The 72089-nt window shown below is 39.6% G+C and overlaps 4 protein-coding genes across 5 annotated transcripts; 3 read left to right on the top strand and 1 right to left on the bottom strand.

The window, feature by feature from the left end:
- Window positions 1–3056: 3056 nt before the first annotated feature.
- On the top strand, window positions 3057–18997 carry LOC117289619 (ankyrin and armadillo repeat-containing protein-like). The gene is made up of 8 exons (XM_033770821.1): window positions 3057–3165; window positions 4230–5884; window positions 10887–11131; window positions 12611–12767; window positions 13704–13851; window positions 14726–14845; window positions 16085–16155; window positions 18552–18997. The coding sequence occupies exons 2-8, from the start codon at window positions 4282–4284 to the stop codon at window positions 18806–18808; spliced, it is 2601 nt and encodes an 866-aa protein (XP_033626712.1). The 5' UTR covers window positions 3057–3165; window positions 4230–4281; the 3' UTR covers window positions 18809–18997.
- A 4746-nt stretch (window positions 18998–23743) lies between these two features.
- Window positions 23744–25847, bottom strand: LOC117288777 (pyruvate dehydrogenase [acetyl-transferring]-phosphatase 1, mitochondrial-like). The gene has a single exon (XM_033769615.1). The coding sequence runs from the start codon at window positions 25660–25662 to the stop codon at window positions 24004–24006; it is 1659 nt and encodes a 552-aa protein (XP_033625506.1). The 5' UTR covers window positions 25663–25847; the 3' UTR covers window positions 23744–24003.
- Window positions 25848–25926: 79 nt separating this feature from the next.
- Window positions 25927–49322, top strand: LOC117288741 (cysteine desulfurase, mitochondrial-like). 2 transcript variants are annotated; one of them, XR_004518900.1, is made up of 12 exons: window positions 25927–26144; window positions 29236–29309; window positions 30671–30787; window positions 31787–31870; window positions 32734–32787; window positions 34892–34990; window positions 36650–36878; window positions 38516–38673; window positions 39785–40056; window positions 42907–42996; window positions 46828–48310; window positions 48534–49322. XR_004518900.1 is itself a non-coding variant. In XM_033769567.1 (11 exons), the coding sequence occupies exons 1-11, from the start codon at window positions 26033–26035 to the stop codon at window positions 46889–46891; spliced, it is 1353 nt and encodes a 450-aa protein (XP_033625458.1). In that variant the 5' UTR covers window positions 25927–26032; the 3' UTR covers window positions 46892–49322. The 2 variants fall into 2 exon arrangements, 1 of the variants encoding a protein (XP_033625458.1); XM_033769567.1 differs by having other exon boundaries at window positions 46828–49322.
- A 13813-nt stretch (window positions 49323–63135) lies between these two features.
- Window positions 63136–65181, top strand: LOC117288740 (transmembrane protein 45B-like). The gene has a single exon (XM_033769566.1). The coding sequence runs from the start codon at window positions 63667–63669 to the stop codon at window positions 64501–64503; it is 837 nt and encodes a 278-aa protein (XP_033625457.1). The 5' UTR covers window positions 63136–63666; the 3' UTR covers window positions 64504–65181.
- Window positions 65182–72089: the final 6908 nt, after the last annotated feature.

The following is a 72089-nucleotide window of genomic DNA, read 5'->3' as shown; positions in this document are numbered from 1 at the left end:
TAAACAGCTCTCCATTGCTCTTTAGAAAGTAAGTTTTAATGCGGATATATATTTTGTACATTACCAAACATGTGCATAGTGCCTCTAACTGGTTTGTCTGTAAAATAAAATGGTTGTTATAGTTTAAGAAACCGGTTAGATCTTGAAGACACTCTGAGTATTATGATCGAAACGTCAGGTTTCGTTTATTTTATAAATTATTCCATAGAGTTTTTGGCCGAGCTTGAGTACAAAAATATCATTGTTTGTTTTATATGGTGCAACTGCATCTCCGTTTCCTAAGTGTTTATCCTCCTTTGGCGTTCAGGTTTTGAAGAGTGGTGTGTATCGTTTTGTTGAGAATTGATTTCAATAAATAAATAAATGATATCAGTAACAGAACAAACAGCACCGACAACGGACGCATTTACAAACGATGGTGCTCAGGGAATTTATAACAACAAACCAGAAACAAGCTCAGAAAATGTATTCAAAATGAGGTGTATTTTGCGAGATGTTTTTTTTGTAGAAATGAAATAACATATTACTAGAGTCTTAAAGGCAGTGGACACTATTGGTAATAACTCAAAATAATTATTAGCATAAAACCTTTCTTGATTACAAGTAATGGGGAGAGGTTGATAGTATAAAACATTGTGAGAAAGGCTCCTTTTAAAGTGATGTAGTTTTCGAGAAAAAAAGTAATAGCCACGAATTTGATTTCGAGACCTCAGATTTAGAATTTGGGGTCTCGAAATCAAGCATCTGAAAGCACACAACTTCGTGTGACAAGGGTGTTTTTTCTTTCATTATTATCTCGCAACTTCGACGACCACTTCAAATGTTCACAGGTTTATTATTTTATGCATATGTTGAGATACACCAAGTGAGAAGACTAATTAGACAATTACCAACAGTGTCCAGGGGTGGATTTCGCAAAGAGTTAGGACTAGTCTTATCTCGAGTTAGGACCAGTTACTCGTCCTAACTTAGGACTATCCATGTAATTTGTATATCTCCTAGGACTAGTCCTAAGTTAGGACTGGTCCTAACTTTTTGTGAAATCGGCCCCAGTGTCTTTTAATCCAGCCAGAAACAAGCAGCTACCATAGAAACTATCAAAACCTCAAATTCCTGCGCAGAGAGAGCAACATAAACGCAAAACTACCGCTTAAATTTGCATAATTATGTAAAATAATGTGCAAAATGTTTTATCGCAGTGCGGGTGATTTTGTCCATTCAACTAGTTTGCATAAATTTCACCATCAACAACAATAATTAAAGGCTATGGAACCCTCCCACATCTGGTTGACGCTTGAATGCAGTTATACAAATAGCACATCACCCTAAGCTACATGAATCATTGTCACAGCGTGCGTGTATATTATTATCATGCTCAATATATTTTAGGGTATATACAAAGGGAACTTTAAACGCCAAGTATAAAGGGCACTATTTTAGGGAATATTTAACAGGGAGTGCACGGGAAAGTGATTTTGTTTTCTTCCGTCGGTAGACCTCTTTCCAGCAAACCCAGCCTTAGCAACGACAACATCAACTCTGCTACATGCAGAACCAACAAGCCCGTAATTAACTAATTCCCACCATTGAGAAATAAATAAATAAACAAAAAACATTTCACAAAACCATACATCAACAATTGTTATTAGATGATGCAATGCACTTGACGCCACTATACACTTTCGGTAAACAGTATTGTCCTAATCCCACACTTCGTGTATCACAACTTATATATAAAATAATATACCTGTGAAAATGTATGCTCAATTTATTGGTCATCGGAGTCGGGAGAAAATAATGGGAAAACCCACCCTTGTTTCCGCGCGTTTCTTCTTCACCGTGTCATGACATTGTGTTTACTAATACTATAAATCCGTAATTTTCGCTATCGAGAATTGATATTGTTTTAATGTTTTCTCAAAAAGTAAAGCATTTCATGAAACAATATTTCAAGAGAATTATTTCACCATTACCTTCTGTAAACCCTGTAAATTATTTGTAAATCTTTTAACTTTGAAAGTGTATATGGCTTTAAAATGTACCTAGCGTGCTGCATTATGGGGGTAGATAATAATTATAATAAATTAGGAATACAAATTAGTTTTTGTAGATGCTAGTTCAATGCCGATACGACCGTCTATCATCAGCCTGTATTAATGCTCGTTATTTCCAGTTGGTCGATTTCAAACATTCCTTTTAAAGAAGCTGGGCTATAATTAATTTAATGGTCAGAATGATGTTCAGTCTAAACTAACGCGAAGTGTAGGATGATATTGATTCAAAAGAGGGCGCTATCAGAAGTAGTTGTACGCGCAACAAAGTTTTCGAAACCACGGCTTCGGCTTTGGTTTCGGCTCAGGCTAGCTGGCTGGCCCGCGGTTGTATTTATAGCAAGCTCCATGACTTGACAAATACTGCGCGTGCTTTGCGCAGAGCGGCGTTCAGGCTTACGAGAGCACGGAACCTAAAGCCGAACAAAGCCGGAAGCCGTGGTTTCGAAAAGGGAACCTCTTTTGAAATTCGGTACCGAACAAAAAAGCAATATCCAATCATTCATAAGATCAGACACTTGCTCTGTTGTTCATATAAATGGAGGAATATATTTAGTTCTCCATGCTCTGTCATGGTTCAGCAGTTGACAGGTTGCTCAAGAAAGTTTACAAAGTGACTTTACTACATCAATGCCTGAACACTTTTCTTTACACGCTAGCGTATGTGCTTTAATGCAAATCAGGCAATTTAATAAAAATACAATGAATTTAATGAATTCCCAGACTTCGAGACCCACGGCTTATGATCATGCCGATGACAGTTTCCATCCGTTTCTATGAGACGCTAAAAATTGTCACTTCATCAAAGCACCTAGTCTGTCCCCCTAAACATAATGCGGATCCATAGCTATAGAAATATGCGTGTAACCATGTGCAGGGTCGGGGTACCATTCGCACCGTTACCACGAGGGGGCGGAGTTGAATCGTCGAAGTTGAATGAAATAATCGGATCTGTTTTGTTGTTGCGCTCTCGATCTCTTGTGTATTCATATGCTGCTGCTGCATGCTGCACAAACACATTGTGATGGCCGCAAAGCCGAGGCCGAGACAATTTTTTTACCCACACATCGATTGAATCCGGCCAATAATCACCCGTTCTGAATAATTGATTTAGGTGAGTATTGAAGTGTAGTAAATTGAGTGTGTTCTCAACCTGGCTGAAGAGGATTAGAGGGAACAAAAGATGTGAAACAATGACGGTTCGTCTGAGGGGGGATAGCTGTTTCATGTTGCACTTTTGTCCATAGACTTTGCATTGAACACAAGTTACTTGTGTAGGGAATGTGTACTGACTATGCACGGACACAGTGACATTTTTGGTCTAGTTTTGTAGTCATGAATACAAAAATGTCTAAGTAAAGTACATTAGTTCTTGGAAATCGAGCTCCTAAAAGTTCGAAGATGGCGCTGTTTGGGTAGGTTAACATATATTGACTTGTTAATGTTATAAATAAATAAGATCATTCATCTTATTCTTAGATTTAGCCTAGGCTAGATTATATTATAGATATTGTATTTGTACTATTGTAGATTTTAGTATTGTATTTTTTTGTAAGAAACCATACAAATTCTTTTTACAAACTTGTTTATAAAAATAATTAATGTTTTTTTATACAATTTTATGTTCTGACACACCATGGAGGGGGGGGGGGGGTACCTCCAAAAGGCTCCATGGACAAGTACACTGTTTCGAAAAATATTTATTTCTTTATTTTACTTTCTTTTATGCCAGAGTTTACATTGTTTTTATGCCAGAGTTTACATATCTGCTTATTATAGTAGTTTTAGTAGGCCTAGTTGCTTCTTTCACTTGGTCATCTAGCTATCTACATTTTTAACACTACATACATGGATGTAGTGTAACTGACTAACTGACATAGATTGCTCAACATTCAACAATGTTGTGTTGGGTACAATTACTATTAAAATAACTATTTAAATTACTCCGCTGACTGCCCCTGAGAAGTCGGTGAATCCCACTCATTGTTTTACTCAAAAACTATAGAGTTTCAGAGGAAGTTTCCACCATCGCCATCTTTTAAGTTTTCTGCAATCTGTTTGTTTTTTATTTTCCAATTTTGCTAATAAAGGACTTAAGATATTATCAGACTGCCTTAGAATCATTTTACATCAATTGTTGTTTTATTAAATCCACCAATATTTGACTTTTTGTTCCAGTGGACAACGACGCGACTCGGTCAAAGACGAGTTCGCCAAGGAACGAGCCATCATGAATGACTTGGATGAGCGTGGCTGGAGCCACATTCACAACGCAGCCTACCATGGCTACATCAAATCCATACAGAGGTTTGTAGCAGCGAGTGAGGACCAGCTGGAGTTTCCGACCAACGACGATCGTCTCATGACTCCGCTCCTACTGGCTGTCGACAACAATAAACTGGACACTGTTCAGTGTCTTGTTGAACTCGGCTCAGATCTGAGGTATGTGAACGCGCAGAATCTCAGCGTAGTTGAGCTGTCGAGTATGAAGCAGAATGTGGAGATAATGTTGTACTTTATTAAGATGGACCATCCAGATCTACCTGTGTGGAACAGGTTGATCAAGTTTGCTTCGTCGGATAACGACGAGGAGGCCGAGTCAGCTGGTAAAATGTTGATCAAACTGACTGAACCTGGTCCAGATGGCACCCTCAGTCCAAACTGGGAGGCCGTCGTTGACCAAGAGTGTATTCCTTCCACAATGAAGATCATGAAGTCCTTTGTGTCAAACTCTGCCAAGTTGTACATGTACACAGTGCTCCTGAACATCATCCAGTCGCAGAAGGCTAAAGAACAAATTGTGAAGGAAAGTGGTATACCTATGTCGCTGGAACTGTTTAAGAGTACCTCAAGGGAACTGATACTAGCTGGTGCCAAGATGCTGTGCCACCTTTCCAAAGTCCGAGAGTATGTAGACCCAATGGTACAACACGGAGCTATCCCTGTGCTGATCAAAATCTGGCAGACGAGCAGCGATCAGGATTTGTTGGTTCAAGTGACAGACACTCTATCTGAGATCGCAGCTGCTAGCCCTGAGCACAGACAAACCGTAGGGAGCACTACAGACAGCATGCGAGCTTTAGTGGGTTTGTTTGAGTCTTGCATAACCAAAGAAACCAAGCAGCCGCGTGCACTCCTCATGGCTCTCACTGTTGCAGTTCAAAAAATTGTCCAGGATGAGCAATCCAATCAGAATAGTTTCGTTGACGAGGGTGGATCCTCAGCTTTGATCACCCTTGCAAGTGCAAAGAATAGAGAACTGCAACTGAGCGCTATAACAGCAATCCATTTATTAGCCAAAGACAATCCGCACACACAAAAGATCATCTTGGAAGAGGGTGGAGTCATCCCGTTGATGACGCTCTTGAAGAGGAGCAGCGTCCCCAAAGTTCAAGTCTGTACAGCCAGTGCTCTCTGGGCGCTAGCTGGAGAAAATGTCGACGAGCAACGCACGATGGCAGGTATGATTGGAGTTGTACAGCTAATTGACTTCCTGAATGCACAGGTTGAGTTTGACATCCTACATTACATCGGAGCGGAAGGACTTGCGGTTCTCGCACGGGGACCGCACAACAAGCAGAACGTCATCGCGCAGGCAAACGGCGTCCAGCCCTTAGTACGCCTTCTTCGCTCGCCCAAGGAGCACATTGTCTTGAGCTCCATACGTGCTTTGAGGCACTTGTGTGTCGGGATCGGTTACATTCCACACAAGGAGAATCAAGACACAGTTCTCAACTCCAGAGGAATCCGATACCTAGTTGCCCTGATGGTCCACTCCCGTAATGAGCTCATCAGAGTTGAATCGGCACTTACACTTGGCTGCTGCTCAATCGGTAGGTATTTAAATTTCTTGAAGAGCTCTGTAAGATTGGTCTTCACAATCTCAACCACTTTTCAAGGGTATTTAAAAACAATTCTGTGTCCACCATAGATTGTAGATCCTTGGTCATGATGGGTCACGGCTTAAAATCTTCAGCGTTACGTACGCTGCAACTGCAATTCCGCATCGCTTACTAACAGTACTCAAATCAGAATGCGTGGACTTGTACTCTTTGTACCATCAGTCCAAATAAGATGACAAACAAAAATAATTGGGGATAGATATTGCGTTTAATTTGAGGTGGTTAATTGCATGGGGGAGAAGCAAAGTGTTGTTATTTTACGAATGTTACAGAGCTACATGTTCATTTAGTTGGTTCACAACTACATAACTTTCCTTTCTTCTTTCTAAAAAACATCTTTCTAAAAAACTATCTGAACAAAATTTCCTGCACAGTATTTTGATAGTGTAGTCCCTAAGATCAGAAACTCTATTTGTTCAGAAAACAAATCCACTGGAATGACGGTGTCCATTACAAAACAAATTACCATGAAATGTACTTTGCTGTGTAATCTCTGATCATAAGTGATTGTAAATACCTGTTGATAACGGGCTTTACATTATTGTCCACAACATCCAATTACATGTTGGTGGTGGTACTGTACCATGAACACTGGTGACCATCAAGGTTGTTTTGATTTCATATCAGCTGTAGCCTTGCACAGTCAACAGTACCTGGAGTGTGTACAAACCAAGTATTGATAGATGGCACAGGTTGGAGCTTTAATAGATAATAGATGGATATTGATAAAGACTATGTACTTATGGGATGTTTTATCTTGAGTATGCAAAGTCAGTATCCAGGATTTGTCTTTGCTTTTGAGGGGGGCTTATGCCCTTGAAATTTCATAAAATGTTGCTACATGGAATTGCTTATGTTATCAAACAACACAAGTTTGCCTGGGGGGAGGGGGGGGGGGGAATCGGGCTCAGTTTCCTGAAGTTAAACAAAAAATACAGGCCTGTGAAATCTCTGTTTAAAACAAAGCAAATTTATGTTTTGAATGTGACGTGTGAGTCTGCCAGGGCTTAACCCAGTAAATTACTCTGCGATGGTCTTTCATTGGAGCCATCGTTGTTAGTTTTTCGTTTAGCCCGATGTCCATTATACTTCAATGTCATTGTTGCTTGCATAAAGAGAGGGCGCTTTACTAAAAGCTGTATAAAAAACACCTTGAGACAAGTTTAGGCGCACATGGTTTACCCACACGACGTACGTATGTGTGTGTATTTTTGCGACAAGTTATAATGGCAGTCGATGACGAGGATGCTGGCCCAAATTCTAGACAAGTTTCCCGATGGCCCCAAACCCTTTTTTTTTTACAAGCTGTAATAAAAAACACCTTGAGACAAGTTTAGGCACACATGGTTTACCCACACGACGTACGTACATGTATGTGTGTGTATTTATTTTTTGCGACAAGTTATAATGGCAGTCAACGACGAGGACGCTGGCCCAAATTCTAGACAAGTTTCCCAATGGCCCAAAAAAATTTTATTTTGAAAAGTTTTGCTTTTGAAAGCAGAATGAGGCAATTGGTGCAGTCATCAACCAATGAAGGATGGCGGAAGACCATTCCTCTTCACAATCAAACAGAATCAAACAAAGTGCAGATTAGGTTGTATCTGGTTGTATAGTGTTTTTAAGGGTTCTTATTAACCTTCTAATACTCCAACAGCAATCAATAATCTTAAAGGAACACGTTGCCTTGGATCGGACCAGTTAGTCTATAATTATAAAAAGCGTTTGTAACCGTTTGTTATAAAATGTATATGATAGGAAAGATGTTTTAAATGCAGAATACAATGATCCACACAAATTTGCTTCGAAATTGCGTGGTTTTCCTTTTACATTTACTTTGAGAACTAACACGGTCGGCCAATTATGGGAGTCAAAAACTAGACTCCCATAAACGGCCGACCGTGCAATTTTGAGGCATGTTTGTGTGGATCATTGTATTCTACTTAAATTACTACATCTTTCTAACCATGCATTTTATAACAAATGGTTACAAATGCTTTTCAAAGACCAACTGGACAGATCCAAGGTAATGTGTTCCTCTAAGAATGTCCACAGTTGTCCTACACCCCACTTGCTGGTGAATAGGCCTATATTTCCCCTTATACATCAATTAGTACCACATTGTGAAAATCCTTTATAGTCAATGTGTTGGCATCAATGGATAGTGGTTATTGGCTTTGTTCAGCATTATTCAACTGTCGTGCACACAGAGGTACATGTACAATGTAGGATGATCCCAGCCACTTCATGGACAACCATGGTAACCCTTAAAGGCAGTGGACACAATTGGTAACTACTCAAAATAATTATTAGCATGAAACCATTCTTGGTGACGAGTAATGGGGAGAGGTTGATGGTATGAAACATTGTGAGAAACGGCTCCCTCTGAAGTGCCATAGTTTTTGAGAAAGAAGTAATTTTCTACGAGTTTGATTTCGAGACCTCAGATTTAGAACTTGAGGTCTCGAAATCAACCATCTAAACGCACACAACTTCGTGTGACAAGCGTGTTTTTTTCTTTCATTATTATCTCCCAAGTTCGATGACCGGTTGAGCTCAAATTTTCACAGGTTTGTTATTTTATGCATATGTTGAGATAGACCAACTGTGAAGGCTAGTCTTTGACAATTACCAAAAGTGTCCACTGCCTTTAAGTAGATTAGGGGCACATTAAGGCCAGAGGTATAGATTAATCCCATGAGTCTATCAAACTTCTGGTTTTACCTCCATAATGATTGAATGACCCACACACTAAACAAATGGCAACAGTTTTTGTAAACCATTCCTAACAACAGAAATGTCTATACTACCGCAGGGGTTACAGCTTTTGTTTACCAAGCTAACATTATTGAGGGATTCTAAAGGCCTCTTCATCTACAGTAGAAGGATAAGTGGGTGAATACAATTGGGTATCAGGGGCAGGGTTTCTTAAGCACAGTTGGATGGAAATGGCCACTGTTGGTTGTGTCTTTGTCATCAGGGGCTAGGTGGTACAAGCCTTGTTGATACATGGAAGGGGTTCTAAGTGGATGTTGTTCCTTTGGCAATTGGGTCCGCTCTTTTAGGCTGATTGGAAACTTTTGGCAGGGTGATGTTGGAGGGGGGGGGGAAACATGAGAGTTCATTTTAGTCAACTCTTAATACCTTGAAGGTTAGCCTAACACTGTCTTTTTTATACAATCCTGGAAATTTAAAATGGTAACTGTTTTTATAAAATTCTGGAAGTTAAAAAATGTGAAGTGTGTTTGTCTGCAAACAGTTCAAAACAAAACAGTTCAAACAAAACTTTGTTTAGGTTAGGTACCAATTGGATGTTATTGGTTAAGGTACATGTACATGTATGCTGCACTGGTTGCTAGGGGTCAACACTGGTTGCTAGGGGTCAACACTGGTTGCTATTGGTGTGGTACACTGGTTGCTATGGGTTTAGTACATGTTGTCACTATGGGTTTACTACTTTGGTTGGTATGGGTATGCACTTGGTTGCTAAGTTACATGTAATACACTGGTTGATATGTGGATACACTGTCACTAAGGGTTCACTGTAACATGTAAATGCCTGTTTTGGGGTTCAGGCCTAATTCAAGACTCATTGCTATAGGTGTAGTATCCAAGTGGCTACTATGCATCTAATACTGGTTGCTATAGAGTACCATGGAGGTAGAAATAGAAGGAGTTGGAACGAAATCCTAAGCCAATTTACGACCAATGAGCGAGTTTGGAGGCCTGCAGTAAACCAATGGAGCCCTCCAATGAGCTTAGCAGATTAACGACCCGATAAGCGCTCTTTGTGCACAGTGTCTGCTGTCGCGATAATCCGACCGCACAAAAAAAAATCTCCGTTCTCTTAAAACTACTGGAGTAAACACTCTCCCACGAACAAGGCAATGACATGTAGTTTTCGCATGCGCAGTAGTGTTTAGCATCCTACAAGCTATGCGCCATGTTTTCTTTTGTGTTTGTCTACCTCCATGAGAGTACATCAGTATACTGATTATCCATAGAAAATTGATTGCATGGGTATATTTGGTTTGCATAGAATTAGTACGAGTGCTGCTTTAAAGTACAATAGGTGACTTTTTACAAAGTCCTTTCACACAACAAAAATATAGCCAGGGTCACTTGCTACAAAATTCCTGAGCGTGGGTTGTTTATTTGTTATCTCCGTGTGTGACTGATCTTGTGAGCTTTCACCATGTTCACACTGCAAAGTAAAAAAACTAACAACCCTTGTGTGTCATGAAAGTATTCCTGATCATTTCTACCTCCATGTCCTCATCATCTTTATGAGACCAACTAGCACACACAATAGCATGCGCTGTATGGGCAACTTCACACAGGACGTCGGTCAATAAGCAAGGATTCCTTTCACACGATGATGTAGTACACATCCTTGGTCATAAATTTCGCTAGTTTAAGATTTTGTCGTAGGTCCGGACCTCCGACAAAATGTGGCAATGTTGGACCAGATTTTACAAGGGACCATGGACACTCAAAAAATTGTTGTCCTTTCACACGATGTACATTAATTTGTTAAACGTTACAACCATGCTACAATTTAGCAAGGGACCCTCGCTAAATTGCTCTCGTGTGAAAGGTGCTTTATAAACCAAGTGCAGGCCTTCATTATTGAAACAGTATAAAAGTCTTTGTTTTGGGTAAGAATTTCTCCAACCCATCAAGGGAATCCTTTCTCAAACTTTACATGATGGACTTCTGCAAATGGATGAACCTCCCCTCCGTACATGTACCTTTGATACTTTTGATAACATGATATTTTCTGCCCGTGCTGTTTTTCTGTGAGTGTGATTCATCTACAAATTTAGTTATTGGTATACAGGTCAATTAATTAGAAATACTTTTAAATTTATTGAACTTAACTAACATTTAAATATGTAATAATTTTGTAACTGTTCTGCCATTGCATTTGCAGGCAACCCTAATGTGATGGATGACATTTCTGACAACATGGACTTCAACTTTGTACACATTCTACGTCTCCTGTATTCCAAGGATGACCTTGTGAGGTTACTGGCTGGCTCCGCACTGGCCGCTTTTGCTTTCAACAACACCACTCAGCAGCATGAAATCGCCGACTCTGGCGGAGTACGCTACCACTGTTTTGTCTCGTTCCTTGAGTCGGATGACGAGTTCTACAGATGTAATGCAGCTTTCCAGGTACTGAAATGTTACCGAATACAAAGTTAATAAAAAAAAGAACGAAAATTTAAACTAGGAAACAAACATTGGCTGAGAAAAATCTGAAATGCACTGGTATGGTAAACATCCTTTTTATAATTGCTAATCGGGCAAGCTTTGGTCAGCAATTGCTTGCCTAAACTTGGCCGGAAAAGGAAAAACACTTTAGACCTGCATTTTCAAGAAATTGACAATCAGCACATTGAGTGTCAACATTGCCAGTTTTTGACCAAAAGTGTTGATGTTTTTGACTAAAAAGGTATTTATGAATGGGAATCAAAGTGTGTTGAATCGGTTTTGAACTAGTGGTTTAAACCTGCCGAGGCCTGGTTTTTGATAATTTACCTCGACTTCGTCTCGGTAAAATGATCAAGAACCAGTCTCGTTGGGTTTAAACCACTAGTTGAAAACCTCTTCACCACACATTGATTCCCTTATTTATTGGGTGGTTCTAAAAACCCCTCGAACCCCACGACCCACGACCCCTCGACGTCCGCCCCGTGTTCGAAGAATGTCCCAATTCCGAATTCATAAAATGTCGCTTTACGGCCGAGTAAGAATTAAGTCCCCGATTTAGAATTCACAGTGTGTGATCCGTGACGCAACTTCAAGTCTGAGACTGCTGTTAAATTTATCTGCATCAGCCACACAGAATTGGGAGTATTTACTCTCCGCTTCCGCATGTCATGTGCACACCGATTGGGGACCCCAAACACGTCCGTGTGGCCATTTGGTCGGTCGGGTCTACAACCTTGAGCTCCGCTTAGAGCAACTAGTTGTACCATGGAGGAATAGTACACAGGACGGGCGGAGCGATCGGCCGGAAATGGGTCCGCCTGATAATCACCTAATGAGTTGGCCGTAATCGTATTCGGGCGGTACACGCAGGTTCCCAGTTGGGATAATAATCTCGGATCCGTCAAGAGATACACGTGGAAATGCCGCGGTTTTTATCTGTACATCATAATTGCCACAGGCCCGATCTCGGCAGCCAATCACGCGAAGTTTGCTTCGTGCATACTACGTGTGTATGGTCTGTCTCGTACGCTGTGTTGTTGTGATGTGCGAGGCATGGTTGTCGACGTCAGCATACAAAATTGTGTGGGTGATTGGCTGAGGTTGTGAACTGTGGCAATTTCGGTGTACAGAAAAAAAAATTGCACAAAAGTCGAGGGAGTCGTGGGTCGTGGGGGTCGAGGGGGTTTTAGAACAACCCGTATTTATTTCTTTGGTGCAGGGATATAAGCATTATTGTTATTTGGTCCTACCATGTTCCTTGCTCTAGGGTCCTACCCCGATGCTGTACAGTCCTCAATCTTCCACAATCAGACAACTTCCTTTTGGACAAATAGGGTTTTATATCTATTCATTTGATTTCCCAATGCTTCAATCTCCTACTTGTAACACGGGGGTATCACTACCTACTTATGAATCAGTACTTTTTTGTTTAATCAACAGGTTGTAGTTTTGGCGCGTATCGTCCCAGATGAAGAGCAAGCTTCGTCCTCTGCAGTTGGCATCAAACTCATCGTTGATCTCCTAGAAACGTCCAAGAATGAATCCATCCAAGCGCTGGCATCTGACTGTCTTGCTAGATTGGCACACACAAGAGCAGGTATGTCTACATGGTTACTCAGTTGGGACACCCCCATGTTCTGGCACACCTACTGTATTTGCCTACTGTATGTATCCTGCATCTATCCGCAAATTTGATACAAATTTTGACGTCTCAAGTTCGCAACAAATTATTCGCAACAGTTGAAGTAATTTCAACTCCTGCAAAACATTCCGAATGTGACCTCAAAATTTGCTATGCATTCACATTCACAGGAAGGACAGGTACAGACCTGATACTTCACGGAGGCAACGGAGGCGATTGCCTCCGTTGCCCCTTGCCATTGCCATGGTGCCCTTGAAATGCTCCAGTAAAAATTACAATTTCCTCATAGGGTGCCCTTTGTCATAGAGAAAATGAAGCATACAGCCCTGCAGGTGTATGAACCGGGCTAACGGTACCCTAACCCTATCATGTAAGATACATGTACAAGGTGTTTTTGTTGTTGGATCATTGGGGTGTCGGAATATCAGAGAACAGTTAATGTACCTCTCAGTTAATGGAGGGGGAGGTTTCTGCATGAAAACTTAGACTACGGACTAGATTATACTTTGTGTTGTTTTTAATTCGTAGCCTAGATGCAGTTTAGCTTGTGAGAGGATATGCAAGAATATCCTTGGGTCTCGGAGAGGTGAATGTATTGACGTTGATCCCTACCCATGGGGGCATTGTCTAGAGATTATCCCATGTCAAGTTGCTTATTCCAAAGCCCGATTTCATGGCTCTGCTTACATGGCTAACTATCAAATTCTGTAAAGGTGTGCCTTGTAGCGTGTAGATTCCCTGCTAACTGCTAACCTGTGAAATTTGCTTGACATATAAGCGGGAATACCTCTTTGATTTTTGTCAGCACTGATTCTTTGCTTACCTTTCAGAGTCATGAAATTTTGATTAAGATTCATGATATTTTATTGTTTTTTTTGTCTAAATCTTTAGGTGTTCCAGCTGCAATCATTTCTATCAATGCAATTCATCAGCTCTGTAGATTCATGCTGTCAGAAGATGAGCAAGTTAGGGGGTCAGCCGCCATTGCACTGGGCTACCTAAGCTTCAATCATAAAGCGGAGAGGGAGCTCTTGAACAAGTAAGGCTGCAACAGAAAAAAACGATCCATTAAGCTCCACCCCATTGCCTATTGACCAATCACAACCCAGTGCGCATTGACCAGTCACAATCCATTGCTCAACCAAAAGTTCGACACTATGGGTTCGTTCGTTTAGCTTCCCTGGGTCATCCCCGGTCTGCCCCGGTGCGTTCGAATAGCTTTTGACGTCATTCCAGGGGCTCACCCAGGTCAGCCCCCAGTGCCCTGCTTGTGGAGTGGGTCACTTGGGGGCTGGCCCCAGGTAAACGACGTCACTACAAGAGCGGTGAGTGGTCGTTCGTTTGGCTCTTGTCAGGGGCTCACCTGAGTGAGCACCTCGGGATAGACCCAGAGAAGCTAAACGAACGCACCCTATATACTGAAGTCCGGCATGCGTGCGTGTATGCTTGATGCGCGTGGCATAGTTGTACAGAACGGCATTGGAGAGGCACACGTGTTCTTGCTCACACATGTGCCTTGGGCGGAGCCTTATGGATTGGTCTATTGCACCCTGCATAACATAAGTGGTTACTCCAGCCCTAGCTGTAGCTGGTCAAAGATAGACTATGGTGTGAGTATGGTCAAACGATGGTCCTGTATGTTTGGTAATGCAAGCAATAGACCCCAATGCAAAGAAACCTCCGAAAAAGAAGGACTTTGTCTGTGGTGTTGCTAGTTTGATTAGCAGCAGCATATTTGCACCACGGCACCTTGTAAACCATTAGAAAATAATACTATGAAGGGAGAGGTCTCACACTTCAAAATGTACATGTACTATAGCTCCACATGTATTGCAGGAAAAAATACTAGTGGTTTGATAAAGCGCTGTACAAGAGCCTTGTTTCATTACTATTTTCTTTGTTTGATTTTGAAGGTGTCGACAGGATCCGTACTTGTTTAAGGTTCTTGAGTATTACACTTCTAACTATCGCCTGGCAGGTCCTTTCTTAGATGCTTGGAAGCACTACAAACACATCGGCCTCCCTCAGATTGAGTAAGTATGATACGTCAAGGCTGTTATTATGTGAAGTTGGTTGCCTCCAAGTTGCTCGACAAAATTGCCTTGTGCGACAAAACCAAAGAGCTATTGACTAGAGCGCTAACTTGCTCTGCGTTTTGAAGCCACCCTGGGCGAAGACATGTTTACTGTGGTGCGTGACTATGAAACGATTTATGCATTTTATAAAAAACAATTACAAACGCTTTTTATAGACCAACTCGTCCGATCCAAGGCAACGTGTTCCTTTAAGCTCTGGTGTTCTTGATCAGCAGGGTGTGTGTTTGAGTACTTGTCGTGACACTTGTGTCCTTTTAATTAAAGCAATACATTTAACCATTAGTGCTGCAAATGGGACGTAAAACAGTTGGTTTGTGTGTCGTGAAATGCATGCAGAAGAACCAAGTCACTAAATGCAAAAAAAAAAAAGGAGTTCGTTCGCCCCGTTGTTCCTGGTGGGCAGCAAATTGCACCATGGGCACCATGTTAATCGTTACATTGTGCTGTGCCAGGAATGCATCTTACGCTTAAAAAACAAGCTCCACATCACCTTGCAGAAAATACTGAGTGTTGAAGCACCATGCATTATTATAAAAATCCACCATTACTAAGGGAATCAATGTGTGGTGATGAGGTTTTCAACAAGTGGTTTAATCCCAACGAGGCCTGGTTCTTGATTATTTTACCGAGACGAAGTCGGAGTCAAGGTAAATTATCAAGAACCAGGCCTCGTCGGATTTAAACCACTAGTTGAAAACCGATTCAACACACTTTTGATTCTCATTCATAAAAACTTTTTGGTTAAAAGGTGTAATAAAGTGAGAAACTCTGTAAAACTTATCCGGTTCCAAGTGCTTATGAGCTCTGTATGTTTCCACCTCCATGGTATGTTCAGTATATATGTTACATGAGCATGTACGATGTCCGTACGCAGGTGTTTTCCAGTTCCGTTCGTGCGCATATAGTCTTGGTGCATATTCGCTGGTTTTCCTTTTACACACAGCGCGGCCAACTCACCGACAGCGCCTGCATCGCCTGTAACAAGAAACGTCTTGCATCAAGACTAGCGCAGAGTCTCCACTCACAACTGGTTATAAACAAAGGTTTAAACACTCGTTCTTTCCACGTGACGCGCTCTCCACCAATAGGAATAGCGAAACTGTCCGAGGTATTTATGAATATTTATTATTACAAACACTGAAAACTTTGTTTTGTTCTGATCCATGATATAAACAGTACATCGCAGAGACCTTGTCTGGTAGCCAAGAAGAATGTCCCATACTTGAACAACATCAAGAATCCAAACAGTAAGTCAAAGTCAAATCATGTGTGTATTTATTTCTTATTGTTCACTATTCAGGACCAGTAAACATGGTAAACTGCATCTTGCTCCCACACAATTGTAGTGAACTCATCATAATATTGTTAGCACAATTATGCATAAGAAAGTCAAAGAGTACTCTTAATAAAGGCATCGGACACTACTGGTAATCATGGTAATTACTCAAAATAATTATCAGCATAAAACCTTACTTGGTATCGTGTAACGGGGAGAGGTCGGTAGTATAAAAATATTGTGAGAAACGGCTCCCTCTAAAGTAACGTAGTTTTTGAGAAAGAAGTAATTTCATCGAATGTGATTTTGAGACTTCCTTAGAATAAGATTTTGAGGTCTCGAAATCAAACATCTCAAAGCACACAACTTAGTGTAACAAGGGTGTTTTTTCTTTCTTTATTGTCTCGCAACTTTGATGACAATCTGAGCTCAAATTTTCACAGGTTTGTTATTTTTTTGCATTTGTTATGTTGATAAACACCATCTGTGCTGAAGACTGCATGTAGTCTTTGACAATTACCAAAGGTGTCCAGTCTTGTGCTTGCAGTTGCTTGATTTTGAGACCTCAAAATCTAATTCTGAAGTCACAAAATCAAATTCACTTCAGTCACTTCAGAGGGAGCCGTTTCTCACAATGTTTTATACTATCAACCTCTCTCTACTCGTTACCAAGTACTAAGGTTTTATGCTAATAGTTATTTTGAGTAATTACCAATTTAGTGTCCACTGCTTTTAACAACATGGTCCTTTTATAAGTCTTTCTCATAGATTTGTCGGCCTTTTTGTGTAACTTTTGTGTATGCCAAACTGCAGTACATGTATGCATGCTTTATTGTGTTCTTGACGCCTGTTTTCTTTCCGTTTATGCTTGCTCTGCTTTTCTACCTTGTTTGCAATTCTAGTGATCGATGGGTAAGTTTTATCTGCGTCTGCACAACAGGGGCACCTGTGCACAAATCTACCAGTAGTTGAAATTTTCTTTTGTTTGTTTTCCTTTTTGAAACTAACCAAGCTATTAACAAAGTAACGAATGGCAAGTTTGAGTAAGTTGTTAAATTGATATTTTCAAGCACTATTAATCATTTAGCATAACAAGACACTCATGTTTAGTTAGAGCTCATCACCAATAACTGGACAGCACAGTCGGTTGAGGTTTGCGGTATAGCACCATGTGTTTGAACACTTATGACATATAATTTCAACTTGAATCACAAATCTTGTGTAATCTATATTACATGTAGCTGCACATACATGTACAGCACAGATGACACTTACGTACATGCAGGTTATTAATTGTTGTAGCTTATTCTGTAACAGAATTTCTGCACTAAAAACGAAGCATTTTCAAACAAAGACGCACATGTAGAGCGTGGCAGGCCTGGGATTACCTGGATGCCATGGGCCTCTATTGCCCTGGTGTTGACCTTGGTGCCACCGTAAACAAAAATTCTCCCATAAACTTGAAGAACTTTCATTGCAAGTGCCCTTTTCTCTAATGACATGGCTCTACATGTACATGTACATGTGTACATCCTGATCAGAAGACACACACTGTGCAAATAACATCACACATTGAACATGACAAAAAAGGCAATTAATTCATTATAAGCACTCTAATGGGCAAGCACTAAGACATGTGGTACACAAATGAATAATAAGAGATTGTTTACATTTATCATGTATTTATGAAGGCCACATTCTTCATTTCTAAAAAGAACCTGTGTTTGTCAGACTCAAAGTCAATTTTTCAACATTACTTGTTTTTGTTTTAAAATATTACATATGGCAGTTTTATGACTCAACTGAAAAACACAAGACCACTAGACTTGTCCTGTCGTGAGTTTACAGGCCCGGCTAAAGCTACTACCATCGTGGGTGGCATGGTTGGCTTGTGTGTGTAAAGCGCTCCCCTCTCACCAAGGTGACCCAGGCTCGATTCCCGGCGGGGGCCCTTTGTGAGTTGTGCGTTGGTTCTCTGCTGTGCCATGAGGGTTTTCCAGACCATCTGGTTTTCCTCCCTCAGGAAAAAAAATCAAACACCTTAGATCTTTGGCTGTGCTCCGTGGTCATAATGGGTTGATGTGGCTGGCAGCCAAAGGCAGCCCTTGCATGCCAGCTTCTTGAACACGTTACATTCACGCCATTCGCAATTCAGCTCTTAGCTGCAAGTAAGGATGATTAGCCTCACAAACTATAATTATAATTATTATAATGTAAAGTTCAAGCACTGTTCTTTTGTTGCACTGAAACAGTTGTGTGTTTGCACCCGTACAATTCAAGTCCCAACCATCTTTACTCAGACTGACCAGTAGACAATATTGATTAAACTTCCCCTTTTATCTCCCCTCCGTTTTAAACTCTCTGCAGTGCGTCAGTACACGATACTGAGTTTTGGGGAGAATGGCTTGAATCCCCAACTAAGTTCTCCAACGAACCAAATGAGTTCTAACTACCATGACGACGCCACTGTGGTGACAGAGAGTCACGGGCCTCGGCAGGGTAGCAGCCACCAGTCGACCCACTCCCGGATGAGTAGACACCGGGGTGTAAGTCATCCGTCCACGGCAAGGAGCCGCATCTCTTCACATAAGTCGACGGTTGTATTTCAGACCGATGAAACGTGATAGTGACCCAAAAATCAAACTTGTAATTATATTCAGGGTATGTACTTATATGGAAGCAAAGGGTCATGTAGATTTATTTGTTGATAAACTATTTTGAATCTTCTTACTGCTTTAAAACGAAGTCTTTTATTCCTAACGAGGGTGTTTTTTTTCTCTCATCCAATTTAGCTCAAATTTCCACAGGCTTGTTATTTTATGCTTACATGTATGTTGGGATACACCAAGTGAGAAGACTGGTCTTTGACAACTACCAAAAGTGTACCTTCCCTTCAATTATTTGTTTTCAAAAGCTATGGTTTTTGGGGGGATCACATAATTGTTAACAATGTCCACTGTATTTTTGATTCTTGCACAAAAACACTGTGTCCACAAATTTTATCTTGGTGCGTACTTGTTTTGTGTCTTCGTACATGTGCAGGCTTTTTCAAGCAAGATACAACATTTTGACAATTTCAAACGTTTGTGTAAAGGTCGGTTTATACTTCCTGTTAGTGTAAAGGCATCACAATTTTTTTGGAATTGTGAACTAACTTTTAAAACATGGTCGTCTTTCCCCCGCACTAGCCACACTACTGATCTTTTGTGATTTTTGTATCAACTTTGTGTATTTGCTTTTTACTCTAGTTGGAAAAACTTTTGCTTGAATGGTATGAACTTATACATTTAGAAAAACCTGGAGAACGCTGACCTCGACCGCCCTCTGTGTCAGCTGAGGGCACGGCATACTGAATAACCATGCGTGACATTAGTATCCTGGCAAAATCATCATCAGTTGACACGCGTGTATGACAAAGTGGCAACGCACATCTATAGACCATTTCTACCTGATTTCATTGGTCAATGTTCATGACATCCACTGTATGGCAGAATATTTTGCTTTACACGGATACAACAAAATACGTACGCCAACCATAAAAATGGTCTCACAATGAAATTGTAACAGGGATGAGACTGTTCAGACTTTTGGCTGAGTTCAGACTTTTTATGTCGGCCTGGTGAAGAAAATCAGACAATATTTCGTTCCACAAATAAAGAAATCCTGCTCATTCATTGGTCTACTTTGTTGGTGCTTTGGATACTGTTTCCAAAAGCTCCTTGGAATCTATAACCCCAGGGGTTACCAAACAGTAGAAATGCCATCATTTGAAAATACCTTTGAATTTGTATCCAAGTTTCAATTTTGTTTGGTTAGTAATGACTCTTGCCCCTGTTGTAAGCACAATAACGCACTCAGCGTGCTCCGGCTTCTATATCTATGGTTTTGTATGATTTATGTCTATACATGTACATTGAGTGCTGTGTTCTGTAGGTACATTGTGTAATGTGATTTAAGCGAAATTAGACAAATCACCATTTGTGAATTTTTATGCAAAGCTTGTTGTGTGATTGTTAAATGCGATATTTCATTGTATTTGGCTTCCAGACAATCTGAATGTATACAATGTTTAAAGGCAGTGGACACTATTGGTAATTACTCAAAATAATTGTCGGCATAAAACCTCACTTGTGGTAACGAGTAATGGGGAGAGGTTGATAGTATAAAACATTGTGAGAAACGACTCCCTCTGAAGTGACGTAGTTTTGGAGAAAGAAGTAAATTTCCACGAATTGATTTCTTCAAGACCTCAAGTTTAGAATTTGAGGTCTCGAAACCAAGCATCTGAAAGCACACAACTTCGTGTGACAAGGGTGTTTTTTCTTTCATATCTCGCAACTCCGATGACCAATCAAACTCAAATTTTCACAGGTTTGTTATTTAATGCATCATGTTGAGATTCACCAAGTGAGAAGACTGGATTTTGACAATTACCAATAGTGTTCATTGTCTTTAAAGGCAGTGGACACTATTGGTAATTGCCAAAGACTAGCCTTCACAGTTGGTGTATCTCAACATATGCATAAAATAACAAACCTGTGAAAATTTGAGCTCAATCAGTCATCGAACTTGGGAGATAATAATGAAAGAAAAAAACACCGTTGTCACACAAAGTTGTGTGTGTTTAGATGGTTGATTTCGAGACCTCAAGTTCTAAACTTGAGGTCTCAAAATCAAATTCATTGAAAATTACTTCTTTTTTCGAAAACTATGGCACTTCAGAGGGAGCCGTTTCTCACAGTGTTTTATACCATCAGCCTCTCCCCATTACTCGTCACCAAGAAAGGTTTTATGTTAATCAGTATTTTGAGTAATTGCCAATAGTGTTCATTGTCTTTAAACATAATGAGGTGATGTGTTCGTCTTCAAGAGCTACATGTAAACCATGAACGCATTTTGAAATGTGTGTTGACATTAAAGTGTAGATACTGTCGATGTACATTAAAAGGTTTTAAGTATTAAATAAATGTGTAAATAAAACTGTGATCATCACATTATATCCATGAGCTTGAGATGTAGCGACCAAATTCTTTCCTTACAAACTTTTCTCTTAGTAAGGCCACATAAACCAAAAAATTGTTGATCGTGACCGTTCAAAACCCTCCGACCCCATTTTTATTTTATTTTTATTTTATTCTTGAAAACAACCTTTTCAGCTGATATTTTTTTCATAATGTCCAGGTTTGAAAATGTGTTTAAGAAGGTGTTTATTCATGTTGTCAAAGCAAGAACAATTCTTCAAATATTTACTTTGGCTACACTGCTTAGTTGTTTGAAAAAGTTTACAGAAAATGTCATCCAGGAGTTATTTGTTTGACAAAACTAGTGAAAACATCCAAAACACACAAACCCTCTGTTTTATAGTGATTGTGATGATACCTTTATTCTTGATTTCATATTTGGCATGTCAACAAAACTAACCTCCCTCCCTCCTCCATCCGCAATAAAAAAAGGACGATCGGAATTTTTTAATGTGGCCTAACGGAAGTGAATCATTTTGATCTCTTATGGCTGTGCTTAGTGCCTACTTTTTTATGTGCAAGTTTACATTGGTGTTATGGCAAAACACCAGGGCCCAATTTCATAAAGCTGTCGGCAGAAAATACTTCTTGACAAAGTTGTTTGTTGAGCAAAATTTGAGCTAAAACAGTGCAGACTTTTGGGCATGTAACTCGTTTCTGCTCAGGATTGCTATTCTGTGCTTAGCAAGTTTGTGTGCTTACAGGCTTTATGAAATTGGGCACAGGGCCGACTTCATCGATCTGCCATAAGCAAATAAAAACAGCGCTGATGCTGGCAGTAAAATCTGTGCTTAAACGGCAGTGGACACTATTGGTATTTACTCAAAATAATTATTAGCATAAAACCTCACTTGGTAACATTACAAGTAAATGGGGAGAGGTTGATAGTATAAAACATTGTGAGAAGCAGCTCCCTCTGAAGTAACAGAGTTTTTGAGAAAGAAGTAATTTTCCACGAATTTGATTTAGAGACCTCAGATTTAGAATTTGAGGACACAATATCAAGCATCTGAAAGCACACAACTTCGTGTGACCACGTTTTTTTTTTCTTTCATTATTATCTCGCAACTTTGACGACCAATTGAGCTCAAGTTTTCACAGGTTTATTTTGTGCATGTTGAGATACATCAAGCATGTGTCTCAAGTGAGAAGTCTGGTCTTTGACAATTACTACCAATAGTGTTCACTATGTACCCTGGTCATACTTTGGTTTAAATGACCGGACCCCGGGTTTGGAACTCATCATTTTCAAAATCAGATTAAAGGAATTAACAAAATAATACAAAATGAGTTTTAAAAACAACAGTGCAAGCAACTTTATTTACATACATGTATGTGCATTTATTCATGCATCTATAGTACAATAGTATCATCAACTCAATCAAGATCCACACCAATCACTAAAAAGTCCATGAAATAATTATATTTAAATTTGATCACCCTGTTACAAATCATATACATTTACTATGATACATCTCTTGTTCTTTTGACAATACATTGCAGTGGAAAATGTGAGAAGGTCTGGCATGCCCCCCCCCCGCCCCCCAAAAAGGGGGGGGGTGCAATTTTTGTTTAAAGCCATTGGACCCTTTCGGTACAGAAAAAAAAAATAACTTACAGGGTTTACAGAAGGCAGTGGTGAAAGACTTCTCTTGAAATATTATTCCATGAAATGCTTTACTTTTAGAGAAAACAGTAAAACAATATCAATTCTCGATAACGAGAATTGCGGATTCATTTTAAATACATGTCATGACACGGCGAAACGCACGAAAACAGGAGTGGGTTTTCCCGTTATTTTCTCCCCACTCCGATGACCCATTGAGCCTTAATATTCACAGGTTTGTTATTTGATATAGAAGTTGTGATACACTAAGTGTGGGCCTTGGACAATACTGTTTACCGAAAGGGTCCAATGGCTTTAATGAATGTATTGGCCAAACTATTGCACAGTTACTGTACATTCTATTGTATTATGTTGACACGTACATGTATGCAGTTTAAGCAGATATTACAAGCCAAAACCAACTCTGTCTAAAAGAATTCAAAGCAAATAAAGATCATGGGCTGATCTGAGTTGTGTTTAATGCTAGAATGGTTCTGGTTCAGGATAATTTTCTTGAATTTCACTCCTGACAACGACACTACACAGATTTAGAAACCATGCAATACTACAAAGTATACAACCAAAAAGCCAACACGAAGTAGGGGGGCCAACATGTGAACATTAAAGGAACACGTTGCCTTGGATCGGTCGAGTTGGTCTTTGAAAAGCGTTTGTTATAAAATGCACATGGGTAGAAAGATGTTGTAAAAGTAGAATACAATGATCAACACAAACATGCCTCGAAATTGCACGGTTTTCCTTTTACCTCGTCGACTAACACGGTCGGCCATTTATCAAACTTTTGACTCCCATAAATGGCCGACCGTGTTAGTTCGCACAGTAAAAAGGAAAACCACGTAATTTCAAGGCAAATTTGTGTGGATCATTGTATTCTACTATTACAACATCTTTCTAACCATATTATATGCATTTTATAGAAAACGGTTACAAAACGCTTTTTATAGACCAACTCGTCCAATCCAAGGCAACGTGTTCCTTTAAAACATGTGTCTGTTCATTGTCACAGTAAGCTGATGTGCCTCTGAGTCTTGTTTACATTTTATCATTTTGCTAAATTGTATTGGAAATTCAGCATGTTTGACTCATTACTCTGCATACCAAGTCGTGATTGGTCAGTACATTATAAGGGGTGGAGCTTACTGGATCAGTCCGTTTTTGGGTGTGGTTAAACTCAATTAAAGAAAACAACAGTAACTGTAATGTCATCTCTATATTGTCTGACCACATTATCCGGTAGACTTAGTGTATTGGCTAGCCTATTGTGATCAAAACGATTATGCACACCTCCCAAGGCATAACGAATCAAATGGGTTGCAACGTTAGTGTCCACAGGCCACAAGGCTGCCTTACGTCTCGCTAGAGTTTGATGAAGGTGTTGCAGAGACATTCCCTCCGATTTGGGCTGGAAGCTACCCATCTTGTCGCTCATCAGGAGGAAGTCTCCAACAAGATTAACCGCCTTCTCTGGTGTCATGCAATCCCACAATCCATCCGAAGCAAGAATGAGAAATTTATCGGACGGCGTCAGCTGGTGATGGATGACCTCGGGTGTGGCAATCAAGTAAGGTGGGGTGTGGTAGTTCTTGGGGATAACGTTGGTTCCAAACCATGGGTTAAGGACCTGGTGTTGGATGGTGCGACTCCATTTGTAGCGGACATCTCCGAATGCGCGTAACGGGGCAAGCTCTGATAGAAGCCGACCGTTCTTGATGACAGTTGAGGATTCATTGAGTGGGTGAGATGAGCGTATCCTTCTTACTTCATCAGAGTTTTGCGCATTGTGTTCAAAGGACATTGAAGTAGCACTCCATACATTGTCATCTTTCTGTTCGCCGAGGACAGCTTGGCAGTCCCCAGCATTGGCAACATACAAGTTATCACCTTCAACGTAAGCGATGCAAGCGCAAGCACCAGAGAAGACTCGATGCAGTCCTTCATCATTAAAGTCCCCATTGGTGGTTTTCAATGCTTCCGTTGTCAAGTCCTTGTCAAGTCGATCAAACGCGATCATCAAGATGTTGGTTAAGTCATACTCTCCTTGAAAGTCAATAGAAATATTGTCCTTCAGGTACTGGGCAAGGCTGTTTTTGAACAACTGCTGCTGATCATGGGAGATGTAATCATTGGGATGTTCGTAAAAGTCCACAAGCTCTGTGAGATTACCGGTAGAAAACATGCGGTTCGCATGCTCCAGAATGTCGTACGGGAGAACTTCCGCAGCTATGTAATTAAAGAGACGCTCACTTATGACTTGTGCACAGGCCGGTCCATGGTGGCCGTCGAATACGCCAAACATCATTGCATTGGTCAACTTGCACGTTGCAGCACCTCTACGGTCCTCCAGAGGATTGTTCGAAGCAACTTGGTTACTCATAAACGATTGCACGCGGAGATTTTCATTTTCGACATTGACGCCAATCTCATGTCGATGTAGAATTTTACTAACTTGCTCTGGGGAAACTGATAGATGTCCATACCAGCTGCATGGCGAAGTTGTCTGAAAGAAACGGCGAGGCTGACTGATGACACTTTTGAAATTGTGAACAAATTCTTGTTTGGGTACTGCTGAAGAAAACTTGCCGGCTAACAACTTATTTAAAAGGAAAGGTTTGGCTTGCCATGACCTTTTTGTACTACTTGTTCCATAATCATTCGAGTAACTGACGTCTTGCTTCACACCATGTCCCTCGTGGAAGTATCTCTCACAAGCAGCTAAGGTATTCACCGGGCGCCCGCTGGTTCTTCGGCCGGGCGGAAGCGAATACAATCGGCGTGAGTTTGGCCCCGACACGCCTCCCAAATACCGGACATTCTGGAAAATATTCGCCATCCAAACTTTATTTTTTAAAGATTATAGAGTTTCTTACTCATCAGTCACAAAAGAAAAAGTTTCTACACTCGCCCTTAGGTTACCAGTCATACTGTAGTTGCTTGGTCGCTCACTCAGTAGTCTTCGGAAGTTGTTTTATTTTAATTTTTCTTACAGAATTTATGCGACTGTAAAGTTTCCGAACGTAAAATATACGAGGAAGTGCGCCCTCTTCCTTCTGTCTTAAATATTTTGTTTAATCATTAAGCCACGTGAGGGCGGGTTTCGTGTTTATGTCGTCGTTCCAATGTTGCATAAACACCGAAGACAACTTCAGCATTTCAACACAAATCTTATTTTTATTTCGAACCAAACACCATATTAAGAAGTTATGATACCAGCTTTTTGCCGAAGCTCCGTGGGAGCAGTACGAAATGTCGCTGGTGCTTCAAGACGATACCTTTTGCAGCAAGCTTCGCCTGCTGCAGGCCTTGCAGTGCCAGGTAAATTTTAACAATCAGTTTAAATGAAAAAACGTGTGCAGAATCGCAGCACAAAAAACCGGGTCCTACTACTACTTGCCGTCAACTCACTTGCGCCGTCAACTCGCCGTCAACTCCTCCAATATACATTTAAAATCCACAAAAGAAGCATAGAACTGTAAAGTATCAGCTCAAAGAGCATTCGTGTAAGTTTTAGGTCATATTTCGGAATAAAAATTGAGTTTTTTTTCTCGTGAAAAAAAATTCTCGAAGCCGAAAAACTGTCGGCCGCCATCTTGCTTTTTCACAATGATTAGTCTTGGCCCAAGATGTCAATGATTGGTACTTTTTTTTTATCAACATAAAGTCGTTTTTGTGAATGAATTTGTACCGAAAACCATGAGAAATATGTAGTTAAGCCCAGACTTAACACTTCCGTGCCCCCTTTTTATAGATTTTTCATGTAAATTTAATGAGTTGACGGCACGAAAATGAGTTGACGGCAAGTCGGCGAGTTGACGGCAAGTAGGACCGCAAAAAACCACATGCGGTTCTCAGTTACTGTATTAAATAAGGGCACGACTGGGTCTTGTGAAGCCCCACACAATTATGTCAACAAGCAAGCATGCACCCTTTTGTTTGATGTCTCGCCCGGATTTCCTCTCACCCTACCCCTTGCCATGCTTGCCATTGTTATTATTGGTAACATCGTGTCTTTTTCTGACTTCTCACATTTTTATGACATTTCAAAACTTTTTTTTTTTGTTTATTAAAAAAAAAATAATCAAAAAAACTGGTGGCGCCAATGGATGCAAAACACTTTGGTTTTGTCAGCCAATTGCATCCGTTTAGCAGCGTGCCAAATTGATCTTGTCAAAAACCAATTCCCAAGCCAAAAACATTCCAAGTATTTGAATTGAAATATAATTAAAAGATTTGGTTTGAGTCTTTACAAATACAAATCCAAAATTATGTGTGATGTTACTTACTACTAATTTAGTAGTTACGTTTTACTCCTAAGGTTGGAGCTTCGCTAGCCCTGGTAGGACGTCAGTCAGTGCCACTGCACTGACGTCCTGGGTATAAAGGTTCTTTACAATGCGAACACAAATTTGACAACAATTTCAGAAATTCCGTTCATATATTATTCATAGTGTCCCTCACTATATTTTCAACGATTTCACTGCTAACAAATAATCCATGGAAGAAATTCTGTAAAAGGGGTGTTACAATGTGGCAGTGTGTGTGCGACTGTGCGCGCTGTCCGTTTGCATTGCACGCCGTTCACTCATAATGGCGCGCATGCACTGTAGCACTGCAACATTGTAACACCCCTTTTACAGAATGGTTTAGCCCAACAACAAAATAATGCGTTTGCAAAGCGATGCGACAGGTTCAAAATATGAACCTGGGATTTCGCTCCGGGAGCTGGTAAGTTTTTGTCCATTTTTCTTCGAAATATTTCCTAAATGGTGTTTTGAGTATTATGGCAGGCTGCATTAGACATTGCGGATAAAGTTCGTACCCTCAGAACTTGTGTCATGATTTTTGAAAGTGGTAAAAATGGGGCAAATCTAGTGACTAGCTGTCAAAATTGTACGTGTTGGACCAGATCAACCGTTTCCGCTCGAAACAAACTCGTAACCCTCAGGCCTGGCTGCCGTCGGGAGGAGGGTTACGTTATCGCAACTACCGTAACGCTATACGTTTTTCAAAAAGGCATTGATAGGTGAAAGTTTTACGACCGTTAGCCAGCCATAACTGAAGTTTCTTATGTACTACACTAACAAAACTTTCCCCGCACACTCAACATACATTCATATTGCTTTTATTTCCTTTTTGTTGAGTGAAATTAAAAAACATCGTCAAAAAATGCAATTTTATGCTCGGTACTTAATGTTGTTTTTCTGCCGCATCGCATGTTTTTTGACTTCTCAATATGCTCAACGCTTTATCTTTTGGTCACTCGACCATCAAGCGCTGTACGGGATAGCCACCCCAGGCGTTTGTACAGTAGCTGACAGATGCAGATGCAGACACCAGCCTACTCGCCTAACTGCCGACCCACGACTGAGTGGGACTAAACCATTCTGTGAGAGGGGTGTTACCCGTGTGGCAGTGCGTGCACGGTTTGTCATGTTTGTTTACAAAATACTCGCCGTTCACGCATAAAGCACCCACGCACTGCCGCACAGGTTTTGTAACACCCCTCTCACAGAATGGTTTAGTCAAACTCGGTCGTGGGTCGGCAGTTCGGCGAGTAGGCTGGTGTACAGCGCTTGGTTGTCGAGTGACCAAAAGATAAAGCGTTGAGCATATTGAGAAGTCAGAAAACGTGAGATGCGGCAGAAAAACAACAGTAAGTACCGAGCAGAAAGTTGCATTTTTTGACGATGTTTTTCAATTTCACTGAACAAAAAGGAAATACAAGCATAATGAATGTATATTATTGTGAGGAAAGTTTTGGTAGTGCAGTACAAAAGAAACTTCAGTTATGGCTGGCTAATGGTCGTAAAACTTTCACCTATCAACGCCGATTTAAAAAATGTATAGCGTTATGGAGGCCCAAAATACTAGACCCCTATGGCTCACAGGGGAGCCTTATAGTTTCTAGAAGTATCCAATGCCGAACTGCCTTTTAATCCCTTCCTTGGTGGACATAGAAGGCATTGTAGGCCTGGTTCGAACAACATGTAAAGACCCTTCCCATGAAATATGTAAATTGCACATAGCGCGTGCGCACTAACGTTTTGGTTGGCAAAATAAGGGAACATTGCGCGGTTTTGAACACGGCTAATGGGTGCGTGACGCAGACGCGATTGCGCGTCTGCTTAGTGCACAACTCTATGGCGTTTGCCAACCAACAGGGTCTGTACGCATGCGTGAATATGATTAGCATATTTCATGGGAAGGGTCCATTGGTTGTAAATGTTCTGGAGCTTGTGTAAGCCCGTCGTCTTTGCTGAGAGTGTGATCTTCAAGTGTTTTTGACTATTATTGATGCAATTCTCTTCAAATTAGTGATGTTTTTACATTTGTACACTGTCACTCTAAAATGCATAAATTAGACATGTCACAAACAAATTTTTGATTTCCTTTTTTTTGTTCTTAGAGATGGTGACTGACACAGAGGAACCCTCTCCAGGGAGGGCGCTGTACATGGACGCACAGTCAACTACTCCTTTGGTGAGTTTCATTACTCTGGCCAAAATAAGACCATTGACAGTATGGACGATGTTGCTGGTCCAATAGTCACAATACAATGTACATTTACATGTACAGTGTACTTTTGGTTGACCCATAGAGCTATACAGTATATATTGACTAAAGCGCTAACTTGCTCTGCGTTTTGAAGCCATCCTCGGCGCAGACATGTTTGATGTGTTGCGTGACTAAGGAACGATTTTAATTTTAAGAGAAAACACATTGCCGCGATTTATTTGACATTCGGCGTGTGCGCGGACGTACGCGACTGCCCATTCGCGTACGTACGCGCTACGAAAACCGTATGTTCGACTTATGAAAAAAAATATACGCGCCTTTTAAACATGACGCACATGATGCTCGCAGTTTGCACGCTCATCAGCAGATTGTGCGTTAAGCTTGGGCGATATCAATTTATTCTATTCACGATATATCGTCGACAATATATCGCGATATTCGATATAATCGCGATTAATTAAATTTGACATCATCAGTATTCAAACTCCAAGTGAAAGTTGTAGAAGAGACAGTCATAGCATAAGAGAGGTGTTCTAATGACCTATTCTTCTGGTTTTACTCCAAACCCATGGGGTGCAAGATGTCTAAGCTAGCAAATACATCGCGATATTTAATCGATCTATATCGCGATATATCGATATTTCGATTAAAACCAAATCCATACGATATCGAAATCGTTTTCAAATTAATATCGCGATATTCGATAATATCGTGATATCGCCCAAGCTTATTGTGCGTTCACATTTTCTTGTTCGATGACACATAAAAAAGAACAAACGCACTATCATGCAAATAGCCATTTCAAGCTTTTGTGTTAGTTTGTACATAAACCTGGATGCGCCCACACGGCTTCAAAACCTTAGTGCGTGTATAATGGGGTGTTAGCGCTCTAGTCATTATACACGTATAGGCCCTATAGCTCTATGGGTTGACCCTATCTTGCTTGCCAGGAATTGGCATAGACAGTGTAAGATCGCTCGTTTTGTGAACAGCGTTTGTATCCAATTTGTATAAAGTTTATATTGTTATCTGGAACAAGTGATCTAAAGGTTTACCAACAACTTTTTTATTTATGTAAAAAAAAAGGAGGAATGTACTACCAATAATAATAATAGTAAAAAAAAACTTATATAGTGCCATATCCATCGAAAACAATGCTCCATGGCGCTAATACAGAGAAACATTTAAAATATAGATAATCAGCAAAAACAACAAGATATAAAAATAAGTTTTACTCATCCAAAACGGAAAGGCAGTGAGGCATGCTCTCTGATCCCTTGGTAAACATGTAATATAGGTATTGTACTTTGGTCTTTCTCTTGCAGGATCCCCGAGTTCTTGATGCGATGATGCCTTACTCCTTGGCGTACTTTGGGAACCCTCACTCTAGGACCCATTCCTATGGCTGGGAGTGTGAGGAGGCCGTAGAGAAAGCCAGGGCTGTGAGTATTATCAATATCATCCAACAATGGCCTTGAAGCAGATCAGGTAAAAAAAATTTACCCAAAATCAAGATCAATCTCGTATCACCTATGTGTAATGTCGGTCCGTTTCAAAACATACCCAAACACCCTGTCAGGAGGAACACGGTTGGATAGACTGGTGGAACATTTACCATGGAAATATCTGTAAAACAGGCAAAGGCTGGCTACAGACCTTCGGTGAGAAAGGGGTTGCTGTGTAGTTCCTAACTCTTCTCCAACCAGGTTTATAATACGCTTCTGCACTCGATCCAGTAAAGATAAAAGGCAGGCAGAAGCTCCAGCCCAAATATGGCAACAGTACTCCATGAGGGGACGTATAGTTGCCTTGTACAGGTAGATAGTAGGCTCAGGAGGTAAGAACTTCCGAGCTCGATACAGACGACCTACTCGCATGTAAGCACTCTAGGCGATACCCAAGATACCCGAGATATACACATCGAAGGACATGGAGCTCAGTTATGTTAGCGCTGCCACATTAATCTGGAGGTTGTTGGTTCAAATCCTGCTCTGGGCAATTTTGCATTCTTCAACCAAAAATATTTGTTCTTGTGGCCAACAGCTGATGTGATAGGCCAGCCTTAGGTATAAACAAATCCTAGGATCTCATTAGTCCAGTTTCGCAATTTATCCTTATATTTTCGTCCTTCGGATGGACGTAAAGCCGTTGGTCCCATGTGTTGTGTAACGCAAGAACCCAATTGCACTTTTGGAAAAGAGAAGGGGTTTGCCCCGGTGTTCCTGGCTGTGGCTGCTGTATGCGCCGTAGCATCTTGTAAACCCTTATAAGGTGCTAAATAATTGGGTCTCAGAATTCATCATTGCAGTAACCTCATTCTGAAAGTTTGTTATATACATGTACATGTACTCGGCGCCTTGAGTATATTTTTTGGTAGACATGTGCGCTATATAAGACTTTGATACTATAATTAGTATTATTTTTTTTATTTGTGTTTACAGCAAGTTGCTCGTCTGATTGGAGCAGATACTCGAGAGATCATCTTCACAAGTGGTGCAACTGAATCCAACAACATCTCAGTAAAGGTATGTACCTCGAGCCGAAGCCGAGGGAACTAGTTTGTCAACTTCCAATACCAATACCTCATCAACTAGTCACCCGAAATAAACCATGTTATATTTATTTTACTATACTTCATTCATATTCAGTTACCGGAACATGAGTTTTGATCAAGAAAATGATGACTGTGAAACAAAATGCACATGATATGATAAGATAAGTTTGTTCATGTGTTAGATGTCGCTAAAAGAGCGCTGTTCGTGCGTGTATACAAAACATCAACATGATCAATAGCGCCCGCGATGACGTCGCGCAGTGGTAGTGCGCATGACAAGTAGAGTAGCTCCCAGGGAGCTAGTGTATGGCTGGTCATGCGCATTTACCACTTGCGTGAATACTCACGTGCGCACTTGGTAGAGAACTCGACTCTCGGTCATGAATATGTACATGTATGAGGTATAGTAATAATGATTTCTTTTACAAAGACTTACTTATGTAAGCACATTGTATACATTAGTAAACTCAGAACTTTCCCGAGTTCTGTGAAAAATATCACAGGTGTATAACTCGCGTGGGATTTGAAGCCCCGACCTTTGCAATTCCAGAGTAGTGTCACACCAACTTGACCACCAAGATTGCCCGGTGGTTAGTGGCAGTTTGAATCCTATGTTTTAGCAGCAGGTACATGTATCGCATTGATTTAATTGATACGTTAAATTTGCATTGGGATTCAAACTGCCTCTAGCTACCGGGCAATCCTACTTGTACTTGGTTTACCCTTTTTCCCCCAACATGTAGGGCATCATTGTAGATTACATTATCCAAAATTTGTTTTGTTGACTTTCATAATCAAAGGTAATGCCTTTTTGACCTTGTCAATTTCTTGTAGGGTGTCTCCAGATTCTACAAGTCTCGTAAGAAGCACGTCATCACTACTCAGACAGTAAGTGTCTTCTAAGACGAATCAACTCATTCTCAGTTCATAAGTTGGATTTTTATACTTGCACTGACTAAGTTATGTAGGGTTTATAGAGAAGTTTGCGGGAACACCATATAATGACTATCTCTAATGAATTTGGGTGGTTCTGAAAAGAACCGTTGGTTTCAACTCGACGTTTCGATCAGTATGCTCTGATGGTCTTCTGGAGAAAAAAGCTGTTTTCTCCAGAAGACGATCAGAGCATACTGATCGAAACGTCGAGTTGAAACCAACGGTTCTTTTCAGAACCACCCCAACTCATTAGAGATACATGTAGTCATAACATGGTGTTAGCGCATACCTTTCTATATCGTACTTCCACAATGCAAAGTTTCAAATCCTTCTTATGTAGAGTTAGGGCCTACTGTTGTTATTGTAGAGTGTCTTGGCCAATCCTATTGACCTTGTGCTGCACTCTCGCACAGTCATCGACTGTTCTGTTTTAAACAAATTGTGTTTACTCATTAATGGTACAGTCAAAAATCGCGCAAAATTTTAAGTTCCTCAATGGAACATAGCCAGATAGTACAAGTACCAGCACAATTAGCTTGGGGTGAGTTTTCGACCTACAGTCACCTTTAACTTCGAAGCCCATAGAAATCCCCACGCACAGTAAGGGAAAGCGCAATCATGTTACTGCCTGTGTATATTGGCACGATGCGCATAATTGAAATATTTTTTTTTTTTTTTGGGGGGGGGGGGTTCTAGGGATTTGGTTATTCTTAATGAGTCTTGAAACCATGTTAGAAGTGTTTATAAGCAACCAAATTAGTTTTACACGCAATTTCACACCGTACAGCGGCCATGGGCGGGACGAACCATTTTAAACGGCATAGTGCAGCGCAGGGTTAATGGGAGTAAGCTAGGGTGACTAGGGCCGAAGTCATGACTATACGCCTCTCTTAATATTAATGCATGAGGTACGTCACAATGCGAACTCAAAACGAGGCGATGAGCTCAGCCACTGCAAGTGATGGGGGGAATTGCGCCCATAGCCTCATTTCTGGTAAGAATGATGATGTCATGCATAAATGTTAAGAGAGGCGTATTGACTTCTATTTTCAGTCACGACTACCACTTTTCAACTACTTGGTAACCGCACTGCTATGACTGCTACATGTAATAATAGGCGCAACTACATGTAGGCTCATGTTAATTGAATTGCACTTGTTGAGTAGTAAATTTTCACTAGTGCTTCTCCTTCTGTTTATTTTGTTTAATTACATTAGTTCCTTCAGTTGTTAGCTTTGTTAGGGTTCCTGCGCCAGGAGTGTCACCTGTGACAGACATGGCGCATTACAAGTTTCCTTTATTATTAATATTAGTGTCTCAGGCCTGATTTTGACCTGATGGCTTAATGTCCCATCCAAAAAGCAGAGAAATTACGGTAACACATATGGTAAGGACAAAAACGCCATGACTGGTACACGAGACCACACTCTTCTGATCAGAAACACTAGATCTTGCGATGCTCTTAAAGCCATTATACACGTTCGCACAGGAAAAAAGAAAAAAAGTTCACAGATTTACAAATAATTTACAGGGTTTACAGAAGGTAATGGTAAAATACTTCTCTTGAAATATTTATCCATGATATGCTTTACTTTTGGAGAAAAAATTAAAACAATTATCAATTCTCATTGTGGAGAAGTACGGATTTATTTTAAACGCATGTAATGACACGGCAAAACTTACGGAAACAAGGGTGGGTTTTCCCCGTTATTTTCTCCCGACTCCGATGACCGATTGAGCCTAAATTATCACAGGTTTGTTATTTTATATATAACGTGTATAAGTGTCCAATGGCTTTAACCTCTCGTCCACGACCTTCCAGCCACTTAAAGCTTCAGCCATACTTAATTACTATAGCGTAGTCAGTAAGGAATTCACAAGGACGCAGAGAAGTTAGTTAACAGTATGCTATCATGTTCACTTCATGTCATGTAAAAACAACTCTACCATCCAAGATGGCGTAGCCCCAAAAACCCCTTAACACTAGAGGGGCACTTGTATTTAACCAATGACACAACAATTACTTTTGTTGATAATGTCTTGTCTGAATCACTAGGAACATAAGTGTGTCTTGGATTCCTGTCGGGCTCTGGAGGCAGAAGGTTTTGATGTGACCTACCTTCCTGTACAAACAAACGGCCTTCTGGATCTGAAGGTAAATATACATGATATAAAACCTTGTAACTTACTGTGTATTGACCCCTTGCACGCGCGTCACACGCGGCGACTGATGCCACGCTCACCTTGTTGGTGGGCAGTTAGATTTACGTGTATTAACGCCGCATCGCCTAAAATGCACACTCCACTGCATAATGCACGGCATAGAGTTTATATGAAAACACACAGTGAAATTGACCACCAGTATGGCGCATTCAAGATTTTTCTGATGATGACGTCAGGTGAAATGGGTCAAGTGATTGCTTACAGAATGTTCCAGGCCATGCCTTACGTATGTCAAATCTTCTAGTCTTGAATTGAATATAGTCGGTCGTGTCACAAACTGATGTATTGTACCCTCCAGCCAAAACTTTTTCCCGGACATTTGAAACTGCTGTTGTGGAGACTGCTTAAAGGGAAGGTACACGTTTAGTAACAACTCAAAACAAATATTAACTTAAAAACTGACTTGGTAACGAGCATTAGAGAACTATTGGTAGTATAAAACATTGTGGGAAAAGAATCCCTCTGAAGTAACATAGTTTTTAAAAAAGAAGTAATTTTTCACTAAAATAATAAAAGGCTTCTAGCTAGAAGTCTTTTATTCCTATCCACATGCTTGTTATTTTATGCTTATGATGGGATACACCAAGTGAGAGAACTGGTCTTTGACAATTACCAAATATGTACAGTGCCTTTAATACCTTTTTTTTTACAAAAATGTTCTTATACCAAAACAAAGTGATTTCTTCATTAGTACATGCATGTAACTATCGATATGTTTTTAATTTTGCATTTGCTTTGAAGTTGATTAGTGACCTGGTGACTAATTCCTAACAACAGGCGTCACTTCCCCCCCCCCAAAAAAAATGCATGCAGAGCTCTTTCTAAAAAACTTCTCCAAAAAACCTTCATTTAGGTCAACGGATAAGCCTCTGGAGGCAACCTGTGTTTGGCACTGTTTCAGCACAATGTATTTCAATGGATAAAGTGGCGTGATGTGATGTGCTGCTTCGTAGATTTACAAAATGGCAAACCTAATTCTACACAGTTTCGAAAAGAGACAAAGAAGATGTTTTAAACGTTGCAATGTTTAAAAATAATTCTCAATGCATTGCTCCTAAAGAGCTGATTGTGAAGGTTGGGGTTGGGGTAAATGCATGATCGTGTATAGCCCTTGAGTTTGACTGTGTTTTATGTTGCATAAAATATAAATTGGTGGATATTTGAATACCAAGCTTTGCGCTTAAAGGATTTGGGTACTTTTTCAAAATGTCCATAGATTTACATTAAACTTACAGGGTTGGAAGATATTGATAGTGGAAAGCTTCCCTTCAAATATTACTTACTGAGGTGCTGTAGTTTTTGAGAAATGAGTAAAACAATGAAATGAAAATACGTTTGTAAATGCTTAAAATAATTTTGGTCTCATGAGACCAAAATCTTTTTCATGACATTGTTTTACTTATTACCCAAAAACTACAGCACCTCAGCATGTATTATTTTCAGGGAAGCTTTCTACTTTCATTATCTTCAAACTGTGTAAGTTTAGTGTAAATCTGTGGACATTGTGTTTTTTGTCCTACAAAAAGTACATTCACCTTTGCTGACATTCAGCCATGTAACATGTGTGATGGTCCCTTTCTTTGATTTGAAGGTTTTTGAGGATGCTATACGTCCAGACACAGTACTGACAAGTGTCATGTTTGTTAACAATGAGATTGGAGTCAAGCAACCCATAGCCGAGATCGGAGCAATCTGTCGTGCTAAGAAGATCTTCTTACATACAGACGCTGCCCAGGCAGTTGGCAAGATCCCTGTAGATGTCAATACCATGAACATAGATCTCATGTCCATCAGTGGACACAAAATATACGCCCCAAAAGGTAAGGATGTGTGTAAAGACCAATTCAAGAACTGACCCTGCGGTAGTGCAGTTATTTACAATCCTTTAAGCTAAAGTAGAAGTTCCAGCCAATTTTTTATTCCTTCCGTCCGGGTAGTACTTAAAAAGCAGGTCAGTTCTTTTCAGAACTGAGAAGTCTCCCGAACATCCGATAAATCTACTCCGCGGTAGTAGAATAAAGAAAGACAGTTCTCTAAGAACAAACTCTACCTGCATGACCTGACGGTATTACTGCAAACCAAATAACGATGTGTTTTTATAAACATTTTTACTTGTAGACGATGATTGCAATGAGAAGGTCAACAGTTGTGAGCCTCCGGGCACCCCTGCGCCAGCAGCTATGGGGAGATTAAAATAGCTGCTCGTTTGTGTTATTCAATATTTGGCTCAGCACTTTTTTTCCAACCCACAAAACATATTGGCAATTGGCATGATTACATTTTAAGGTAGGGTTCTAGATTGGTTTATGGAAGTGTTCTGGCCGAGCAGTTAAGAGCACCGAATTCAAACTCTGGTGTTTCTGATCCGCAGAGTGTGTGTTCAAATCCCCAGCCGTGACACTTGTGTCCTTAAGCAAGACACTTGACCATTGCTTTGTCCTTCGGATGGGACGTTAAGCCATTGGTCCCATGTGTTGTGTAACGCATGTTAAAGAACCCAGTGCACTTATCGAACAGAGAAGGGGTTCGCCCCGTAGTTCCTGGCTGTGGCTGCTTAATGCGCCCTAGCACCTCGTAAACCCTTATAAGCAGATAAGGTGCTAACTACATGTAATTGGGTCTCAGAATTCATCACTGCAATAACCTATCTTTCTAAAAGTTTGTATAAACTCAGCGCCTGTACCTTGTTAGGTAGATACATGCACTATATAAGACTTTGATATTATTATTTCAGTGTAATGCTGACATAGTAGCCAAAATTATAAAGAAAAGTACAATACAACTCCCACGTTTTTCCTCCCTGTGCACCCACGTCCAGTTTTGTCCAGTCGTCACCATATTTTCCTCAGTTACTTTGCCCGTAGTCGTAGGTTGAGTGCATACGAACGCATTCTTTTCAATCAGTCAGTGAAAGACTCCTATTGGGCCTTCCAGAGCTTCTTTAAAGTTCATCCGCCTATTCTTAGGAAAAGGGTTACCAGCCGAAATATTGTTTCACACGTTGTACTTGCAGAGGCTTCTCCTGCCGTATAAGCCCGTTCGCCAGCTAAGGTCCAGTGATGCCAACTTGCTTGCCGTTCCACCTTCCAGGTTGATAGCTTACGGAGATAGAAGTTTCTCGGTTGCAGCCCCCCCGCCTGTGGAACGGCTTGCCTCTCACCCTTAGATCACAACCTGACATTTCTTCGTTCAAATCCAATCTCAAAACTTACCTCTTCAGTCAAGCCTACCATTAATTTTTCCCATGGTCATATTTTAGCGCAGTGAATATTTTTGTCTAGATACCAGCGCTTTATTATTATTATTTATATGTACGAAGTTTGAGTAGTATCCTTCTTGCTTTTGCTTTGCAGAGGAGCAGTTTAAGATGAAGTTTCTTGCTCAAGGACTCGAGCACCATGACTGACGTATAAAGCGTTACCTCCATAATAATTTGTTGATATTTTTGCTTTGACAGGCATTGGTGCATTGTACGTCCGGCGCCGACCTCGTGTCCGCATCGAAGCACTCCAGAGTGGTGGTGGCCAGGAGAGAGGGATGCGTAGTGGAACTCTTCCAACACCCCTCATAGTGGGCTTAGGGGAGGCGTGTGAAATATCGCAGAATGACATGGAGGTAAGAATGGCTTTGTTGAACACACTGCAGGATAACTGCATCTTAATGACAGTGGACACTATTGGTAATTGTCAAAGACCAGCCTTCTCACTTGGTGTATCTCAACATATATGCATAAAATAACAAACTTGTGAAAATTTGAGCTCAATCGGTCATCAAAGTTGCGAGATAATAATGAAAGAAAAAACATCCTGCAGGGGGCTCTGGTAACACGAAGTTGTGTGCTTTATGCTTGATTTCGTGGCCTCAAGTTCTAAATCTGAGGTCTCAAATACAAGTTCGTGGAAAATTACTTCTTTCACGAACACTACGTCACTTCATAGGGAGCCGTTTCTCTTAATGTTTTATACTTTCAACTTCTCCCCATTACTCGTGACAAAGTGCCTTTAAATGAAGAATTTGTTTTAAGTACACCAAGGCCGAAAGAAAATTGCCCTTATAAATACCATGGAGTACCATGTTTAAATTAAATTGTTAGGCTAGGCACTGACTCATTTGTATGTAAAGTAAATCTAAAAGACACTTTCAGCAATAGAAGATACAGTATCGTGACTTTGTTTCAGGTTCATAAGCAGCATCAGTTTATCTTAAAGACCTGCTTGAACGAAAATGTCAAGTCGTGAACTTTGCTGAGTTCCACTTAAAATGTTTTCGATGAATAAGGAAATCGATTCATATGATTATAAATAGGTTTCAATTGTGTAAAAAACAATCATTTTGTATGCCCTTATCCAGAGCTTTTCTACGAGATTTGCGAAAAGCCCTGTTTCATAATCACTCTCAAAACGTCAAAAGTAGATAAAGCCGCTTTGTTGCAGCGTGGATGTATAACAAAGCAAACTCCCACAAATGAGGTCAGCGGCATTGTCCTTTGACGCCCACTCTCAACGGCAGAAGTTTTTTTAGTTTTTCAAAAACCTTTAGGTAGGGGCCTGATTTTTTAATCGATAATTACGAAAAGTTCAGAAGTGTACACATATCAAAATTACTTTAAAATGGTGAACAAGTGCATTATAAATAAGTAAAAATACTCTTTCTGTTGAAAACATTCCGCTCAGGTAGGTGTTTAAGTTTCGTTTTCATAAACTGTGTCTTTTTTTTTTAAATGCAGTACGATCATGCCCGCATCTCGGCACTGGCAGACCGTCTCATCACTAAGATCAACAAGAGCCTGAAAGACGTCATTCAAAACGGTGACCCAACGCAGAGATACCCGGGCTGCGTAAACTTGTCCTTTGCTTACATCGAGGGGGAATCCCTCCTCATGGCTTTGAAGAACATTGCCCTGTCATCGGGCAGCGCTTGTACGTCGGCGTCGCTGGAGCCCTCCTACGTCCTCAGGGCCATCGGGGCGGAGGAAGATCTTGCCCATTCTTCCATCAGGTAAGGTCTCAATTTCCGCTCTGATGAAATTGTTTCAAGTATTGTTTCGCTCTGATGAAATTGTTTCAAGTATTGTTTGACACTTGGATAAATAGGCGTAAACTACCATGAATACGCAAATATAGTAAACTTGCTGCTACCATGTGTAAATCTTGTTTGTGGGAGTGTTGACTCTGAAAAGAGCCAGTGTGGTCCCATTGTTTGGAACAGTTTGGTCTGCTCGTCTTCTTCTTTTCTCCTGAAGACGAGCAGAGTATTCTGTTCGAAATGTTGAGACCACACAGGCTCTTTTCAGAGCCAACACTCTGACTCAAAGATTTACATGTGGTTATACCCGCAAGTTTACTATTTATTTGTAGTTTCCTCCTAGAAATTGTTGCATTCATTTTATGGTATTCTGTTGATCTGTGCTTTAATTGTTTGTGTTTTAATTGCACTTATTGTGCGATGATATTTTGAACTCTTCTATTTATTTATTGTGAATTATTATCACAGATGTCACACTACATGTATGCTGTATTTCTTTATATTTTGCTTATAACCAGTGCATATCTAACTTGTCTGATTAATTATCTTTTGTTTTTTATCAAATTGTTTGATTTTTCTTTTCTTTACATTTGACTGTATCTGTTGCTTTGAATGCCTGTTTATGTGTGCTGTGTTGTCAATTAGCTTTAGAGAAACACTCTGCGAGGGTCAACACATTTGGCCACTATCTATGTTTGGCATTTATTCCACAGCTTATTCCGTTTGCTCTAACTACTTGTCATGCTTGTTCTTGCTTTTGATGATTCTGTGCTCTTTATTAAATCTACTTCACAGAAGTATGAAATGAAGTGAAATTAATATGACTTTGATATGACATGTCTGTTGTACTGAAATTATGTATTATGTGATTCATTATGACATGAAAGTTGTTTTGAAACCGAGTTATGTACTTCGACACGACATAAATATTGTGTTGAAATTGAGTTATATTCTTCGAGTGACATTAACTTTGTATTATTATTGAGTTTTATACTTAGACATGTCTTGAATATTGCATTGAAATTGAGTTACGTACCTCGATATCTCATGAATGTTGTGTTGTAATTGTTTTACGTACTTCGATATGACATTTGTATTGTATTGAAGCGATATGACATTTATATTGTATTGAAGTTGAGTTACATGAGAAAATTCTTGTGTATTTTTCCTGTTCTACACAACACTGTGCATGTATTGAAAGAACATACATTTAAGAATAGGCGTACCACATGTCCTTGTGGGGTCTTTCATACAATGAATAAAAGGTGCCCCACAAAGTGTTTGTTGTTCCACTTGGAATCCACAAGGAAATTCTTTAGTAAAAGGAATGATATAACAACATTTAAGCTGGGCCCACAAACCTGACCTGGGCCCAATTTCATGGCTCTGCTTACCGTAAGCACAGAATCGGCGCTTACGGAAGCAGGGAATTCTGTGCTTACGGCAAGCGTATTTCACGGGTAAGCGGCGAATTTGGGCTTCTGCGCGTGCGTACTTCACGTTACTAGGCATTCTACGCTTACAAGGCTAGTGTAGAAATTCGGCGCTTGCACGTAAGCGAGGAATCGCGATCGTAAGCGCAGAATTTGGCAGTAAGCAGAGCCATGAAATTGGGTCCTGTAAGGTTGGGTGCTCTAGTTACACAATGTATGTTAACTTTGACAACAAATAATTGTTTTCCACTTTTGTTTTAGAGGGAGGCCCTGTTAACGTTGATTTAGATATTTAGGCCTTTTTACAAAAATATAGCTTTAGAATAAAATAAAATAAAAATGCCCTAAAACATACCAAAAATAAGCTTAGAATAGATGCCCCAAAACATACCAAAGTAGCATTAAAGGGTTACATGTATTTGCAACAAATATTATGGTTCTAAACCCTTTACAATTGCAATAAACTTATATTTTCCTTAGATTTATTTAAGCTATGGCAAAAATATAGCTTTAGAACAGATGCCCCAATGCATACAAAAATAGCAGTAACTCAACTTATATAAAGGGTTATACAATGCAACAAATATTATGGTTCATGTAGTTAGGCCTAACCCTTTACAATTGCAATTAACTTATATTTTCTTTAGATTTATTTAAACTGCATCAGTCCAGTTTACACTTATTGAAGAATTTGTAGTTTTATGTTAAGAACAAAAATTTATAATTTTTGTTTTGCGGTAACACCATGTGTGTATCTACTTGCTAGGCATGCTAGGTGGAGTTTGTTCTTAGAGAACTGTCTTGCATTTATTCAGGAGACTGACGAAGACTAGAGCAATCTAGTCGAAACGTTGAGACCAATTCAGAACTGACTCCGCGGCAGTACAGTTAATTACGATCCTATAAGCTAAAGTAGTTGTCCAAGTCTATTTTCTGTACCTTCCGCCCTGGTAATAGTTAAAAGCAGGACAGTTCTTTTCTCTGCGGCAGTAGAATAAATGCAAGGCAGTTCTCTAAGAACAAACTCTACCTAGCTGTAGATGGTGTTACCGCAAACCAAATTTCTATGTACCTCACCATGCAATGCCTCAAATCCTATAAACAAAAATTATGACAGTTCTCTCTTCAATTGACCTTCTAATTGACCTCTTTGGTATAGGCTACTGATTGTGATTTCTACCTGTAGGTTTTAATGTTTTGCAGTTTTGCAATTTTCACTCAACGGATTGTTCTGTAAGGTCTTTGTATTTTCATTTGTTTGGATTGCTGTATATTTTCCTGTTGTAAAATTTTAAATGTTTTTATAATTATTTTGTTATGCGCTTGTGTACATTTTATGGCATGGGCGCAATATAAATGAATAAATTATTATTATTATTATTATTATTAGGTTTGGTATTGGACGCTTTACCACTGAGGCTGAGATTGACTACACAGCGGAGCAGTGCATTTCTAAAGCACAGAAACTGAGAGATATGAGGTACGTACATGTAATACTTGAAAGTTTCTCAAGGAAAATTAAAACGTCTTTCTTGAATATGTATTTACTAGGCCAATAGTGATAACTGTTAAATGTCATTGTAATAATTTTGTTTCACTCAAAACAATTTACCTATTTACTTATCTGGCTGGTCTCGTCCGTCTGTCTGTCCTTGTCTAGTCCTAGTCTTGTCTGTCCCAGGGTAAGTTTTTAAAAAGCACTATGCTTCAAATTTCCCCTGCATGTTGGTAATAACTTAACGGAGTATCTTTAGCCATGTTATAATTATGTCTCAATTCTGTAGACTGTATAATGCTTGTATTACATTTGATGCTTTTGTTGTTGTTGCCAATAATGAAATAAATGTCTAAACACAGTAGGGTTGAACCATGATCAAACCGACCCTAGTACTGTGTCTGAATGAACTCTGTGTGACATGAAAGACAAACAGTTTGAAAGTTTGTTCGAAACCATGTGAAAGACATAAATGTCCGACTTGTATACAAGTGCAGTTTTCTGATCAAGCTGACCTGTTCAAAGAAAAGTTATCTATAAAACAAATTCACAATGCGCAGCGCATATACATTGTACATGTGCATGTGCGTCCCCTCTGTCACAAGTGTAACAAAACAGGCACACAATTTTGGTACACATTTCAATCAATCAAGTCAAGTGCCATCTAGATCCTCATGCCTGCTCAGTGATTTTTCTCCAGACGTTCGGTCCAGCATGCAGGAGCGTATGTTCCTCAGCACTGGTCAAGCCGGTGTCTCGTTTCGGTGTGTACACATTTCACATCTCCGAACAATGAACGTCTACCTTTTTTGCCTTTTGGGGGAGTCCATACCTTTTGCGTGGACAGGAGACACATGGTTTGTGCTAAAAGTGTACTAAACCCATAGCAACTAATGTACATGTACTATACCGGTAGCAAACCACATATATTGGCCGAGCTGTTAATAAGAGCACCGTATTCCACTCTGATCATGCTGGTTTTTTTTAGCAGAGTGTACAGGTTAGAGTTCCTGTGTTGACACTTGTGTCCTTGAGCAAGACCTTAGGATCGGATGTAAAGCTCTGTGTGTTGTGTAACACACGTAAACAAAAAACAGTTCACTTATCGAAAAGAGAATGGGTTTGCCCCTGTGTTTCTGGCTGGATTGGCAGCATTTTGCGCCACAGCACCTTGTAAACCTTTTAACATGGTGTTCAAGGCTCAAACATGTCAATCACCTGCTTATTTATCTGAACTTTTTTATCATTATTCCCCTACTCGGACTTTACGATCATCTCAACAGTCATTGCTTTCTGCTACTAGAGCTTCTTCCATTTTTTATGGCCACAGATCTTTTTCTTACACCGCACCGTTTCTTTGGAATAGTCTTCCTGTGCATATTCGCCAAGCTAACTTTTTACAATGTTTTAAGTTCCTGTTGAAAACTCATTTGTTTAAAGCTTCTTTTTTTGTAATTTGCCTATTTGTATCTTGTATCTTTCTCTAATTGTTTATTTGATTGTTTCTTTTATGCGCTTAGAGGCTTTTGCATTAGGCGCTTTACAAATGTCTTATTATTATTATTATTATTATTATATGATGTAAAAGGAGTAGATCTCATAATTCAATGTCCAAACAAAGTCCAACATACCTTACAGGACATAAGTACTGTATGTTGAAGGTCCTTGAGCGTCACTGAGTTACGGATATGCATGCTCTAGACGCTATGAAAAGTCGTCATCCTGTAGGTCAAACCGTATGTGCGTCTAAACGCGTACTTCAAAGAAACACGCAGCACGCAATACTCCCGGTTTGATTTGTTCGGCACAAGCAAGCACACACACACGCAGACACTCGCAGTCTATCTTGTAGGGCAGATATTTGTACGGTGACGTCATACTCAATATGGTCTATTGACCCCTCGCACGCGCGTCACACGTGGCGACTGATGCCACGCTCACCATGTTGGTGGTCAATAGGCTTTCGTGTAACAGCGCGTCACCTAAAAATGGGCATTTCACTGAATAACACACGTTGACATTGACCACCAAAATGGCGCTTCCAAGATTGTTCTGATGATGACGTCAGGTGATAAGTGTCATTATATAAGAAGCCACCTACAGTGTACATGTATATTTTTATTATTATTATTTGTATACTCTACCCAAACCACCTTTGTGTCTTTTTATACCAAAAAATTACTGGTTTTGCTTATGTGCTTTGGATATAACTTTGACTCCCTCTGTGATACCCGGAGTGGTCTATTTTTGAGCCTGGCTTGGGAGACGTCATATTTACCATAGTAACTCTAGGCAGTCAATAATTGTATGAAACACTCTGTACTGTTCAACAAAGAAGACTGTCTATTTTTAAACTCAAAAGACAGTGAAGATGTGCTGTTCAGATATTTGCAAAAAATAGTTAATGGCCTGACGTTTCGACCCTAGCACTAGCAGAGTCTTTCTCGAAGGCTAAAGATATTTGAAGAGATATCAGTTGTAATTACTATTTTATCTAGTAAACTACAAATATAGTACACGGCTACGATTTTGTTTGGTACAGTGGGTGTATAGCTACCGGGCAACCTCGGTAGTATAGTTGGTATAGAAATTGCTCTAGAATTGCAAGTGTCGTGGGTTCGAATTCCACCCGAGTAACATGCCTGTAGTATTTTTCCACAGGACTCCGGAAAGTACTGCGTATACAGTGCAAACACACATTGGTGTATGGGTAAAAACCACAATAATAGTATTCTTTATCCCCGATGCAATTTTAACATCTCTTATATCGTTGTGGTACTCGCTGCAAAAACATAGGATTCAAACTGCCTCTAGCTACCGCGCAACCTCGGTAGTCTAGTTGGTAAGACACTGCTCTAGAATTGCAAGGGTTGTGGGTTCGAATCCCACCCGAGTAACATGCCTGTGATGTTTTTTCAATGGATTCGCGGAAAGTACAGAGTATACAGGGCTAACACACAAGGCCCACACTTTGTGTATCACAACTTATATATCAAATAACAAACCTGTGAAAATTTAGGCTCAATCAGTCATCGGAGTCGGGAGAAATAACGGGAAAACCCACCCTTGTTTCCGCACGTTTCGCCGTGTCATGTCATGTGTTTAAAATAAATCTGTAATTCTCGACAACGAGAATTGATAATTGTTTTAATATTTTCTCGAAAAGTAAAGCATTTCATGGAATAATATTTCAAGAGAAGTCTTTCACCATTACCTTCTGTAAACCCTGTTATGTAAGTTATTTGTAAATCTGTGAACGTTTATTTTTTTTTTCTGTTCCGAAAGTGTATAATGGCTTTAAAGGCAGTGGACACTATTGATAATTACTCAAAATAATTATTGTCATAAAACCTTTCTTGATGACAGGTAATGGGGAGAGGTTGATAGTATGAAACATTGTGAGAAACAGCTCCCTCTGAAGTGACATAATTTTCCACTAATTTGATTTCGAGACCTCGGATGTAGAAATTGAGGTCTCGAAATCAAGCATCTGAAAGCACACACTTTCTGTGACCATGTTGCGACAAGGGTGTTTTTTTTCTGTCATTATTATCTCGCAACTTCGATGACCGATTGAGCTCAAATTTGTTATTTTATGCACATGTTGAGATACACCAACTGAACTAAGAAGACTAGTCTTTGGCAATTATGTACCAATAGTTTCCAGTGCATTTAAGTCTACCTTAGACATTCCATATGATGGAGAGGCTAATGGCATGTCAAGGACACATCCCAAGTGCCGTCTTTTTCTCTCTTATTTTCATGTATGATTCAATGAGTGTTTTTCTTTCTTCCTGTTTTTTTAATCCTTTTCAGTCCGTTGTGGGAGATGGTTCAGGAAGGCATCGACATCAAGGAAATTAAATGGTCCCAGCATTAAAAGTGCATGGACACAAAAGGATAAAGAGGATGATGAGTGCAGGTCGGGAAGTAAATTGAATTTTCTTTTGTTAAGCTTTTCATGCTTGTATTTATAGAAGAGGGGTGGGGGGGGGGGTGGCCCAGGAGCAAAACAAATGTCCAAAAATACTTCAGTTTATCCATGTGGCTTGTATTTATAGAGGGGGGGGGGGGGTGCCAAGGAGCCACATAATGTCAACAAATACTTCAGTTTATCCATATGGCTTGTATTTATAGAGGGGGGGGGGTGCCAAGGAGCCACATAATGTCAACAAATACTTCAGTTTATCCATATGGCTTGTATTTATAGAGGGGGGGTGGTGCCAAGGAGCCTCATAATGTCAACAAATACTTCAGTTTATCCATATGGCTTGTATTTACAGAAGAGGAGGGGGGGGGGGTGTCAAGGAGCCGCATAATGTCAAAAAATACTTCAGTTTATCCATTTATTATGGCTTGTATTTATAGAGGGGGGGGTGCCAAGGAGCCACATAATGTCAACAAATACTTCAGTTTATCCATATGGATTGTATTTATAGAGGGGGGGGGGTGCCAAGGAGCCACATAATGTCAACAAATACTTCAGTTTATCCATATGGCTTGTATTTACAGAAGAGGGGGGGGGGGTGTCAAGGAGCCGCATAATGTCAAAAAATACTTCAGTTTATCCATATGGCTTTCGAGAGAGACTCTGCTAGTTATGTCTGGCTAATAACGTTTTTTTTTTGCAAGTTTAATATCAGATGTGAGAGAGCATTTTTATTTCATGTTTTTTTTCATCATGTTTGTACTGCTGAATATATCTTGGTTTGGGCATGTTGTGTAACCCAGTGAGCTAGTGGGCATGTTTTCATGTTGTAGGTCAGAATAGGCTTTGGCCCCCAATGGATTATGGTCCAACCTAACTATGCTAGAAGTTTCATGCTTTTCTCAAAAAGTGCACAATTTTTTGCTACGCCGCTGCACTAAATCAATGATCAGAATTATCTGATTGGATTGACTTTGTGGTATTAGGGGGATCAGGGACAGGCTGCTAGTCTGTGTGTCTTTAGGCACAGCACTTGGTCATAATGTGCTTCCCCTCACCTAGGTGTATTGTTTGGAAATTTACTCTTGACTATCGAGATTGATATATCACTTTCTTGATATCTTTAGGCACAGCACTTGGTCATAATGTGCTTCCCCTCACCTAGGTGTATTGTTGGGAAATTTACTCTTGACTATCGAGATTGATATATCACTTTCTTGATATCTTTAGGCACAGCACTTGGTCATAATGTGCTTCCCCTCACCTAGGTGTATTGTTTGGAAATTTACTCTTGACTATCGAGATTGATATATCACTTTCTTGATATCTTTAGGCACAGCACTTGGTCATAATGTGCTTCTCCTCACCTAGGTGTATTATTGGGAAATTTACTCTTGAGTATCGAGATTGATTTATAATATATGCAACCACTTTCTTGATATCTTTAGGCACAGTACTTGGTCATTATGTGCTTCCCCTCACCTAGGTGTATTGGTGGGAAATTTACTCTTGTGTATCGAGATTGAAATATGCAATCACCTTCTTGATATCTTTAGGCACAGCACTTGGTCATAATGTGCTTCTCCTCACCTAGGTGTATTGTTGGGAAATTTACTCTTGAGTATCGAGATTGATATATCACTTTCTTGATATCTTTAGGCACAGCACTTGGTCATAATGTGCTTCCCCTCACCTAGGTGTATTGTTGGGAAATCTACTCTTGAGTATCGAGATTTAAATATATGCAATCACCTTCTTGATATCTTTAGGCACAGCACTTGGTCATAATGTGCTTCTCCTCACCTAGGTGTATTGTTGGGAAATTTACTCTTGAGTATCGAGATTGATATATCACTTTCTTGATATCTTTAGGCACAGCACTTGGTCATAATGTGCCTCCCCTCACCTGTTATTGTTTGGGGCGCATACTCTTTGAGTGTCTAGATTGAAATATGCATTCACCAATGGACAGCAACTGCATGGCTGCTCATTCAAATGAAAGCTGGATTGTTAAATTATACTCCGTACCTGAGTATAAAGATCAATACACAAAGAGATGTGGTCTATAGAAATAAAATTTGATTATCAATCTCAAAATTATTTTCACCATTCTCATAAAATTAAAGATAAATACACAAAGAGTTGTTGTGAATAGAAATTAAAGTGCGTTGTCATTCTCATAATCATAAAATATTTAATATTGGCAGTGAAGATTATGCATAATGGATTGAATATCAAATTGTTGGCGAGGTCTGTTTAGTTTTTTTCTCAGTACATGAATGTTTCTATAAATATTCTATACATTCCTCACATCCTTAAAGACAGTGGACACTATTGGTAATTGTCCAAGACTAGTCTTCTCACTTGGTGTATCTCAACATATATGCATAAAATAACAAACCTGTGACAAGTTGAGCTCAATCGGTCATTTAAGTTGCGAGATAATGAAAGAAAAACACCCTTGTCACCAGAAGTTGTGTACTTTCATATGCTTGATTTCGAGACCTCAAATTCTAAATCTGAGGTCTCAAAATCAAATTCGTGGAAAATTACTGCTTTCTCGAAAACTACGCTACTTCAGAGGGAGCCATTTTTCACAATGTTCTATACTATCAACCTCTCCCCATTACTCATTGCCAAGTTAGGTTTTATGCTAATAACTATTTTGAGTTATTACCAATAGTGTCCACTGCCTTTAAGAAATGATTGACTTGATATGTACAACTTAAAGAGACTCAACTCCTCCTTGCGATTGTAGGTAAATCCTTAAAGGCACTTGAAACTAATGGTATTTAGTCGTACTCTAAATTATTATTTGCCTAAAACCTTACTTGGTAACGAGTAAATGGGAGTTGTTGATAGTATAAAACATTGTGAGAAACAGCTCTCCCTGAAGTGCCATAGTTTTCGAGAAAGAAGTAATTTTCCACGAAGTTGATTTCGAGACCTCAGATTTAGAACTTGAGGTCTCGAAATCAACCATCTAAACGCACACAACTTCGTGTGACATGGGTGTTTTTTTCTTTCATTATTATCTCGCAAGTTCCAAGACCGATTGAGCTCAAATTTTCACTGGTTTGTTATTTTATGCATAGCTTGAGATACACCAACTGTGAAGGCTAGTGTTTGACAATTACCAATAGTGTCCAGTGTCTTTAAAGAAAGGCAACTATGTAATACACCATGCTTTAGATATACAGTCATGTGGAATTGTGACATTAGCAACTGCGTGATTGGACAGGTTGGCATAGTGGTATCTTCTCTCGCCTTCCACCTCTAGAACCCTGGTTCGAATCACTTCTTGGATTGGGTTTTCAGTCCCCACCTGACTGCCTGGGCTTTCCCTAGAATATTTCTCTGGGGTTTTCCCTCCCACATCTAAAACCTAAAGTTGTTTGTCTTCATACTCATTTGGTTATTGGCTGGTACATTGATAAACATCAATTTTCTGAGTCGTTGGGTTTGACTATGAAAATGGAAATGAAAAATGAAAATGAAAATTATTTGAAGTGTTAAATCTAATAGAAAAGAAATCATAGAGCAAGCAAAGTGGTTGTAAGAGAAATGCTCAATGCTTGACCATGCTGGTTCTATCTTAGATGCCAAATGGAGACATCTCCACATTTTACTACAGAACAACAAGGATGATAAAGGTCATATTCTTATCTGAATTCGAAATGTGTATGTCTCACTGGTGGTATAAAACAGTTGTTATTTTCCCCAAGATATGTGTAAATTATGCGCCATGTGCCTATGTGGTATGCTAATCCCATAAAGCATATTCTTAAAAGAAGCATATTCTTCATGTACATTGTAGATATTACCAGAAGGTGGAAATGCCATCATTTTAACATACTATTTTAACTTTTGATCCTAACGTTAGAACTTTTTGTTAGCAGTAGGCCCAACTCGTCCACGGAACAACCGAGTGAAACAAAACCTTTGTAAAATTGCATCCCTGAAACAAGTGAACAACGATTTCCGACTGATTTGACTGGGACAATTTGATTAAAGGGAAGGTACGCGATTGGTAATTGTCAAAGACAGGTCTTCTCACTTGGTGTATCCCACCTTAACCATAAAGTAACAAGCCTGTGAAAATTTGGGCTCAATTGGTCATAAAAGTTGCACGAAAATGATGAAAGAAAAAACACCCTAGTTGGACGAATTTGTGTGCTTTCAGATAAGGATAAAATACTTCTAGGGGTCTTTTATTATTTTAGTGAGAAATTACCTCTTTCTCAAATACTACGTTACTTCAGAGGGAGTCGTTTCCCACAATGTTTTATACTATCAACAGCTCTCCAATGCTCGTTACCAAGTCGGTTTTTAAGTTAATATTTGTTTTGAATAATTGCCTTCCCTTTAACATTACATAGCTATTTTTTATTTAGATCTTGGACAGTTTTAGGCTCGCTTTTGCATGGGGAAAAAAACAAGCAGCAAACGATAAGTTCTATTTAATTAAAAACCAAAAAATCAAGTCCTGTTGGGATCCCGACATTATACCACTATACCACGTCACCCATCAGCCGCTGATGAACGGGCCCAATTTCATAGAGATGCTAAGCACAAAAAATTTGCTTAGCATGAAATTTCTCCCTTGATAAAAACAGGATTACCAACCAAACTTACACATGATTTTCAGGATAAGCAAACAACAGCTGAATATCTGTAACAAACAATATGCAAAAAAAAAAAAAAATGAAATTTGGTTGGTGTTCCTGTTTTTATCAAGAAAGAAATGTCATGCTGAGCAAATATTTGTGCTTAGCAGCTCTATGAAATTGGGCCCAGATTTGTGTGTGCTACTTGTTTGTTTGTTTGTTTGTTTGTTTTTTGCGAGAATATTGTCCGTGGCATTTGAATGTTTTTCTCTTTCGTTTCGAAACATAATTCATTCAGAGGTAAAAATATTTCAAACGCTGAGGTGTGTACGCTTTGTAAATATGCTTATACAACATTCATCTTCCGGTAAAGTGATTCTTTTTAAATTGTTTTAATCAGCGGCCCTGGAATCCGTTTATATGGACAATAGGAACATGCATTCTGGTGTCAGATGCAATACGGTCCGCTCCGGACACTTTTGCATATGCAATGGTGTCCGGGGCTATGCAAACAAACATCCGGCAGACATGTACATGACTGTATGTGCGCGCGTAAGCGAGCGTGCATGCACTGAACCTACGTACATAATATGCAGCATGAATATTCACGCATTTTATGATTGCAGTGAATTCCCAACGGCCGAACATTTACCATGTCATGCACTTAGCTTGTAAAAAAAAATGGCGAACGTGTTCCTTCGACCAAGGGCGTTTAATTTACTACAATGACGATTGTGCACGGGGCGGACACAACTGCATATGCAAATGTGTCCGGGCGGACACAATTGCATTATGCAGCAGCGTCCGGCCGGACGGACGCGATTGCAGAACCGTCCGGCGGACATTAGTGCATATGCAATAATGTCCTCCGGATAGTATTGCATAGAGGACATAATTGCATGCGACACCCGTTGTGCATTCGTTCCGAAATGTTCAACGGACAATTCCGGTTGTGAATTCGTTCCGAGACTGTTAGTGGAGATATTGGTATAGGGAACGCGGAGGTGCCCATACTCTTATATGTCTGTAAAGTAATAAATAAATACCAACGCTTTGATAAACAAAAATGGTGTGTGTAAATTTCTCCCACTGGGAATGATTTCGTGACTGCCTTTTACCCCCATAGGAATGTATCTACCGTTGCATATGCGATTCACTCCACAGCCACAACAGTCTAGAAAGCATTAATTAGTTCAATCCCCTAGCTCGACATGATGTCAACTAATTTGGGCATGGCATTGTAAATTCGCACATGAACCCTGCATGTGGATTTGGTTGGTTAGCATCTAACTTTATTTTTTTATTTTATTTTTTGAAATTTGAAGCACCTTGTGTTCTTCTCTTTTCGCTTTTCTTGTTCATTTAAGTCTACATACAACGCGTTTTTTATTTAAATTGCCGAAAATAAAACATAGGCCTAATAAATGACTCCCTTTTTATTATTGAAAAAATGAAAATAAATACAACACTCAATAGTTTGATTCAATTGATTTACTTGACCCAGGCTTCAAGTCAAGTATCCAATCTTCCTAAAAGGGCAATTTACTTCACCTTGTCATACTCCCTCATGGATTCGTTTAGTATCTGTTGTTGACTTTTCTCATAAGACCCCGTAGTACCAACGAAACGACTTGAGAAGATGATGAAAACAAATATCACAGATAATAATAATATTAATAATAATAATAATAATAATAATGAACCATTTTTGTAGAGCGTGCATATCACAATCACAGAGAAGTCCCTATGCGCTTTGAGATGAAAACAAACGAGAAGTAAAGGTTAACAGAGATGTGAAATTTAATACAAAAGCAACATTTAGTTGAGTACTGAAGGCTACTGCAAAATGTGTTTTTAACGTTGTCTTAAATAAATACACTGTTTGAGCTTGTTTTATGTTGTCCGGAAGACTATTCCATAATGCTGCTGCTGCTGCTGCTGCAAAAGCTCTGGCCCCATAAAATTTAGTAAAAGTCGAAGGACAAACTTAGAGAGACCTGGATTTAGAGCGGAGATTACGAACGGGATGATATTTTTGGATGAGTTCCTGGAGATAAGTTGGGCCTAAACCTTGCAAACATAAGAAAGTTAATGAAAGTATCTTATACTGAAAACAGTGTTTTATCGGAAGCCAATGTAAATCATGCAAAATAGGAGAAATGTGTTCACGCTTTTGAGGGGTGTTTATATGTCTTTTCAGGGGGCCATCATCATCCCTTTCCAAACCGATATGCCACACCCCCGTACAGATTGAAAAGATGTATGTTCGTTTTCCCAAAGGTTTACCATTAATCTTCTTGGCCTCCTCGCAATTGGAACTTACCCAAGCTGTGGCACTGATGCTCAGGTGTACGTTGAATAGCGTATGAATATAATTTAATAGATGAAGAGATATCATGCACTATACAGTAATATAAATAACCCAGTGAAAGGGCATATCCGTTCTGCAAACACGAACCCCCGTATTCGTGCACTTACGTTGACATTCTCCAGCGAATAATTCCTTCTTTCTTGTTATTATATTTATTATGTTAAAGGCAGTGGACACTTTTGGTAATTACTCAAAATAGTTATTGCCATAACACCTTTCTTGGTGACGAGTAATGGGGAGAGGTTGATGGTATAACACAATGTGAGAAACAGCTTCCTCTGAAGTGGCATAGTTTTTGAGAAGGAAGTAATTTTCCATGAATTTGATTTCGAGACCTCAGATTTAGAACTTGAGGTCTCGAAATCAACCATCTAAACGCACACAACTTCGTGTGACAAGGGTGTTTTTTTTCTGTAATATCATTATCTCGCAACTTCGATGACCGATTGAGCTCAAATTTTCACAGGTTAGTTATTTTATGCACATGTTGAGATACACCAACTGTGAAGGCAAGTCTTTGACAATTACCAAAAGTGTCCACTGCCTTCAAAGGGACTGGACAACTTTTGGTAATTGCCAAAGACCAGTCAAATTCTCACTTGGTGTATCTCAACATATGCATAAAAACATGTGAACATTTGAAATCAACGGTCGTCGAAGTTGCCAGAGAATAATGGAAGCAAAAAAATCCACCCTTGTCGCCCAAGTTGTGTGATTTCAGATTGAATTTGAGACCTCAGACATTGCAAAGGAACATTCTTAAATAAATTGCACACTATTGGTAATTGTCAAAGACCAGTCTTCTCACTTGGTGTATCTCAACATTATGCATAAAAATAACAAAACCGTGAAAATTTGAGCTCGATTGGTGTTCGGAGTTGAGGTAATAACTATGAAAGAAAAAAACACCCTTGTCACACGAAGTTGCGTGTGCTTTCATATGCTTGATTTCGAGACCTCAAATTCTAAACTTGAGGTCTCGAAATCAAATTCGTGGAAATTACTTTTTTTCTCGAAAACTACATCACTTTAGAGGGAGCCGTTTCTCACAATGTATTATAGGGCCTACTATTAACCTCTCGTTACCAAGTAAGGTTTTATGTTAATTATTGTGAGTAATTACCAAAAGTGTCCATAAACAATATACTTACACTTGTACCACTAACATAGGCAACGTAAATAATTGTTTGTTTAGTTTTTAAAGGGAAGGTACATGTTTGGTAATTGTCAAATACCAATCTTCTCACTTGGTGTATCCCATCATAACCATAAAATAACAAGCCTGTGAAAATTTGGGCTCAATTGGTCATCGAGGTTTTGAGAAAATGATGAAAGTAAAAACACCCTTGTTGGACGAATTTGTGTGCTTTCAGATAAGAATAAAAGACTTCTAGCTAGAAGTCTTTTATTAGTTTAGTGAGAAATTCCCTCTTTCTCAAAAACTACGTTACTTCAGTTTCCGGATCCATTCGTGCGCGTACAGTCTTTGTGTATAAGACCTTTCTCAATTTCCTTACACACACAGCGCGGCCAACTCACTGACGGCGCCCGCATCGCCCGTAACGAGAATCTACGCGTAGTATATCCGAAAACATCCGGTTATAAACAGAGCTCCAGCTGGTCAATATCAACCGTTTAAACACCCCTACGTGGCTCGCTCTCCACCAATAGGAAAGCGAAACTCTGTAATGAATGATTTGTTTAGTACATCTACATGCATGGAAGTATTAGTGGTTCATGCACTAATGCAGCTCTGTTTTTTGTTCTTCTTAATATAATTATGAAGCTTTGTATAGGAGAGTACAAAGGGTTAGTGCAATGCAGCTTAAAGTGATTTTGTTCTTAAAAGTTTAGCTCGAATTTATAAGTGTACAGCGGCTTGCAGTGAAGTAATAAGGGAACAAAAGGGTAGCGACGAGTTCTTACACGGCCGTTTAAAGCCGACAGGGTCCAATTGCTGTGTGATAAAGGCCCGAGCCGAAGGCGAGGGCATTTAGCGCACGGCAACGACCTGCAAGGTTTTAAATGGACGTTTAAGAACGAGTCTCTACTGTTTTATTCCAATTTATAAATGCCCTTTTGTTAAAAAACGTTAAAACAAATACATTACAGGCACAATTGAAAGTTCAAGGTTTGAAATATTTTTTTTCAAAAAAAAATGTTGCGCGCAGGTTGTGTGCGCGCGCATAGAAAAATATTACGCGCTGTTACTAATAGCTATGAATTGCGTTCCGCGTGATTATCTTGCGCGCCTGACACGCGGAAGCCAGCCGGTCATAAACACTGGTCATTATCAACCGTTTAAACACCCCCACGTGACGTGTTCTCCACCAATAGGAGTAGAGAAACTGTTTGGGGTATTTATGAATCATGGTTAATGCACCTGGGCTACCATACCCAGAGACTTTGACATGGCAGCCCGGTCCCTTCATTCAATGTTCACTACGCTTGTTTTATTTAAGTTTTTAATTTTATTTTTCCATTATGTAAATAATAAATTGAATGCCTTCCTCTAAATAAGAGAGGAGCTGTAAACCTCGAGGCCATGTTTTTTTTTTATCTGTAAATATAACCTCCTCCCATCCGAGTCTCTGGTCAAATTGAACTTCCCAATACTTATAAATATGTAATATGAGTCATACGAGAAAAAAAAATGAATTTACTGCAGGCCCAAGCATCCAAGACTTTGGGGACCTTCTCCTCCCTGCGTCCACAAACGGAAATAAAATGCCATCCAATATTCATTTTCTCCATTACTTTACTCATATAAAATTCAGCAACGTATACAATGTAAACATTGCACGTGGAGTGAGGAGCAAAACAAAAATGCCGCTGTTCCGGATTTACCCGTGGGTATTTCCTAACGTGCCGCGCTTAGACTGGCAGGCACCAACGGCTGTCCTTCGCATGAACACGCTCTTCGGCCATGCCCTCTAAAAAAAAGGGGGGGGGGAAAAAAAAGAAAGAAGTACCTCCAGTTAAATATAATGTTTCCCTTCATCCCACCCGTGTGTGAAGAAACTCAGCTAATTAAATATCTCAACACGGCTGTTGTAATTTAATTTCATGTACCTAACTGGTTGATAATTGTTTTAAAGGTACTGGACACTGTTGGTAATAAAAAAAAAAATAAAAAAAAATAGCATGAGAACTTGCTATTACGAGCAACGGAGAGTTGTTGATAGTGTAAAACAGCTACTTCTGAAAGAACGTAGTTGTTGAGAAATGGGTAATTTGTTAATAAACTAATAACTTTATTTCCGGCAGTGAAGCCTTTTAGCATATCAAAAGCACACACATTAATTGTGCAAAACGGTGTTTTTCCGTCATCGTTCTCGTGCAGCTTCAATGACCAATTGAGTCAAATAAAATCAGCGATTTGTTATGTAATGCATGTAATGCATATGCATATGTTGGATGTTCGGATTCCCAAAGGGATTATGATGGGCCCAATTTCATGGCTCTGCTTACCGCCGAATTCTGCGCTTACGGTCACGATTCCCCGCTTACGTGCAAGCGCTGAACTTCTGCGCTAGCCTTGTAAGCGTAGAATGCCTATAGTAACGTGGAGTACGCACGCGCAGAAGTCAAAATTCGCCGTTAACCCGTGAAATATGCTTAGCCGTAAGCATAGAATTTCCTGCTTCCGTAAGCGCCGATTCTGTGCTTACGGTAAGCAGAGCCATGAAATTGGGCGATGGTCTTTGTCAATTACGAAAGGTGTCCAGCCGTCGATTTCACAAAGAGTTAGAACTCGTCTTATCTCGAGTTAGGACGAGTAACTCGTCCTAACTTAGGATTAATCTTAAGGGACTCGTCCTAAGTCCTAAGACTAGTCTTAAGTTAGGAAGAGTTTTGTGAAATCGACGGCACTGCCTTAACAATTTTATTAAACAAATAATACTGCTTCAAAATAGATTGGGAATCTGGAGACAAGCTAATTCAGATAAAATCTTGTTCTATTCATCCACCACCTACCAACGGTGTCCAGTGCCTTGAAGGGAAACCAAATAACTTATTTATATTCATTCGGAGTTGATTAAATCAAGTATCGCCCCAGGGGTGAATTGGTTCGTGTTTATCTTCACTCCCCCACACGCTTCCGAAGTTCTAACTTAATACGTTGTATATTAAGTTAAATTAATTGTTACTATAATTTAATTCTTAATTTAACAATAATATTCAGTCGCGTGCCTCCTTCCCGTGCAAACGAATCAATCGTTTTGCAGTTCACAGTAACCGTTTCAACATTTAAAATGTCTTGTCCCTTGATCGTATTGACATTATTGATTTCTGGCACTTCAGCGTGTTATGGAAAATTGCTGTCGTGATTGGTTTCAAATGTAAATTCCTCTGTTGAACAACGGTATAGGAAAGTGCTGACTACAGAAAAATCCTTATGTTTATGATTAGAATCATACATAGTGGTTGGAAACTGCACAGATGCCTCTTTTAATATTAACATGCATTTATATGGCGGCTTCTGTAAAATATCCCGAAGTGCCTTACATTAAAAATATAAACCCCAGGCAATAAAATACTCTAAACAAAATTTAAATGTAAACAACTTTTGTGTACATAAAACAGCCGAGCAATCAAACATCGAAGCCAACTGAACTGAAAGTGCATTAAAGGCATTGGTCACGATTGATAATTACTCAAAATAATTATTAGCACAAAACCTTGTTTGGTGACGAGTATTGGGTAGAGAGGTTGATAGTATACAGCATTGTGGGAAATGGCTCCCTCTGAAGTGATGTAGTTTTCGAGAACGCAAGTAATTTTCCACGAATTGTATTTCGAGACCTCATCAGATTTAGAATTTGAGGTCTCGAAATCAAGCATCTAAAAGCACGCAACTTCGTGTGACAAGGTTCTTATTTTCTTTCATTATTATCTCGCAACTTCGACGACCAATATTGAGCTCAAATTTTCACAGGTTTGTTATTTCATGCATAATGTTGAGATGTACCAAGTGAGAACCCTGGTCTTCGTCAATTACCAATAGTGTCCAGTGTCTTTAACAATTAAGAATAAAACCACATTCAACGAACAAGACAGTTGCTTATTTAAGCGGGGTCCGTGGTAAAATAAGTTTTGTGATGCACTCATTGTCCATATACAAATGGGGAACAAGTCTCCAACTTCGCCTTAAAAATGTGTGTATCGTGTCGTCTTATTTGAAACTCTTTCAAACTTTGAAACGAATTCTTTTAACGAACATTATTGGTATGTCAAAAGGTCAGTGACGTTTTGTTTGGCTTACATCAATCAGAAACATTTTCAGGTTAACATAATATCCGAGTATTTTAAATGTGACCTCATCGTACGATTTTTTTTAAAGCATAACAATTGCACTTGAAGCGTATAAAACTTAGTGTCGATGTTGCAGTTTTTTTTTTACTTGAAGTATTAGAGACTTTTAATACTTCACCATCTTCAGAGGGGACTGGAATGGACCGCGAAAAAAACAACAACATTGGGTTCTTGCTTTAAAGTCACCTTGGAATAGAGTTTTTATGTTTTCAAACATAAGAGTTTATGTTAAGTAACAATAAAACAATTTGTTTAGTAATTGTTTGTCACGAATCATATGTTTGAAAAATAGCTGAAGCTGTTTGTGGGATTGACTCCGCCTACCCCTTTTGTGACGTCAATCGAGGCAGACTTTGCCTTGATGCGTAGAGTAAACACACGTGTCAAAGTACATGCAAGTCCAAGTCATTGAGTTTGTACGTTTCGAAAAAGTTGTTTTCTTGCATTTGTATTGCTGCTGGATGCAGCAAAACAACTGAAGATGGGGGTCAGTCTGCATGGTTGGTCAGACTCACAAGAGTAATAGTACCTAGTGGTCCAGTCCGTCGTCTTTTCAGCGCTGTGCAGCATTTTCACATCAAATATCGCGCCTCGATTGACGTCACGAACAGCGCCCTCTCGGGTCGGGCCTACTCTTAAATTTGTTAATAAGATTTTTTTTTTTTTTTTTTTAGAAACTTAGTTAACTGTTTATTCACATTCCACTCAGCAAAACACATAGATTAGTGACAAAAGCTTTATTTTGACAAAATACCCAGTTCCAAGTGACTTTAAAAGCCATGGACACGTTTGATTTAGTCAAAGACCAGTATTCCCACTTGATGTATCCCAATGCATAACATTATAAATGTGAACATTTTAACTCAATTCTAGTCGTCGAAGTTACAAGAGAAACGAAAAAGTCAAAAGGCTTCGGGCCTAAAGTCGTTTCATATGCGAGTGAGACTCTTTCTCAAAAAGTGCGTTCCTTCAGATGTTTTTAACTATCATCATCTCACCATTTGCTCGTTAGGAAGTACTTTTTTGCCAGCACTTATTATTTGTAGGTAGTTACCACTAGTATCCCTTTAAAGTATTGCTATAATGTCTCCAAATATTCGCTTTGGCGCACTTTGCCAGCTTTACGAGAGTGTACTTTGTGTGTAACCAACCACAGGCTTATTTTGTTCAGCAACACTAAACATTTCGCAAACCGACTAGGCATTTGCTGCATTAGTCTCAATCAAGTCTTGGACTTGGATTCAAATTGAATTAGGTCTATGTTAATCTTGTAGGGTATTACTTGTAAGTAATTCCATATCCCCAAAATGGGCAAGCCGGAAGCTGGACTGTAACCCGGTAGCGAAAGGAAGACATTGACATTCTCGAGGTGTAATTGACTTTCTCGAGTCACATCCACTCAAGTCTTTCACCAACGTCTTCTGGTCGAAGCGCTGTGTTGAGTAGGTTATTTGATCACAGCTAGACCTTCGGAACTAATGAGTTTTATTATAGTTAGATTACGGTAGCGTCTCAGTTGATATCCACTCGTTTCAGTGAATTCTGTGTTTTACTTTTAGAGACGCGTTGTGGACTTAGAGTGCAGTTGTCTGTTGCTTTGGGTGTTGTTTTTGTTTGATTGCTGGGATGTTTCTTGTTAAATTGTTCCATGGGTGTTTTGACGCTAACGGAGTATGGACCTTGGCCCAGTTTCATGGCTCTGCTTACCGTAAGCACAAAAATTGCGCTTACGGAAGCAGGGAATTCTGTGCTTCCGGCAAGCGTATTTCACGGGTTAGCGATGAATTTTGGCTTCTACGCGTGCGTACTCCCTCTGCGCTTACAAGGCTAGCGCAGAAATTCGGCACTTGCAAAGCTTGGAATCGTGATCGTAAGCGCAGAATTCGGCGGTAAGCAGAGCCCTGAAATTGGGCCCTGATTACAAAAAGGTCAAAACAATGTGTGAACTTGTAGTGAACCTACACACGTCCACATAGTGTTTTTTTACACCGTTGAAAGATACAAAACAAAGGAGTGCCCATTGAAGTGACGGGACTGCAACACATATTTGTATTATTAAAAAAAAAAAAAAATTTTGTTGTTTTTAACCTTTAAGTGAATATTACGAACAGAGAACCAGTCACAACTTTGCCTGTCACTTGTAATTTTGGCTGGTAACATATTCCACTTTTGTGAATAATTGTTCTTGTAAGCTGATGGGATCATTTTTGTCTGGGCCAGTTTGACCCGGAAAGTGTTAACCCAATGGGATTTATCTTTGTGATTAAGGGTCACTTTGACCAATTTCTGGATCGTGTTGACCCATTTCTGGGGCATTTGGACTCGGATTATACATCTTATGGACCCCATGAGTCGGATCCATTTGGGCCCGGATAAGGTACATTCTGACCAGGAAGTAGTGTTAAAGGCAGTGGACACTATTGGTAATTACTCAAAATAATTATTAGCAGAAAACCTTACTTTGTAACGAGTAATGGGGAGAGGTTGGTGGTACAAAACATTGTGAGAAACAGCTCCCTCTGAAGTGGAGTAGTTTTCGAGAAAGAAGTAATTTTCTACGAATTTGATTTCGAGACCTCAAGTTTAGAATTTGAGGTCTTGAAATCAAGCATCTGAAAGCACACAAATTCGTGTGACAATGGCGATTTTTTCTTTCATAGTTATCTCGCCACTCCGACGACCAATCGAGCTAAATTTTTCACAGGTTTGTTATTTTATGCATATGTTGAGATACAACAAGTAAGAAGACTGGTCTTTGACAATTACCAATAGTGTCCACTGGCTTTATAAATATTAATTTTAATATACCATTAATTTTTACTTTATACTAGTTTAGGTAGCTATTTAGAACAGGTCCGTTTAAGAGTTATTCAAACAGAAAAACCCCCAATATTGTTCAAGCATTAACGTGGATCAGGAAACAAAGTAGAGCCATCCATTATAATATACGACCTGATAAGCTGTGATGTGAGCACTTGTCTCATGAAAACAAAATGAATCAATCATTAAAATGGTAAGTAGCTAAATAAAAAATAAATAAATAAATAAACCCATGAATAATTTGGGTATGGCAATGCAATTTGGTCCACTGAAAACAGTGTTTGCCTGTTTAAAGGTACCTTTAATAATTGCTTACAGTGTTGTTTATTTTTCTACTAGAACTGACTGAGGGTGACTAAGGGTTATTCAATGCAGTGTCAGCGTCCGGGTAAAAAAATTCAAAGCAAAAAATTGGGAGACTTTGAGGCGCTAGGTGGCAGCAGACTTACCAGGTAAACTTCTATTGTTGACGTAGTTCTGAGCGTGCGCACATTATCGAGAACAATGGACTTTACCTGGTAGGTCTGCTGCCACCAAGCGTCCTGAAAGTCTCCCATTGATTAATTAAAATGAATCAAAAATACATAACACAGGTGAAATGCATACTGAACACCTTTGGTGAGGCTGTCAAGTATGCAGCTGAACTAATTTTGAAGTAACACATTGTCTGGGTTTGTTGTCTTTTGAGTGATGTAGTTACTTTATATCGGCAGTCGTTTATGGACTCCGAGTGTACTGGCTCGAGGAGCCTTAAGGTACCTTAGTTGAAAGAAAATGCAAAGCTCGTGTATTGAACATACAGCCCTTAGGGTTAAAGTGGGTGTTAGATTTGCAAGTCAATTTATTATTGCACATTCAATGGAAGAGGGGAAACAATCCCATGATGGTAGTTGTAGGCAGGCTGCAGATACGTCATGGTAACCACGCTACGTTTATTATGCCCGTAGGAATAAGCGCAACTCGCTAAAGATTTTATCTCGGTGATTTATGTAATTACAAAAAAGAGCTGACCGGGCGTGCGTTTACTCGCGTACATGCACAGTGCATGGGGAACAAAATTAGTGAACGGTTTTCATAAGAGCAGCCTTCAACAACAAAAGAGAGAAATTTCCCTGCGAAAATGTTAGTCATTGATAACCCCGTACGTGAATGGATATTGCCGTAGGTGGTACACAGAGTTCGTGTGCTTGTCTATTCTAATGCACAATTATTGCGAACCCATAGGAATTGATAGATAAAATGGGGGATGGGATATTTTTGTATTTTACCCTCTTCCCCTTCTCACTCTATTCCATCTTGCTTGCTCTCTTTCACCGTGTAACTAGGAGAGCAATTACAGCAGCATTCGATCTGCCAATTTCCCACAGGGCCGTCTTATTTGACGGCGAAGTGAGCGAACGGGGAGGACGATGTTCTGAGTGTGAGCAGTGGGGCGCGGGCTTTCTTGTCGCATAGGCAGAGGAAACTGACTTCAATCCAAAACACTGGCCGTTGCCATCATCGTCATCTTCATTAGCTTAATTCTCTCCTACTGAAATCAGTGGAGACGGAGCGAGTGAGTCGCATTGCTGGGGTGAGCTTCTTTGTCGGGGGAAAGTATTTTAGAAGGAACGATGGAGACAAACCTGACCAACTGGAGTGATTTTCTTGTCCTGGGATTGTTTCTCTTTTTCTTGGGGATTGGCTGGACGTTCAGCCGGTGTTACCGAGAATTCTCACGGGATTGCGACTCTACATGCCGGAACAATGTGATGGATACGTGCTTCGAACGGTCTTCATTAGAGGCTGTCGCCGTGCTATGCTTCACCGGACTTGTACTCTTCATTGAGCTTCTCCGGAGTGGATTAAGTCGCAGTTCCGGGCATCAAAACAGATGGAATGTTTGGATGGTGTGGGGGCCGTTGATCCCTTACTCCTTCGCCCGGATCGCCGCGGACCGTTGGTGGACGCCGAGTGCGTGGCGCTTCATCAGCCGGCTGTGTCTCGCCGCAACGTTCCTGTGCCATTTTACAGCTCTCAAGGACCACGTGTGTAAATTCCCAGTTGGAACGGACCGCGCGATGTACGAGCCCCAACTACTGCTCACCCTGGCGACCGCCATGGTCATTCTTGGGGAGACTTTTCTGCCCCAAATGCAACGTATACGATGGATTCGCTGCGGCTGCACCATGGTGCAGGGAATTTGGTGTATTCAGGTCGGGTTCACGCTCTGCGTGAGCGGTAGACAGTGGCAGAATGAAGACGCTGTCAGGCTAACGGTCGGCCTTATTTTCGCATGGCATGTCGCCCTCACATCTTTGATTGTTTATTTTGTGCGTAAAACTGTCAAAGCTGCCCTAAGTGCGGACCCGTATATCGAGGGAGAAATGGAACCCTATGATGAAGACTATGATTTCATGAGTGTGTACGACGACAAAGAAGAGACCATGGATATCAAAACTGTACTATAAAACAGGGCTATTACTAAATACTAAAAATTACCTTTTCCAAAGTGGAAACTGTATACAATTTGGATAGCTGTCAAAGTGTAAGTTTGATTTGTATATACACAAGATTATCTCTTAAAATACCAAATAATATCACTACAAATCTTTTTATTTTGAAAAATGCAGCTGCCACAACTAAACTGTTTGAAAGTACCGTGCTGCGAAGTGGATCAAAGGTTACCGTAAACATGTCACTATATAACTACGTTGTGCATGTTTCCTTGCAACCTTCCGTCGCACTAGACTTCGTGTCACTATTATGAAGGAAAATGTTGCGACCATCTTGGTTTTTCCCCGTATAATTTAATGTGTCCCAAACCGAGGCTGGAAGGAGAAATGGCAATGGCATTTTTGTGTGTGTACGGTGAACATATATGAATCAAATGGTTACTGCTGTTGGATACAAGGAACATGAACAAGATGGCGTTTTCTCGATAATAAATAAGAATATGTTGTTTAGCACCATGTGTAATCTACTTGCTGGGCTAATTATGATCGTTTGAGAACATTGTCTCGTTGTATAGTATATTATTGCCGATGACATGAGCATGAGTCGAAACTAGAAACGTTAAAGGCACTGGACACTATTGGTAATCACTCAAAATAATTATTAGCATAAAACCTTTCTTGGTGACCAGTAATGGGGAGAGGTTGATGGTAGAAAACATTGTAAGGAATGGCTTCCTCTAAAGTGCCATAGTTTTCGAGAGAGAAGTAATTTTCCACGAATTTGATTTCGAGACCTCGAGTTTGGAACTTGAGGTCTCGAAATCAACTATCTAAACGCACACAACTTCGTGTGACAAGGGTATTTTTTCTTTCATTATTATCTCGGAAGTTCGTAGACCGATTGAGCACAAATTTTCACAGGTTTGTTATTTATGCATATGCTGAGATACAACAAGTGAGAAGACTGTGGTCTTTGACAATTACCAATAGTGTCCACTGCCTTTAAGACCCGTGAAGAACATACCCCGGCGGCAACCTCGACCCACTAAAATATATATAGCAGCAGAATAAAGCCGGGCAAGTTCTCAAGACAACAAAATATTTCTGCATTTTGTTATGTGATGGAAGATACACAATTCCCCTTTGAGGATACCTTTCATCAAAATAATCGGACTCAATCGACAGTAAAATGCAGTAATTATGCACAACGATTCCAATGTATGATTTTGTGTACGGTTATGTTAAAGGGCAGCTTATGATTGAGCTTCGTCTGACATAGCACACTGACTGTGTGGGATGTAGTATTTTAGACTGGCCTACATCATTGAGCACTTTAGAATGGGATTAAATATTATGTAATACGCTCTGAGTCATCAAAGTTATAGCAGAGCTGTCAACTGTCCCTGATTCTGCACTAATTGCAGATAGATTTCTGAAAATAAAGGCAGTGGGCACTATTGGTATTTGTTCAAAATAACTACTAGCATAAAACCTCACTTGGTGACGAGTAATGGGGAGAGGTTGAAGGTATAAAACATTGTGAGAAACGAATTTTACAAGTAATTTACAACGAATTTGATTTTTGAGACGTCGGATTCAGAATTTGGAGGTCTCGAAATCAAGCATAGTGAAAGCACACAACTATGTGTGACAAGGGTGGTTTTCTTTCACTATTATCTCGCAACTTCGACGACCGATTGAGCTCAAATTATCACAGGTTATACACAAAATGTGAAGACTACTCTTTGACAATTACCAATAGTGTCCAGTGTCTTTAAATCAATCTGTCCATGTTATGATAAAGACATTTGAAAAGCTCCGTGATTATGCAAACTTCTCTTTTATGTTGCATGCTATTTTACGTATCTCCATGATTGTTACACCTTGTGTATAGCTGATTGCAAGACGCAGATGATGGCAGCCCTGCTAGAGATCTTTTAAAGGCAGTGGACACTATTGGTAATTAGTAATGGGGAGAGGTTGATGGTATAAAACATTGTGAGAAACGGCTCCCTCTGAAATGACGTAGTTTTCGGGAAAGAAGTAATTGTACACGAATTTGATTTAGAGACCTCAAGTTTAGAATTCGAGGTCTCAAAATCAAGCATCTGAAAGCACACAACGTCGTGTGACAAGGGTGTTTTTCATTTCATTCATATCTCGCAACTTTGACGACCAATTGAGCTCAAATTTTCACAGGTTTGTTATTTTATGCATATCTTAAGATACACCAAGTGAGAAGATTGGTCTTTGACAACTACCAATAGTGTCCACTGCCTTTAAGTTGATTGATTTATAGTGTCATGGAAGCTGACAAATGTGCGAGTTGGAAATGAAAAAAAAAGGTATTATTTGGATAACGGAAGGACCAGAACTAATAATGGACTCACAATAAAAGAGCCTTCTGCTCGAGGGGTTAATTTTCTTTTAGATGACGGTTGAAAGAGTATGGCATATTAAAAACAAATCGCTGGCGGTTAGGTTCAAATAGGGTTGTCTGCCGACAACTTAAGCATGTTAAATTATTTTTAATCATGCGGCATTATTGCCAATGCCTTTGTGAACAGAAATGCCCAGACGGTAAACAAAATACTTAAAGACAGTGGACACTATTGGTAATTGTCAAAGACCAGTCTTCTCACTTGGTGTATCTCAACATATACACGAAATAACAAACCTATGAAAATTTGAGCTCGATTGGTCGTCGGAGTTGCGAGATAACTTTGAAAGAAAAAAATCACCCTTGTCATGGTCACACAAAGTTGTGTGCTTTCAGATGCTTGCTTTCGAGACCTCAATTTCTAAACTTGAGGTCTCGAAATCAAATTCGTGGAAAATTACTTCTTTCTCGAAAACTATACTCATTGCTCGTTACAAAGAAGTAAGGTTTTATGCTAATAATTAGTTTGAGTAATTACCAATAGTGTCCACTGCCTTTAAACGTAAAGAATGCAGAAATAAAACAAAATAAACACACAATTAACTTGTCTTTGTTTGTATTTGTTTTGTACTGGACACGTTTGATAGTTCTCAGTTTTCAAAAACTTGCTGGAGCAAAACACCTGCATAAAGTAACAGCCCTGTGTACTGTTTTGCTCAATCAGTCAACGAGTTTTAAAAAAAATATGAAAGAAAAAATAAGAAATAAAAGGCTTCGCAAAAAGTATTTAAATTTTTGGGTGTGAGAAATTACCTCCTTAAAAGATACGTTACTTAAAAGGGACTCGTTTCCCACAATGTTGTATACTATAAACAGCTCTCCATTGCTCTTTAGAAAGTAAGTTTTAATGCGGATATGTATTTTATACATTACCAAACATGTGCATAGTGCCTCTAACTGGTTTGTCTGTAAAATAAAAAGGTTGTTATAGTTTAAGAAACCGGTTAGATCTTGAAGACACTCTGAGTATTATGATCGAAACGTCAGGTTTCGTTTATTTTATAAATTATTCCATGGAGTTTTTGGCCGAGCTTGAGTACAAAAATATCATTGTTTGTTTTATATGGTGCAACTGCATCTCCGTTTCCTAAGTGTTTATCCTCCTTTGGCGTTCAGGTTTTGAAGAGTGGTGTGTATCGTTTTGTTGAGAATTGATTTCAATATTTGATATCAGTAACAGAACAAACAGCACCGACAACGGACGCATTTACAAACGAAGGTGCTCAGGGAATTTATAACAACAAACCAGAAACAAGCTCAGAAAATGTATTCAAAATGAGGTGTATTTTGCGAGATGTTTTTTTTTGTAGAAATGAAATAACATATTACTAGAGTCTTTTTAAAGGCAGTGGACACTATTGGTAATTACTCAAAATAATTATTAGCATAAAACCTTTCTTGATTACGAGTAATGGGGAGAGGTTGATAGTATAAAACATTGTGAGAAAGGCTCCTTTTAAAGTGATGTAGTTTTCGAGAAAAAAAGTAAAATCCACGAATTTTATTTCGAGACCTCAGATTTAGAATTTGAGGTCTCGAAATCAAGCATCTGAAAGCACACAACTTCGTGTGACAAGGGTGTTTTTTATTTTATCTCGCAACTTCGACGACCGATTGAGCTCAAATTTTCACAGGTTTGTTATTTTTTTGCATATGTTGAGATACACCAACTGTGAAGACTAGTCTGTGACAATTACCAATAGTGTCCAGTGTCTTTAAAGTAGCCTCTAGCTCTACTCTTCTTTTATATTATTTTGCAAAAGAGACTGTTAGCACACCCCATGTGATTTGTCAATTCAAATCACATGAATGTTGGTTTGGAATTGTTTGTAAGGTTCATTTTATACGCGGTGCCTAACTCATGAATTTAGGCGTCCGTATTTTTTTTTACGAATGTTTTAAAGGCAGTGGACACTATTGGTAATTAGTCAAAGTAATTGTTAGCATAAAACCTTACTTGGTAACGAGTAATGGGGAGAGGTTGATTTTATAAACATTTTGAAAAACGGCTCCCTCTGAAGAGACGTAGTTTACGAGAAAGAGGTAATTTTCCACGAATTTAAATTCGTAACCTCATGTTTAGAATTTAAGGTATCGAAGTCAAGCGTCTGATAAAGCATACAACCTTGTGCAACAAGGGTGTTCTTTCTTTCATTATTATCTCGCAACTTAGATGACCAATTTAGCTCAATGTGTTTGTTGTTTTATGCATATATTGATACACGCCACGTGAGAAGACTGGTCTTTGACACTTACCAATAGTGACGAGTGTCTTTAAGGGCAGTATGTACTTTTGGATATTTGGATATTTTTTTATTACTCCACAAGTTAATGACTCTGAAACCTAAGTTTGCAAAGAGCACTTGGGATGCGTTTATATTAAAGTCACCTGGAAATAGAATTGTTTATCTTTCAAACATAAGAGTATATGCTTACGAACAATAACACAATTTTTTTAGTAATTGTTTGTCACGATTTATAATATTATGTTTAAAAAATATTTAGTGAAATGTAATGTTGCGTCATTCGATTTAACACAAATAATTAATTTTAACAATTCTTTAACAGCAGCATTCAAATTCGAAACGCTTCTTGAGGCGTGTGTGCCACGAATAAGAGTCATGACGATACGCTAAATTGAACAGAGTGCTAAACGAATTTGAATCGACTTAAAACGAAATTGAATGGCCGAATTCTGAATTTGAAACGCAGTAACAACTGGAGGGGTAAAACAGCTTTAACTCGAACGCATGAAAATGAAGTTGGCTGCTCATCTTCTGAATTTGTCCGAGAAAACCTATAGTTTAGCCATTATAAAGGAAGGAAAAGCTGCGACGTACCAACAAGCAGAACCGTTTAACTCGTTATAGGGTAGAATGGGCATTACCAATCGCTTGTGCTGTTCTGCACATCTAGGGCAATGATAAAAGCTTTGTGGAGTTGGGGTGTACTTTGACATTTACGTGGTTTTCACGATCAACCTATTCCGTTAAAGGCCTGGACACTCTTGGTAGTTTACTCAAAATAATTGTTAGCATAAACAATTACTTGGTAACGACCAATGGAGAGCTGTCGATAGTATACGACATTGTGGAAACGGCTATCTTTGAAGTACCGTAGTTGTTGAAAAAGAGGTAATTGCTCACTCAATTAATATTAAAATACCTCAGGGCTGAAGCAGTTGGCCACATAAAAGCGCACACATTTTGTGCAAAAAGGAGGTCCTTTTCATTATTCTCTTGCAAATTCGCGGAAATTGAGTAAAACATTTCAAAGATTTGATATTTTACGCAATGGTATACATCAATTGAGAAGACTGGCCATTGGCAATTACCGTAAACCTGTCCTGTGCCTTTAAAGTCGTCTTTATATGAAAGTGCCTTTGCCCTACGGCTATTCCACAAGCCTAATGGTAATAAGTGTTCAAGTGAGGCGTTCCTTCACCTCTTATAAGCACTTGCTCTTTTTCTCTCCTTCGCTCCTCATTTTTCACCTTTACGCGAAACAATTTGACCGAATTCCTGTGGAGAGGTTTATTGCTTGCACGATTCGTTCGGAGATCTTGCCATTTCTTCTGTCTTTCTCATGGGATATTTGAGTGGCAATTGGCAAGAAGCTAAGTGCAGTGTACCTTGATGTGGTCTCGAACCCGCTGAAACACCAGGGCTCTTTATTGCTTTTATTGCACACCGTCTACTGTATGCAATAACACTGTATAGCGTAACATAAAACCAAATAATATGTGTGTTGCAATATTGCTCAACTGTAATCCTGGTTAAACCTTTTTGGGGAAAAATAAAATAAAAAAATAAAACGTAGGAACAAAACAGTTAGTTCTTGGGCATTCCTGAAAACAAATAAATGACCTAGGAGCAAACAAGTTTAGGACTCAAAGACAATGTACACATTGTCAAATACCACTTACCAGTCTTCTCACTTTGTGTATCTCTACAGTATGCATAACATAACAAACCTGTGGAAATTGGAGCGTAGTTGGTCGTCGAAGTTGCGAGATAATAGTGACAGAAAAACACCCTTGTCACACGAAGTTGTGTGCCTTCAGACGATTGATTTCGATACCTCAATTTTTAAATTATGAGGTTTCGAAATCAAATTCGTGGAAGAAATTACTTCTTTCTCGAAAACTAAGTCACCTCAGAGGGAGCCGTTTCTCACAATGCTGTATACCACCAACTACTCGTCACCAATTAAGTTTTTTTCCCCTTTAATGTTCAATCTTTTTTGTTGCTGCTGCATTTTTGAATTGTTGTTGTTATTTGTACTAGGTGTAATGAACCTTTGATTTCATATTTAAAGCTAACAGAAACAGTAAAAGTGTTATACTTGACGATCAATCGTGTTTGGAAAACTTGCATGGATAAGTGTCGGCGGATACGTATGTGTTATGTTGGCAAAGTTTGTGATCATGGAATAAGGGAATAAAAGTGTAGTGACTCGTTTTTTCACGGCCGTTTAGAACCGGCAAGGTCGTTACCGTGCGGTAACGACCCTGCAAGGTTTTACGGCCATGCGGCAACGACCTTGCCGGTTCTAACGGCCGTGAAAAAAACGAGTCAATGCTCTTTTGATTCCCTTCATAAATGCCTTTTTTTGTTAAAAGGCGTAATAAAGTAAGAAACTCTGCAAAAACTTGTCCGTTTCCGACGTGCTTGAGCTCTGTATGTACAAGTAGGCCTACATTATGTACGACGTCAGTGTGTTGCTTTGTTATGACTGAGACGCCTATTTCCGACAGTTTCCGGCTCCCCTCGTGCGCATGCGCCAATAGTCTTGTTGCAACACTTTCTTGTTTTCCTTTCACACAGCGCGGCCAACGTACCGCCAGCGCTCGCATCGCCGTAACAAGAAACGTCTTGCATCAAGACTAGCGCGGAGTATCCGCTCACAATCGGTTACAAACACTGGTCATTATCAACATTTTAAACACCCCCACGTGATGCCCTCTCGACCAATCAGAATGGATAAACTGTTTAAAGTATTCATGAATGACGGTTTAACTAGTGTTCCCTGTCCCTTACCGGTCTGCAGCCATTTAAAACCAAACGCATATTTTTGTCATCAACTCATTCAATTGTTAGCCACAAAAACCAGGTGAAACCCTTTTAGTTCTATCATTATGCCCTAGTGACATGGCATAATG

The sequence above is a fragment of the Asterias rubens genome, chromosome 4, assembly GCF_902459465.1.
Source record: "Asterias rubens chromosome 4, eAstRub1.3, whole genome shotgun sequence".
In the NCBI taxonomy this organism is placed as follows: Eukaryota; Metazoa; Echinodermata; class Asteroidea; order Forcipulatida; family Asteriidae; genus Asterias; species Asterias rubens.
The sequence above is the reverse complement of the archived record's forward strand: the minus strand, read 5'-3'. Positions and strand labels throughout refer to the sequence as shown.

Bases quoted from the DNA above. Each gene is read 5' to 3' on its own strand.
- LOC117289619 (XM_033770821.1), top strand. From the start codon at position 4,282: ATGAATGACTTGGATGAGCGTGGCTGGAGCCACATTCACAACGCAGCC. The intron at 5,885-10,886 runs GTAGGTATTTAA...TTGCATTTGCAG, and splicing joins ACTTGGCTGCTGCTCAATCG to GCAACCCTAATGTGATGGAT. The intron at 13,852-14,725 runs GTAAGGCTGCAA...TTGATTTTGAAG, and splicing joins GAGAGGGAGCTCTTGAACAA to GTGTCGACAGGATCCGTACT.
- LOC117288777 (XM_033769615.1), bottom strand. From the start codon at position 25,662: ATGGCGAATATTTTCCAGAATGTCCGGTATTTGGGAGGCGTGTCGGGG.
- LOC117288741 (XM_033769567.1), top strand. From the start codon at position 26,033: ATGATACCAGCTTTTTGCCGAAGCTCCGTGGGAGCAGTACGAAATGTC. The intron at 36,879-38,515 runs GTAAGGATGTGT...TTGCTTTGACAG, and splicing joins CAAAATATACGCCCCAAAAG to GCATTGGTGCATTGTACGTC. The intron at 42,997-46,827 runs GTACGTACATGT...AATCCTTTTCAG, and splicing joins CAGAAACTGAGAGATATGAG to TCCGTTGTGGGAGATGGTTC.
- LOC117288740 (XM_033769566.1), top strand. From the start codon at position 63,667: ATGGAGACAAACCTGACCAACTGGAGTGATTTTCTTGTCCTGGGATTG.